The sequence below is a fragment of the Hemibagrus wyckioides genome, linkage group LG04, assembly GCF_019097595.1.
Source record: "Hemibagrus wyckioides isolate EC202008001 linkage group LG04, SWU_Hwy_1.0, whole genome shotgun sequence".
Lineage (NCBI taxonomy): Eukaryota > Metazoa > Chordata > Actinopteri > Siluriformes > Bagridae > Hemibagrus > Hemibagrus wyckioides.
Genome location: NC_080713.1, coordinates 26,061,199 through 26,113,860, shown reverse-complemented (window position 1 = coordinate 26,113,860; position 52,662 = coordinate 26,061,199). Strand labels below are relative to the sequence as shown.

Below are 52,662 nucleotides of genomic sequence, written 5' to 3'. Positions count from 1 at the left end.
ATAAATCAGAGCGACACATGATTGCGAGTCTACCGAGTAAGGATTGATGGGGGGGGGGGGATATAAGAGCGGCGGTTAGGGTTTTAGACTGCACTCTTGCCAGCATTGCCTCAATCACGATCTAAAGATTGTTCATTCTAGCTTTGAGCAAAACAATTATTGGAGTTCATCATCAGATTGATGTGCAGCGTGGAACAGATCACGAACTGCCGCTGGTGATCCCTCAGCGCCACACTTTTTTTTGGACGAGATTAACATAATGAATACAAATAAGTCACAGAGCAACACGGCTTGGAGAGGAAATGAACACCAGATGAATGGCATTGCAGTGATTTATTTTGTACAGTATGAAATGTGCACTACTTTGCCTCGACGGTAAAGGCAAAAGCAAAGCATATTTACACGCTGGAGCCAGGCTGGATACCTCACTACCTCCCCGTCTGTTACAGCCTACACTGAAACTAAAACAGATAGGATTCAGATTCCGTGCACCAGGTCCCTGCTAAAATAGTAATCCCTTAAAAATAATAAAAAAAAAAAAACCCCACCATAGTCCAGAAAAGGCAGAAAAGAATTTAAAAAAAAATAATCTAAAAATGAATCATTTCCTTAAGTGATTACTATTCAAGCCTAATTCCAGGAGAGAAACTATGGCCACATATTTTCATTGCTGCTTCTTCTCAGGCGCAACAAGGCATCAAGTGAAATCCATCAAATCCACATGCCTAAACCACTGTCCACATCAACAAACAAAAGAAAAATAATATTTTTTTAAATCCAGTATGGAATGATTTTACATTTGCACTCATCCCTTTCTTGTAATACCGAACCAAAGTCTCCTTATATAATGTCCATATAAAACAAAACCAAAAGAAATATCCATATATATATAAAAAAAGGTATTACAAAGAAACCAGTAACAGACTATGATGTGCAATAGATCAGTGGTCCATTTTTGCAGAATGATGCTTCACCTTGATGACTGCGTGGTGTACGATGCTTAAACCTCACTGCTAAAAGTTCAGTGCTGTCGTTTTGGGAGAAGTGAGGCTCCCCCTGGCTCAAGTCAGGTTTGAGTGGCTGCAGTTTTGCCCCGTTCTGCCACCAAGACTGCATGAAACCCACGAGTGCCATCAGGCCCCCTGGGCAGACGCACAACGCCAGGGGGAAGGCCGTCTGCGTTCTGGATCTTTCTGCCCAGCATGGGGCTCCCCACTGGGCTGCTCTCCTGACTGGCCACCTGCTTCCTGCGCTGCACCCATGGGCTTCCTGAAGGAGTCAAGCTGCTGTCCGAGGAATAATCAGCCCAGCGGCGGCCAGCCTCGGGACTCAACCTGCCCTCGCTGGCGAGGGGCGAACGGGCGTTCGGAGGCGCTTTGCGTTGAGCACATGGGCTGGCTCGTGGGCTGTTCCACGGGCTGGAGCGAGGAGACACTGCCGGGCTTAAGTGGAAGCCTCCAGGACTCAGCTTGTTGCATGAACGCGACTTGCGGCCGAGACGAGGCGAGGTCGGGTTGCTTTCCGTTTCGGAGGAGCTGCAGGCAGAGTCATCTCCATGATACTGAAGCTCACGTACGCGGCTGTTCAGCGAGCGGCTCTTGCGCAGTCCTCCACCTCCTCCTCCGTTTCCGTTCTCCTCCCGCTGCCTCTCCTTGGGTACCTTCTTTTTAGGTGGCTTGGTGCCAATCAGCACCACCTTGAGCCCCATTGAGCCCTTCCCATCTCCCTGCTGACCAGAGTAGGCCTCGTGAGCTTTCACAGCAGCCTCCACCTCCTCAAACTCGACGATGGCACACTCCTCAGTGCCCAGCTGAGAGTAGCGCCCACTCAGCTTCTTCAGATCAGGTGGCAGGTCTTTGCCAGGCTTCAGCACACGCACCGAGGCGATCGGGCCGTACGTACCAAAGGCCTTGAGCAGAAGCTCCATGAGCCGCTCCTGCTGGGCTGGGTTCGCCCCAGGGCTCCCGTCTCCAGGCCCGCCCCCACCTGCCAAAGCCACACCTAGCTCAGGCCAGCGCTGTAGCTCACTCAGAAGCAGCATGCGGCTCGGCAGAGACTCACTGGCGAACACTGGCACGCTCGTCCTGCGGCGAACTTTCCGTCCTTCTTCGTTCAGCTCCAGCAGGGTGGAATGGCGCAGCGCGTACGCCGTCGTCCTCCAGTCCCTCGTCAAGTGCTTCACCTGAGAGAACAGGATCGACAACACACATCATGAAAACTCTGGGAAAAGTTACCTGATAAACAAACTTCAAGAAACATGGAGGTTTAAACTATTCACCTAGTAGTAATCAGTTTTTTAGGAACTCCATTTTTGACCAAAAAAAAAAAAAAGTTACTTGGGACAAAATGTATAGATGGCAATGTATAGATAAATGTACAGCCTTAACACACAGGTACACTTCTGTTAAAACCACCACAATGAACCCGATTACCAGATACCTGGTACATGGAGGTGTCACATGGTGGCACAGGACAAATTAAAAAACAGCTAAACCTCTTCACTGAACATCCTACGCAGTATTACCAATTACCTACAAGGTTGCCCATTACCATGGCTGCTTCTCACTTGCCCCATAATAATAATAATAACGATTAAATTAGGCCTAAATGACACTATTCTAGTAAACCTGCTACACATGTGAAAGGCTGTAATAAAATCCAGCCTCTGCCAAGTTGTGTGACTTAACTTCCCGTTCTGTTAATCATCTGAGACTTGCATCAGGAGCAGGAAATAAAAGGGGAAGTCAGAATGCAGGCTGCAAAAGATAAGCAACCAGAACTGCTTCTGTAGCACTTCTAGAGCACCTGTATTGTTCAAGAGACTGTACATCTGCCTAAAAAAGGTGAATTATACACAGATCCAATACCATTCAGCTAGGACAAATACAGTTATTCTAAAATAATTGTTGTAGACGTTAAACAATGGCTTATGGTCCTGTATATTTAAGATGGAGGTCTATTTATATTCAAATAAAAAAAATGCCAATCAGTGCTATTAGAAAGCCTTGATGATGGATAGCAAGCATTTTGTTCCATCAAATGCTGCATTTCTGAAGCACAGCCTTTCTTGAACACATGATTCATACGCCCAATTGACAGCTTACACAACAGTTGCCAGTTCTCCCGGATGCAGTAATAGATTCTCAGAGCAGATCCGCGCTCACAACCGACCTTCTTGAAAGATGTAAGCAGCTTGACGCTGACGAAGCCGAGCTTATTGCGCCGGACGTGCTTGAGCAGGAAGGCATCATGCTCCAGGTTCTCGTCGGACAGGTAGTACTCGATCTGAGCTATGAGCTTCTGGGTCAGTTCAGGGTCCGGGGGCTGCCAGCTCTCCTCCTCCAGCTCGCCACCACTCGTGCCAGCGCCGCTGATGGAGAAAAGAAATAAGGGTTAGGTTTAAACACCATGTCTTCTGAAACACTCTTGAATCAGCTTACTACCCAGATTTTCTACACAGGCCTTAAAAAAAAAAAAAAAAAAGTCAAACCTTCTCCACTTGACATTATAGTCGCAGGTTCCGTGATGCGTCTCAACAGGGGAGTGTGCACTCAAAACTTTAATCAGCACTACAATCTTCCCTGCATCAGCATGCAATTAAAACAAAAACGCCTGCTCATGATTACACCAGTTGCCTACTTGATGGTTCAGAATAAGAACCAGGAATCAAATTAAAAAGGGATGACTCATTGGCTTTCTGTGGACTCCTACGCCCTTTAAACGCTGGATGAAGACGAGTGAAAACATTCACCACGTTCAACAAGTGAATGGCAGGAGGAAACACTTCGCAGTTTAAAACGAGCTTGAAAAATTAGGAAACAAATGATTTAACCAAAGGCTTTACTCACTGCCAGAAAGCACGCTAAGAAAAAATAACATTCTACTACAAATCAAATACAGCGTGTCCACTATGCAGCCTTGTATTTATCTCGATGTAGCCTTTCAAAAGCAAGCCAGAAAACTTGCGACAACTTGCCAAAATTACACGCTCTGGAATGAGGTAGTGCATTTTGTAGCAGTTCCCCTATCCTGCTCAATGACTTCACATTTTAGTGTTTGCTCGGTACCCACACCTATTTCTTTTGCCTCATTACACGCCTTTTTTCTATAAAAAAAAGGTGAGCTGGGTGTGTTTGGGTGGAGAAAATGCTATTTATAAAAACACAATCACTGGAACTGGGAAGCACTGGCTATAAAAATGTCAACATCCTACACAAGCCTCTGTGTGGTGTGTGTTTACAGCGGTCAGTAAGGCAGAGGACAGTAAATAATCCATGCCTGATGACGCAAAGGGTGGGGGGGGGGGTTTCGGAGCAACAGGTCTGGTACCATTCCCGCCGGTGACGTCACTAAGACGAGGTTTACAGGTGCTCACTTATTTGCTCTGCTGCAAGTTTTGGTCCAGAGCAATAATTACAGGCCAAGTTTAGACTGAGAGTGTTATGTAACAATTCACATAATGACATAAGATAAAAAATGATGAAAGAATGCCTCAGAAGATGGTCTGTACGCTACCACTATTACGCAATAACGTTAGCTTTGTTTTGTTAAAGGTTTTGGGCAGGTGCCGTAAACATTAACACACTCACAATACAGACTTCTACATTTCCTTTGTACTAAATAGAAATACTTTATACTAAAGAAACTACAGCAACTTGAAGTCTCACACACCTCGATTTCTCGTGCCTCAGAATCTCGTCTTCACTGTTGATCGTTTCCTCTTCGTCGGGCTCCTCGTCCTCCGCCGCCTGGATGGCCACGGTTATGGTGACCGGAGTGCCCATCTCGCGCAAGCGCTGGTCCGCGAAGCCCGCGGCGGCGCCCACGACCTCCACCGGGTTCGGCAGCTCCGTAGCCGCGCTCATGACCGTAGCGGACCGGCGCGCTCTACACGGTGCCTCTGTGTCCTCGATGACGCCGCCTCCTCCTCCCGGATGATCGCGCGGCGACTGAGAGCCTCGCGCTTCTCGGCACCGGCGCTCGGAAATGACGAGCGGAGCCGCCAAGACGAGCTCCGCGGCTTCACGGACTCCGCGCCACGGAAACCCCCGGCCGTCCGCAGGAGGAGGAGGTGGAGGAGGAGCGGGGACAGCAGCGGCGGAGGGCGCAGGAGCGGCGGCGGCGAGCGAGACGCGACCGAGAGGACGGGAGTCGCCTCGTGCTGTCACTTCCTCGTGCGCAATAAGAGGCTTTCTGCGCGCGAAAGGAGCGCCGCGATTGGGCCACGGCGAGCCTCCGCACTCATCTCCCCCAACCCACCACTGAAACGCGAGCTGAAGCCAAGAGGGAGGAAGCAGGAAGGAGAGAAAGCGCAAGAAGGCGTTCACTAAAACCTGCATCGCTGTTATTGTTGTTATTGTTATAATTATGAATAACAATATTACTCTAGGTTTTCGGTTTTCTTTGCTTGTTTTTTTTTTTGCATGTAAGATTAAAGGAGCCCGACATTTTTTTATTTCCAGTGCACGTGACTTATATAGCCTAGAAAGTCCTGCAAATTTCACCTGAGTGCAATTTAGCAATTAGGAGGCAAGCGGCTGCAGCAATTAAACGGTTCGACCCACTTTTCTTCTAATGCCAATTGGTTAAGAGGCTTTTCCGCTGGGACTGTGATAGGATTTGCTTTTGGGGGCAAGGAGAAAAATAAGCCTTTCTCTTTTAGTATTCACACTTAATTTTATGAAGCAGGATATTGGTGAATCGATACAAACACCAGGGCTCCAGGATACATGAGAAATCAGGCCACAGCATGCAAGAAAAAAGAAAAAAAAGAAGGTAATTTGCATACTGCAGCTCTGTGCAAGATCTAGCATTATGTTGCAAAGGCCAACCAATACTGCAGGAATGATTTGAAATAAACAATACATCTTGGCAAGGACCACCATTGATAGCATGACTCGAAGCACGAGCTGATGTGTGTCATTGACAAGTCCTTCTGCACACTTAAGAAGGCAGCCTGTGGTACGTCACTTCAGCTCTGTGACGAGAATGCTGATGATGTGCAAAAGCAAAGCTGCTGGAGACACGGCTGTCTGGATGGGGGTTCATTTGAAGGAGAATTTGCATGCAGTAAAATAAAAGGCAGTCCTGTCTTTTGTCTGTGTGCTGTTTAAATCATCATTGTATTGTTCTAGGTTAATGCCCTATATTCATTTCTACATTGTGTCCATGCTCGACGAGGCCTAGAGAGATGGATGGCTTGTGACCCAGCACCACTAATGACATCATTGTGTTTTCGTCCTGCTCTTGCACATGCTGTCCTTCTCCACAAGCCACACCCACCCACCCACTGCTTCAGCTGTGTGGTTTGTTCTTGGTGTGTTTTCTGACCTTCTTCATCCATGCCTTTGCTCCTTTGTGTTTAAATCCTCCATTTGATGGCGTGCTGCTTGGATACGTGTTGCAGCGCCGCACCTCCCTCCCCGTCTCTGACTCAGTCAGGATATTTATAGACAGACTCCTGCACCCTGGAGAGTTAAGACAGACCAAGTCCTTGTGTGTAATGCACAAAATAGAAGCAGTGGGCTAATCAATAAGCATGGCTTGCTTTATGGGTAATTATTCTACCCCTATTCTAGGAACAGTACGAACACAATTAGGTGCAATTTATTTGTTATTATATTGGCAAAAGGTAAGGAATAAAACACTTCAGGATGTGTTGTTATAACAGCGGGGTGGTAGGAACCTGAGTTACTCCCTCAAAAAGTTGATTATTTTCACATAACAGCACACCATGAGGTCTTTCATTCTTATTAAACCACAGCGATTTGCGAATGATTGCGGTTTATTAACGGACACGTAATACTGTTTACCTGTTTTACCTTTAATGTTGGGAAACATCTGTGAGATCGGTTAGTTCCTGTTCTTACTTATGATCTAAAAAAAAATAGAAAGCAAAAACAGAGAGAGCTGCAAAATAACAGCTAGAATAATGACAGTAAGATAGATATGAAAAAGATATGAATGTCTAAAATCTTCCTCTCTATCTGTCTCTCTTTTTCTCTCTGTCTGTCTCTCTCATTTTCTGTCTCTCTCACTCTGTCACTCTTTCATGCTCTCTGTCTGTCTGTGTCTGTCTCTGTGTGTGTCTCTCTCTCTGTCTGTGTCTGTCTCTCTTCCTCTCTCTCTCTCTGTCTGTCTCTCTCTGTGTCTGTCTCTTTGTGTGTGTGTGTCTCTCTCTCTCTCTCCTGTCTGTCTCTCTTCCTCCCTCTCTCTCTCTCTCTCTCTCTCACTCGATGTCTCTCTCTCTCTCTCTCTCTCTCTCTCTCTCTGTGCGTCTGTCTCTCTCACTTTCTGTCTCTCTCTCCCTCTGTCTGTCTGTGTCTCTCTCTCTCTCTCTCTCTCTCTCTCTCTCTCTCTCACTCTCTCTCTGTGTCTGTCTCTCTCACTTTCTGCCTGTCTCTCTCTCTCTCTCTCTCTCTCTCTCTCCCTCCCTCCCTTCTGCGCACATACACGTTCCTATAATACCGGAAATGACCTCAGTTATTGGCAGGATGACTTGCTATACCATCAAATGAACTGAACAATAGGACACGGTACGACTGGAAATACCGGTACATCATGTAAAGATGTTTAGAGTCATTTTTAGATATATAATCAGACTTATTTAAATACACTCACTACAAACAAAACAAAACAAAACAAAACAAATAAAAATAATAAACCTCACTGGCTTTGCAGTCGTAAATACGAAACAGAAATCCGCTTGGAACCATCTCTTGTGTCCGTTATTTCTATTCGGACCATTTTCCAGGTGACACAGGAAGCGACCGTAACTAATACATAAATAATGGTTACTAAGGAGGCGAAATGTAAATAAACAGAAGCGCTGCTGTGATTAAAACGCCGAGGCTTTTTTTTTTTTAGCCATAATTTTACCTGAAATGATGTATTTAGCTACACGATTACAATGAACACGACTCCAGAGCGAACAAATAATTAAATAAACTCACTCGGTGACATTATTTCCTTTATTTTTCAGTGGACATGAGGGCTCATAAACAGCAGGGACGCGACGCCCAAGGACAATTTCTTACACCCACGGTAAAGAAAGAAAGAAAGAAACAAACAAACAAAAGGGCAGGGAAGAAAACGGCAGCAGGTGTCAAAGTGCTGAACATGAGTCAAAAAATCTGAGTCAGAGGGACAGAAATGAACAATATGAGCAACAAGCCGGCATCATCTCACCACTCTACTGTTGGTGCCAATTATTCCCACATGCTCTTTTTCTTCTCCCGAAACAATGAGGCTTCAGTACATGCTCTCCACCCATAAAACCCTACTAATTTAGGCACCCGAGTGTTTAACAATAGTCATACTGTTTAGGGGTTTTATTGACTTTGACTTTGTGTTAGAGGATACTCTTTGAAATGTCCAAACTTATGTGTTTTTTGGAAAGCTGTAAAGACACACAAACCACTCCTCATGCCTGAGCCAACAGGTGTGAGTGTTAATAAGACATACACTATATTGCGAAAAGTTTTGGGACGCCCCTCCAATTCAGGTTCATTCGTTTCTTAGTTTAGGAGTGTGGAACCATTCGTGAGGTCAGGCACTGATGTCGGACGAGAAGGTCTGGCTCGCGGTCTCCACTCTAATTCATCCCAAAGGTGTTCTATCAGGTTGAGATGAAGTTCCTCCACACCAAACTCACTCATCCGTGTCTTTATGGAGCTTGATTAGTGCACTGGTGCAGTCATGTTGGAACAGGAAGGGGTCATCCCCAAACTGTTCCCGTAAATTTGGGTGCGTGAAATTCAAGGCGTCCAAAATGTCTTAATGCTGAAGCATTAAGAGTTCCTTTCACTGGAACTGAGGGGCTGAGGCCAACCCCTGAAAAACATCACCTGAATTCAATGATTTTGCAGGGGAGTTCCAAAACTTTTGGCGATATAGTGTGTCTAGTTAATGTATCAGAGTGAATTCACCAGGATGTTTCATTTTTGTACAAACATTATGATATTTTATCTTGTTTGTAATCTCAGGACAAAATGGAACACGTATAACCGATATAAATGGCTGGTATAGCACTAAAAACTACATTCGCAATGTTCCAGTAAAGGGATTCAGCCAAGCACGGAAAGTTTCATGTAGGAAAAAGTGCTTTTTTCTGCTTTAAGTAAAACTTTACACTGACCGAACAGAACACAAGGGTTAAATACAGGCTGTTGTTATGCTATTAACAATTTCTAGTAACAGAATACTTGTATGCAGGTGTATCTGACCATGCTTTTCTTTCTACAGGTAAACAGCTACAAGACGCATTTAGCAGCAGTGAAATCCTTACTGCCAGAGAGAGTCATACCCAGGCCTGTAAGTAGATGCGTGTGCTGTTCTCTATCACTGTTATCTAGGCTGTGAGCAAGGCTGTGGTTAATATTAATCACAGATAAATCTCGTCCTTGGTTTACACACCCCTTTATTTACTTCACAGCTTGATATACGGTTGCCAAAAGACCTCAGCAAACCCAACATGGACGTTCTGAGGGCTAATCCAGCGAGGCAAGGTATTAGCAAGCCGGCACTATAACCACTGGCTGCATTAACACACCCTTATTAAATTCTTCTCAAGCACTGCTGGTGTTGCATGTAAGAGGTGGTTTTCCACTTTACCCTTTCCTAACACACGTCCTTTGTGCAGATTGCAGGTTGGCTATGTATGGAAAAACCCTTCATACTCCAGTACTGGCGTTTGCGAAAGAGTTCACCGGGGCAGAGCGTGCTCTGATGTCCCATCCATCACCTCTGAAGAGGGGGAAAGCAAAGAGAGTCAAACCCAGTGCAGATCTCACCAACAAGCACAGCAAGACCCACGTCGTCTTAAACACAGTCGGTGAGAGTGTGTGAAAATAAATAAATAAATAAATAAAAATAAAACACTTTTTCTGGAAACTGACAGAGCTAGTCCTCCTGTGTAACATGCATTAGAACTGAATTGCTCAATATAGGAATAGTTCCTGATTTCAGAGAATCTCATGATAACCTACTTCACAAACACATCCTATATTATACACCGTTTATGTAGAAAAAATTCTGTAACTATATTATGGGTTTGCTTGGAGCAATTTTACTTTTATTATAGCAATTATACTTGGTATATGTCATAAGTAAGGAGTAAATCACTGTTAGATACTTATATAGGAAAAACAATCAGAAACAGTGTGGTGTGGTGCAACTACACAATCCAGCATCCTGACATGTTTTAGACCACAGCAAACTGACACTGATTACAATTTTTATATTAAATTACAACACATTGTACATTCCCTCATTTAATGTTATGTAACAGTGAGAAAAGAAGTTAGTCCTTTAGCAGGAAGACGCAATCATTTCCTCATTAAACTTTCTTTTTTCTCTCACTAGAAATGAATTAAAAAAATTAAGAAACTGTCTTGAGGACTTTCCTGTGGTGGAAAACCTAAAGTTTCAGCCTCATTTCAGAGTGTTGTAAAGAAAATATCCTTGAAACAATTTCTCCTCACAGAAAATGTCACCAATCAATTACATGTTTTATTTGATTTTGATCATTCAAGTCACCATGTAAGACGAAACAATCTTCTTCTTCTTCTTCTTCTTTCGGCTTTTCCCTTCAGGGGTCTCCACAGCGAATCATCTCTCTCCACCTATCCCTATCTTCTGCATCCTCAACACTTGCACCCACTAGCTTCATATCCTCATTTATTCCATCCTCTTTGGCCCTCCTCTTTGCCTCCTGCCTGGCAGCTCCATGTCCAACATTCTCCTACCAATATACTCACTCTCCCTCCTCTGAACATGTCCAAACCATCTTAATCTGGCCTCCCTAACTTTGGCCCCCAAACGTCCAACATGAGCCGTCCCTCTGATGTACTCGTTCCTAATCCTGTCCAACCGTGTCACTCCCAAAGAGAACCTCAACATCTTCAGCTCTGCTACCTCCACTACTAATCAGATTCACTGGTTCAGCAGTTTAACACACATTAACAGTGGGTATAAAACGAACAGATTAACCAGATCAGTGTTTTTCAGTGCTCTAGCCAGAGCACAAGCTTAAATCCATCTAAAAATCTGTGGGGTGACCTGAATCGAGCTGCAATGTGATACCTGCACAATTTTGAACATTTTTACAAGAAAGAGAGAGAAGAGGGAAATCAAGATGCTACACGCTGATAGACTCTTAACCAAAAACACTGAGTGGTGTAATCAGATCAAAAGGTGCTTCAACCAAGTGGTAGTGCTTACCACAAGTGGGTAAAGCTCTGCCCTGCAGTGGTGCTGAGCTGGGGCAGTGGTGGCTCAAGTGGTTAAGGCTCTGGGTTGTTGATCGGAGGATCAGGGTTCAACCACCACCAAGCTCCACTGTTGGGTAATTGAGCAAGGCCCTTAACCCTCTCTGCTCCCGTGTGTGTGTGTGTGTGTGTGTGTGTGGAAAGACATTGTGACGTCTCATCCTCCAGGTGATCCAGTGGCACCGAGTGACAGATCTGCTCCAGGTTTTCCCGTGGCCTTCTGCTGTAGGAATGATTATCATGTCGTACTGGACAGACTGGACCTCAACCAGTAGGTTGTGCATTTCACTTAGACGTGCGTTTCTCACAGACACTCAGCTCACACCCCATTTATCATTCAGCTCAGCTCACACGTGTAACACACAGACCGCCATACGGCTACCACGTACGTCTAGACGCAGTCACGATACTAAAGTGCAGAAGAGAGACACATGGTGAACTAACGGACACTTCTATACAAATATTAAGGACAAAAACATATTACAGACATCGCAAATGGAGGTATAATTATATAGAGTGACGGCAGAGGTGGTACTGCAGCTCACATAAAATAATAATAATAATAGACTTTTATTCGTAATGGTCTTTCAGTGACACGGTACAGATATAAACATGGCAGATAAAAAGCGTGTAATAAGATAAGTACAGCTCTGAGAAAGGTTTCTGTGAATCCATGAAGCTTTATATTAATGCACTCATCCCAAAACCTTATCGTTTCTATAGTAACAGCAACACGGGGACATGTTTGGCAGACGCTCAACCTTAATCTAACTGTGTTATTTAAGAAGAAGAAAAAACATATAATCATTGATAAGATGATGCTTTTCTTGAAGAGATGTTTAACATCTATGGATTTAGTCTCCAGTGTAAGAGTCTAAGGTAAAGCTGTACCTGTGTTTATTTGTCTTATTGATTTTTAGAGACAGAAAAACAATGATTCCGATGAAAACAGGAAATTGACCTTTTCGGCATTCCTTCACATTTAATGTAGCTTTTAATAGACAAAAATATATAGTGTTTTTTTAATAAATAAAAACTTATTGTCTGCAGGTTGGTGCAGTAAAAGAGGAATAAAACACTCCAAAAAAAGGCAGCCATAGGAAAATAAATGGCGTGCTATTTACATCAGTCCATGTCACACTACCTTGTTTTTCAATTATATTAATTGGCGATGTTTTATTCTTAACTTAAATCCTGTTTAATGACCATTGTAACAGATGAGAAAAATCTTCAGAAGCGAATTATGTGCATGATAAACGTCCTGTCTCTACTGTCATTATTATAGATTTGTGTATACATCCATCCATTGTCTATACCCGCTTTATTCCTAATTAGGGTCACAGGGATCTGCTGGAGCTTATCCCAGCACACATTGGGCGAAAGGCAGGGGTACACCCTGGACAGGTCACCAGTCCGTCACACTCACTCCTATGGGCGATTTAGAATTACCCCTCAACCTAATGTACATTTTGGACTGTGGGAGGAAACCAGAGGAGAACATGCAAACTCCACACAGAAAGGCCCCTGCCTGTTCGAACCCGGGATCCAAACCCAAGACCTTCTTGCTGTGCAGCGACAGTGCTAACCACTAAGCCACCATGCTGACATGAATTGCTTTTTTTTTTGGTTCATTCACACCATGCATATCAATTCCTCTGGTGTTCTAAGCTTTTTATGAGGTCAATCAAGTGCTTTATAGGTGATAAAGGAAATAATACATCTCCTGCAATTCTCTAGTGCCACAGAAGTAAACACTCAATCCAGACTTATTAGTTAATGATCCGTGAAACTCAATAATGAGCCAAAAGGGGGCAGCAAAGTTCCTGGAACGTTCAATGACCTTTAATTGAAACAAAGGGATTTCTTCTACTCAGTCCAAAGCCGAAAGTCAATAGATTCCAGTTCCTTTAACTCAGTGTTACTCAGACCTGTTTCAGTGGGTGGTTTTTAAGTATTCAGTGTTTTTTTTTTTTTTTTTGCAAGGAAATACTTAACTTGGCAATATTTTACCCTGAGTGAGACAATAGAATTAAACCATAGTGATTTACATTTACAGCATTTGGCAGACCCCCATTATCCAGAGCGACTTCTCATTCCTACAATTGAGCAATTGAGTAACTGGGGTCAGTGGTTGGGCAGCACAGATATACCATAACCATCATTAAGTGGAGTCCATCTTTATGAATGTAAACGTTCCATAACATATTAAATCAAAGGCCCATGTTATACAATATGCTGTTTTTAGTCACTACTACGTCACCTCAATGTATTGAGAATGTGTGTGTGTGTGTGTGTAGTCGTGGCCTGATGCAATGCCCCAATCTGGATGGGATGAATAAGCTACGCTTCCTCAACCTGCAGCACAACCACATCTCTCACCTCCCACACCTGGCTCACCTGCGACACCTCATCTTCCTTGACGTCTACAACAACCGCTTGATGGACATGTCGGCCGTATCACCACTCAGCTCCCTCCGGGTGCTCATGCTCGGGAAGAACAGGTGTGTATATGCAGGACACTTTTATTATGCTTCCTGTTCAGTATGTAAAGTTACTCACTGTTCAGTACATAGCTGTCTTTGCTTTGAATATTTAGATAACTCTATAAATCTCCCAATACATACTCTCCTTCTCCCTCCTTCCACACACACTTCAATATTAGATGTAGGTGTATAGACCTGAGGTATTAATAAGGATTACTGTGATGGTGCACCAGAGTTTAATCCCCAGCCAAGCTAACTAACAGAAGTTGTGTGTGAGTGTGGTGCATGTCCACCCTGTCTGGAGCCTCCTTTTTCTCTAATAACCACATAAAGACCGCTGGTATTGACTCTTTAAAGCAGGGGGTCAATCATTCGATTAATGCCCGATTCTTATTCGGTCCACCAAATGGATTTAGAATCCAATTAACATGATCTAGTGAGCTTTAGCTGAAGTGAGTTTCTCTGTTTTTCCACTAGGAGGCAAAATAGAGCAATTAAAATCAGGGCCATAAACTCAGCTACTGACTGATAATCAGCTAGTGACAGCTATTTTTCTTCACTTTTATATATTTATATTTTGCAAGCTTTCTCATATTTATGTATTATTTTTTTGTGCATCCGTTTTATTTTGTTTTTGTTTATGCATTCAGAATGTACCAGAATGATAAATGAACACATGACTGACTTTACTGGTCTACTCCATGCTGTTCCTTTTTGACATTGGACTAATGCTTGCTTTGACATAACTCGTAAGTGGGAAATTTCCCACCTCAAATAGTACTAAATGGACAAAAACCTGGACGCCTCCATGTCCAGCTTTTGTTATTGGCGGCTAACATTAGCGATAGGAGTGAGGTCCACCTCCTCGAAGCTGTAACCCGAGTCAGTGTTACAGATTTAACAAGCAAATATGTCTGTATGTTGATGGTTCTAAAGAAATAATTGTAAATACAGTATAAGTCATTAACAGCAGTAACCAGTGCTGCTTTGTTTGCCGTCGATGCCGTAAGCAGCCATGTTGATTTGACATCCTGTTAGTCCCAGCTTTCCGAGACTCACTTTAATTCTGAGCTGAGTTTCCTAGTCAGAGGTCAAAACCTCTTCCACATGATATGCTGCTGCTGAAGATGAGTTGACACCCCTGCTTTCGATCGTAGAAAAGCTTTCACATAAACAGCATCTCTCTCCTGTTGATTAGTGTGAGCGTTTTAGCTTGTTCATAACCGTACTCTTCCTCCTGTTCTTCACTAATCGAAGGGTGGAGTAATACAATTCTCATGTCCCACATCAAGCATTATGTTATAAATAATTTAGGTGTGATTTACAGTCCACTTAACCCCTGACTGAACCTCGCTTCAATCAAGAACCGACACTCTTCTTCGCCTCGCTTTGAAGGCTTTACCTAATTGCCGTTAAATGCCACGGAGATCTAATTGCACAGGTCTGCCCTTTGCCTCCGGGGCTACAAACTGAGACCTTGTTCTATCTGTGCCACTAAGCTGCCAGCTATGCCTTATAACGAAAGCATGCAGTAGTGTTAAGTTTCTGCCGGCATTTCCTCCCCATTGAAAGGCTTCTCCCATCTACACCCTTCATACAAAGGACAGTCCTGTCGAGGCACAGCAGCCTTCCGACCTCTGAATGCCAGTGTACTGACTCCATCTGTGCTTGTTTTTCTAACTCTGCATTCCAAAACCCTTTCCTTGGTCAAATTTTGACATTTTCTACTGAAACAGGGTTCTCTTTTGCATGAATCTCAAGCACATAGAAACGTCTACACTTCTAAAATTCTGATTAAGTTTAAAAAAAAGAAAATGTGTAGGTAATCTTCATACTACTTCATACTTTTCACTATAGTGCATTATATTATGACCATAACACCCATATATGCTCATTGAATGTACCGATTCCTGATTTATTCCTCCTTTGCTGTTATAATCAGCTCTTCTGGAAAGGATTTCCACTAGATGTTGAAGCGTGACTGGGGATTAGTGTTCATTCAGCTACAAAAGCATTAGTGAGATCAGACACCGGTGATGTAAGAGTCTGGGGTTGAGTCGGTGTTCCAGTTCATCCTAAAGGCGTTCAGTGGGGTTGAGATAGAGGCAGTGCTCTGTGCTGTGTAGGACACTCCAGTTCTTCCAGTCCAACCTTCACACACCTCGTCTTCACAGAGCTGTGTGTTTTGTGCACAGGAGCATCGTCATGCTGGAGCAGGTTTGAGTGAAGGGAAATTTTAACGCTCCAGCATACAGTTGCATGCTTGTAACTGTGTGACAAAAGTTTGGAGAAGAACCACATAGAAGCCTTTTTTTTTCGCCACACATACATTACAGCACAGTGGAATTCTTTTCTTCCCATATCCCAGCTGAGGAAGTTGGGGTCAGAGAGTACAGCGCCTCTGGAGCAGGGAGGGTCAAAGGCCTTGCTCAATTGCCCAACAGTGGCAGCTTGGCAATCAACAACCCAGTGGTGCCTCAAGTGGTTAAGGCTCACACATATAAGTGTGATGGTCAGGGGTTCACATACTTTTTGCCATATACTGTACATTTCCAGAAAAATGGATAGCTACAGTGATATACAGCAGATTTCCAGACAACTTGAAGAAAGACATGTGATGCATTTGAGCTTGTTTGCTTTTTGTTCTTTCAGAATGCAGAGGATATTCGGTCTGGACAACCTGACGAAACTCGATGTTCTGGACTTGCACGAAAACCAGGTATCAAATTATCAAGTCCTTTATCAAAGCCTCTAAGCTGGATTCATTTCACCACCAGAATGTTCCAGCCTGATGTTCCACCTGCTGCCAGTCTGAATGTGTGACATTTAGTGAGTTTAGTCTCGGTCTTCCCGGATGCTGCTCGAGCAGGGGAGTGCCGATCGGCTGCTCGGAAGTGATGTCGTGCCGTGAGGAAGTGTTTGCATGCTGAGCGTTCCAGCAGAGGCGACATAACCGGGCTGAACCCAGAACAGCCTCTCAGATTAAAAGCTCCAAGCAGCAGTGGGCTATTTCATTTCATCACTTCTGATTATGTATAATGGCTGGTTGGCTCAGCGTTGACAAGCTCCACGCAGGAGTTCCTTCCTTCGGAATCAGCCAAGAAGAGCAGTAATGGCTGGGCTTTAAAATAAATTAATCCAGTTTTTCTGATTAATGGCTCAGAAATTCTTAGACAATTATAGATAAACAAGGTGTACATTTAATGCTTTTTAATATTGTGCATACAGATTGGATTATCAATAGCAGGATTATTGTGCAGTCAGGTACTCCAGAATTATTGGCACCTTGGGTTATGGAAAAAATGGGATTAAATTATATTAAACTGACAGTATGAGAGAATTCTAAGAAATATAAGAAAATATATATTTTGAAAAGAGATATGGCAAAATACCACATTTCTTTTAGAGTACAGAGCAACACCTTCAGTATCAGTTGATATTGATGCCAAGCTGAAGCATAGTTTAGATATAATTAGATTTAGAATTAGAGAAGCAGTGTCTTTATATTTAAACATTTCCACTTCCAGAAATAAACTTCTTTTCCAAATCTTGCAGTGAAAAAGTACAAAATATTCTGAATCTCTTCAGTCCCGAATCTGTGTCTATCCATTCTCTCCTAGGATCACTTAGAGTTTTTAGTGTTTTTTTTGTTTTGTTTTTTTACCAAGGGTGCCAATAATTCTGGAGAATAATAATTAGGTAGTGACATGATCGTGTGGAGGAAGAAGAAGCCATCTCGAGGCAGTAGAAGAAGTGTGGAGGAAGTGGCAGTGGTGGCTTCAGTGGTTAAGGCTCTGGGTTGTTGACTGAAGGATCGGGGTTCAAGCCCCGGCACCACCAAGCTCCACTGTTGGGCAATCGAGCTCTCTGCTCCAGGGGCACTGTATCATAGCTGCCCCTGTGCTCTGACCCCTACTGGGATATGCGAAGAAAAGAATTCCATTGTGCTGTAATGTATGTATGGTGATAATAAAGGCTTCAGTTCTCTTCAAAAGGAGAATAGCTTTGACTGTCTACATACTGTCTTCCAGTTTCATGTGTTTTCTGTTCTTCTCTTCATATACTTTCTTTCTCTCTGTCTATTTTTTGCACATATCATCCCTTCATCTCTCTTTCTGTGCTTTAGTCCCAAGTTTCTCCTGTTATGTGGGAGCTGCTGTGATGTTCTTCTGTCCACTAGAGCTGGTCATTATCCTTCCATTACACTGCTGGGTTACAGTGCCCTCTCTCTCTCTCTCTCTCTCTCTCTCTAACGTCATCTAGTAATCCTGCACCCATCATCTCTCATTAGATTAGTGCTCCCCCCCCACCTTCCCTCTCCATCTGTCTGTCTCTCTGTTCCCCATAAAGTTGCCTCTAAAAGAAGTCTAGTTTATTTCTGTTCAATGCATAAAAATTCCCCCAGGCCTTTCTTCTATCAGTAGTAAACACCTCCTGGGTGAATCCTAACCCGCCTGACGCTGATGAATCAGCTTGTTGCATTGAATTCATAACGGATGAATCATTTAATTTTCTCCTCCGAAAAAAAGGAACGTTCCTTCACTGACAATAAGGATATTATTATTTGACTAAAAGTGATACTCTCCTAAGGAGGTCTCTTTAACATCTAAATAATCTCCAGTTACCGACCACAATCTGTACGTATTCTGCAATCCACAAGCGGCGGCTGATTCAAACATCAGACCAGCTTGTATTACAGATCGGTGTAACCAGGGTTGTTTTGGAGACCGTGGTTGTCAGGGTACAGAATGATTTAATGCACTACTTGGCGCATCTCATGTTTTCCTTGTGTCACATGTGGTAACATTTTATGCGGGTGTTTATGAAATGAACTATGTCTGAGACGCTCTTTGGAGCTCTAAATGCGGAGATGTTCATATTTGGAAATTATTAAAAGTGCTTGCATGTGGTTCACATCTCCACGGTTGAATGATTTTTCTTGGAGAAAAGTGTCCAAGACAAGGTTTTCCAGTAGCGTCTAGACCACTGCCTATAAAGACAAGCCCAAAACCTGAAATGGATTATGGGATAGAAAATGCTGACCACAGATCAGATTTTGTTCATCGCTGTCAAAGCGTTTAAAAACAGTGAAATAAGAATAATACAGATATTTGAATGAAAAAATAGCAATATGCAGATGTTATGTAAACATTTAGACGAGTCACGTGTTCTGTTCATGCTCCAACTTTTCTGCTCGTAGATCAGTAGGATCGAGAACGTGAGTCACCTAGCAGAACTCCGAGTGCTGAACTTGGCAGGGAACTGCATTTCCAGGGTGGAGAACCTGCAGGGCCTGGAATCTCTGATCGAGCTTGACCTCAGGAACAACCACATCTCCTCTGTAGTGAGTACCGAAAAAACAATAACACTCTCACATGCTGTGCCATATTTCTGCTTTATATCTACTGACATTCGGGGATGAGGGAGTTTCATTCGCTTGATATATTATTCATTTAGCAGACGATTTTATTCAACTGAAGCAAAATCCAATCCGAGCTCAGAGAGAGAGAGAGAGCTGACAGCGAGGAGTTCCTTAATAAATCAAACATATAAATGTATGAGAGATGCAGAAAAACACATTTCATATTTTTTGCACTGTCTGAGGTCTGATTCTTCTGAGAATAGCACCATGCATATACACTGATCAGGCATAACATTATGACCACCTGCCTAATATTGTGTTGGTCCTCCTTTTGCCGCCAAAACAGCCCTGACCCGTCCTGCACTGTGTATTCTGACACCTTTCTATCAGAACCAGCATTAACTTCTTCAGCAATCTGAGCAACAGTAGCTCGTCTGTTGGATCGGATCACACGGACCAGCTTTCTCTCCCCACGTGCATCAATGAGCCTTGGCCGCCCATGACCCTGTCGCCGGTTCACCACTGTTCCTTCCTTGGACCACTTTTGATAGATACTGACCACTGCAGACCGGGAACACCCCACAAGAGCTGCAGTTTTGGAGATGCTCTGATCCAGTGGTCTAGCCATCACAATTTGTCCCTTCGTCTCTGCCTGATGCCTGATTGGTTTATCTTACAATAGAAAATACTCGTGCAATTTGTGCAATTATATTCATTTTTGACTTTACTAGATGATTACTAGATGGGATTTTGCTAATACATAGCATATGACTATAATAACATATAATAAAAAATGAATTAAAGTAAAATGTTTTTGTTCATTTTAGCTCTTTCTTTATTTGAATGTCATGAAGCAGTTTAGCACCATCTCTCTGTCAGGAAATTCTTTAGGGTTCTACGTAGAACCCTACAACAGAGGGTTTCCCTTTCACAAAATTCCAGATAGAACCCTTTAATAAAGCTGTGCCTATAAACCATGTACAGATACCCTGATATTCAGATATTCTGATGTTTTCTCCCTAACTTTTTTGCATTAGCTGCTTTGAACCGCAGCTTCTGTAATCTCTCCCTGTCTTGAATAGAGAATACATTTCTCTGGCCATGTTGTGTACAGTGATGAAAAGAAACCCTGGGAAACTGCTTTCTTTCTGTCTGCTCAAGCAAAAGCACCATGGTTTTTTTTTATGATTACTGCTTTGTGTTTGCACACATTCATCTTTGAGTTTCCTTTGTTTCCAGTCTCTATCCTGTATTTCGGATACGTTGTGCTCCTTTTTGTTTATCTCTCTGTGTTAAATGCTGGCTTTGGCTGTGTGGAGAATAAGGCTTATGAATTTTAATCTCAGATGTTTTATTACTTGTTATGTGGTAGTAAATTATGCTTGAGTAGCTGTAAATCCTTAGATACAGTGCTTAGAGGATATGGGGACTTACAAACCTGGTCCTAAACCCTGTATCTCTAAACCTTTCAAAGAGACAGAGAGAGATTTTCTGGCCCTGCTTTATAATTAGCACAGTGATGAAGACAGTGTTATCGTACTGCAGTGTATTTATCATTCTACTAGATTATATGTTTTTTTTCTCACACACCGTCACACTGGTTTCTCACTGGAGTCCTGGTCAATACGTAAAGAATAAAACACTTCAGGAAGTGATGTTATAGGAAAACAACCAGCTCTGCTGCACAGGGGTCAGCATGGGCACCCTGACTGGTCTGCAGCTATGCAGCCAAATACACAACAAACTGTAATGCACTGTGTATTCTGACACCTTTCTATCAGAACCAGCGTTAACTTCTTCAGCAATTTGAGCAACAGTAGCTCGTCTGTTGGATCGAATAGATACTTTTGATAGATACTGACCACTGCAGACCGGGAACACCCCACAAGAGCTGCAGTTTTGGAGATGCTCTGATCCAGTGGTCTAGCCATCACAATTTGGCCCTTCGTCAAACTCGCTCAAATCCTTACGCTTGTCCATTTTTCCTGCTTCTAACACATCAACTCTGAGGACAAAATGTTGACTTGCTGCCTAATATATCCCACCCACTAACAGGTGCCATGATGAGGAGATCATCAATGTTATTCACTTCACCTCTCACTGGTCATAATGTTATGCCTGATGGGTGTATTCCTCTGTAAACAGAACTAATGTGGTCCAGAGAGATTGTTGTGTTCTCTCTGTCTTGCATCAGTTTAATTGTCTTAGCACTACACTTACAGTTTCCCTTTTCAGCAGTTTATCATCTAGTTTAAATAAGCCACGTTGATCAGTACAGAAAGCCGTGCCCTCACTGAAATGATGCCACAGTGGTTCAGTGGGAAAGATTCTGGCCTGCTAATCAGAACTTTGTCAGGCCCGAGCACTCTCACCCTCACAGGGGACATGTGAAGAAAATCATTTCACATGAACATGTCACAGCTGTCTTGCTTCTTCTCTTCCCTCTTAAAGAGGCAGCAGAGCATTTCTGATGTGCAGAATGATGGGATTCGACTGAGTAGTCATACAGAGAGAGAGAGAGAGAGAGAGAGAGAGTGCACTTGTACTGATGAGCTCTATTTGATGTAAGGACTATCATTCAGGATGATTTCACTCTCGACACAACGTCGTCTGTGTTTGTCTGTCCGGGTGTCTTTCTCAGGATTGGTGAGTAGTCGGCCAGCGCCACATCAGCTGAGTGATGATGTCATCGTGTGTTGCTAAATATAGACACAGCCATTCAGGAAATGAAAAAGAAAGACAGCTGGATAGATGCACTGGGCTCTTTCTTTCATCTCCGATGTCTGAGCTGAGATTTATACATCACTACGACATAACTAATTCCATAGAATATATTTTTTGAGAGCCTTCTAAAACATGCTGAGGGTGTGTGTGTGTGTGTGTGTGTGTGTGTGTGTGTGTGTGTGTGGTGCTCATACTGTGTTAGAGTCTACTGTAGTGTCACGTCCTTTAGACACGCGTGTCTTCTTGTGTAATCGATAAATCTATTTATGTAACAGAACACACACAGCTCTAGAGGACCTCATGCCCATTACACAGCCGCACTGCCCCGACTCGGACACCCGAGTATGGACCGTTGGTGCTGTAGGTTTTTAAGAAGTTTTCACCTTCATCCAGGAGCAGGCAGTAATAAAGATGTTATGAATGTTAATCACAGATGCAGTTTTCCCTTTCCTGGGTTGTTGATAGGATTTCCAGCAGGAGCTGAAATAAATATCCCATAAGCAGTCAGCTGAATGCGGTCTGGTGATGACATTTCTAGAACGAACGCGTCCGAGTCAAGCGTAAATAAAGTATCTAGTGCCTCAGACATTGAATATTTACTCAATGAGCACTTTAGTATGAATGACGTACTAATAATGCATAATAATAACAATAAAAGTAATGATAATCATAATGGGAAGAAGAAGAAAAATAACTCATGCTGTGAGAGATTGGTTTCAGGTCACCGGGGAAGCTCTTCAAGTGTTCATGCAATCAGTTTTTAGATGACTATTAAGTTATTATGCTGGAAGTAGCCATTATAATTCTATTAAATTGCAATAGAGGACACACGTGTCACTAAAGGACACGTGGCTATTAAATCGCGGTCAGCCACAACGCTCGGATTGTGGCATTCAAACAATGCTCAAAGTGTGCTAAGAGAACATTCCTCAAACCATTACCCCACAACCAGCAGACAAGACAAGCTGGATCCATGGATTCATTCTGTTGACCACTGTAGCCTCAGAATTTTGTTCTTCACTGCCAGGACTGGAAGTCAGTATGATCCTCTGTTGTAGCTCATCCTCCTCAATGTGTTCTGAGTTGCTTTTCTGCTCACCACGGTTGTAAAAAGTGATTATTTGAGCTCCTATATCCCGGGCTTCCTGTCAGCTTGTACCGGTCAGTTCATTCTCTCTCACTCTGACTCTCAGTTCTCTGAAACTCTTGACTTGTATCTGTATGATATTCTACAGTGTTTAAAATAGCCGATGTATTTGTAAGTCTCTCATAACAAAGACGATAGATAGATAGATAGATAGATAGATAGATAGATAGATAGATAGATAGATAGATAGATAGATAGATAGATAGATAGATAGATAGATAGATAGATAGATAGATAGATAGATAGAGTAGCCAATTCAGCAATATATGAGCTCACAGATGCTTACGATTGGCCAGAGTTGCTGTGATTGACATGAGAGAGAGAGAGAGAGTATGCCATCCTTCAGACCCAGCTAATTTTGCTGTCTTGTCTCCCGGCATGGATGGCTCTGGTATTGACGGGAATCGAACCCATGTCAGGGCGAACGCTTTTCCATTGCTCCACACCGAATCCCATTGATTGGGACGTTTTGCCGCAAAGAGAGAATCCCAGCGTGTCTGAAAATCGATGACTTTTACTCTTTTACTATCTGTATTGCGAGGGCTGAGCCATCTGTGCCTCGCTAAAGTAGATCTTGGACAGTGGCGCATCCCCAGAGGCTAAATAAAACATAATTATAATACAAGCAGGCAAGAGGGCACTCGTCTGAGTGTGTACACGCCTGCCTGTGAGCATTATAACCACCCGGGAAGAGTGCAGTACTGAATGTTGGCATTGTTAGAGGCGTTAAAGGCAACTTGCCAGATTTCACCACAAAGTGCTGACTCAAGAAATGATACTATAGAGATTGTGTGTGTTGAACATACACACAGGCACACACACGCACACTCACCACATACACACTCACGTGAGAAATCACAAATGTTGCCCTCTGTGACATTGCCGCCTGGCCCTGTCCTCATCTGCCAGTCACAGACTTTTCCCTTCATCCACTCTGCTTCCCTCCCTTTCCCCAATTTCCCCCTCCCTCCATTGTTCTGTCTCTCTCTCTCACACACACACACACACACATTGACTCTACATCCACACACACACAGGATAATCACAAAACACATCCCCCCTCATTAGCTCTTCCGTTGCAAACGTCACCAGCTGGACCATCTCTGCTAGCCGTGTGTGAGCATCTCCTCTGCATTATCCCCCTTTCTCTTCTTCTCTCTATCTCCCCTCTCCCTCCTCCTCCTCTCCTGCACTGTGTTCACACCCCTCCCCAAGCAGCCGCAGCAGTCTGTGTGTGTGTTTACGCATGTGCGCATGCGTGTGCGCTGGCCGGATGGAGCAGTTTGCCGGCGCTGCAAGGTGACTGGACGAATGGTAAAAGCTCACAGCTTCACAAGGGATTCTGCAGCATCCCTCTTTCTTTCTCATTCCTCCTCATCCCTCATTTTCTCTTTCTCTCTCTCTCTCTCTGAGTAGACGGAGGTGGACCAGCTGCCCTGTCTCCAGCGTCTCTTCCTCAGCGCTAACAGCATCAGCAGGTAAGAGAAAGTGCGGCTGCATTAACCCTCTCCTTTCCAGGACTCAACAAAAAGTGCTGAGGTAGACATCTTTTTTTTTGCCCTGCCCACGCATGAGGACTGATGCTACATTACCTGATAATTCTGCTATCAGTCTGTAGATAAATCAGTCTGTAGATGCTGCAGTTGCTAAGGAAGTTGTGCATATATTCATAAGTGTATATATAAATATGTAAGTATCTCTCTCTCTCTCTCTCTCTCTCTCTCTTTCTCTATGTATGTGTGCAGCTCTGCATGTCCTGTTTCTTTACTCTGAAATCCTTTGTCCTGGTTTTTGCCGTGTCATGCGTCCACCTCCAGCCGAGCAGAGAGAGGGAGAGAGAGGTAGAGAGGGGAGAGAGAGGCACAGTCAAAAAGTGAATCTGTCTGTTCATGACACTGGAAAAGTGTGATAGAGGAGGTGAAGGTGGAGGTGATTGGGTTAATGGAGGAGATGATGTAGTAATAGAAGTGATGGTGAAATAGAGAATGGAGGAGAAGATGGAGGGGTAATGGAGGAGGGGATGGAGGGGTGATGGAGGGGTGATGGGTTAATGGAGGAGGAGAAGGAGGGGGTGATGGGTTAATGGAGGAGGAGATGGAGGGGGTGATGAAGGAGTTGCTAGGGTGATAGAGGAGGTGATGGGGTAATGGAGGAGGAGATAGAGGGGTGATGGAGGGGGCGATGTGGTAATGGAGGATGGAGATGGAGGGGTGATGAAGGAGATGAAGGGGTAATGGAACGGGTGATGATGTAATGTAGGAGGAGATGGAGGGGGTGATGGAGGGGTGAAGGGGTAATGGAGGAGGAGATGGAGGGGTGATGGTGGGGTGAAGAGGTAATGGAGGAGGAGATGGAGGAGGTGATGAGGTAATGGAGGGACTAAAGGGGTAATAGAGGAAAAGTGGAAAAGTGTGGATGGGGTATTGGAGGATGTAGGAGGAGATGGAGGCGTGATGGAGGGGGTGAAGGGGTAATGGAGGAGGAGAAATGGATGGGGTGATGGAGGAGGTGAAGGGGTAATAGAGGAAAAGTGAAAAAAAGTGTGGATGGACTAATGGAGGATGGAGGAGGAGATGGAGTGGTTGAAGGAGTTGATGGAGGAGTTGATAGGGTAATAGAGGAGGGGATGGGGTAATGGAGGATAGGGGAGAAGGTGGAGGGGTGATGGAGGAGGTGATGCTTGGGTGATGGGGTGATAGAGAATGTGATAGTGTATGTGATGTGGTGATGGAGAAGGAGATGATAGGGTGATGGAGGATGTGATGCACAAGGTGATGAAGGGGGTGAGGGTCCGACATGAGCAGGCCTGCAGAGAGCACATATGATTCCAAATGGTTAAAAGGTTCAGGCTGATGATTTATTCATACTGCTGTGGCCTGTGAGAGAGAGAGAGAGAGAGAGAGATGAATATGAAAGTCTGCAGCTGTGTTTCAGGCTCTTCTCTTCTCTATTTAATGGGATTATTATGTGAATAATACGGGGATAGATCATGTTAAGGTTACATTATACATACTGTATAGTAAAGTATGTAAGAATGTCAGTGACTGTTGATACAACATGACATTTCTGATTGTGTGTGTGTGTGTGTGTGTGTGTGTGTGTGTAGTTTTGATGAGCTGGCCTGTCTGGGAGACTCGTGCTCTCTGAGTGAGCTCACCCTGGATGGAAACCCTGTAGCTCAGGAGTCATGCTACAAACAGAACGTGCTGCGCTGCGTGCTTCCACTCCGGCTGCTGGACATGAAGCGCATCACAGTAAGAGTGTGTGTGTGTGTGTGTGTGCGTGTCTACATGGCAGTCTCTTTGCTAGGCTGTACTGGTCTCAGCGCTGTTGAATTCTCAGATCTATTGAATGGTTGATTAGTTTTCTGTAACAACAATTCTGACAGTCATTCTGGGTGTTGCTATAGTAACAGTTCAGCCATATGATCTGATAATAAACAAATTAAGAAAGACATTATTTAAAACAGAAAAATGTTGATATAGTAAAGCTTTTTTTAGATGCCCATTAAACATTGATGGAAGGAGTCTCTAGTTTCAGAGCTTTCATTCTGAAGCTTCAGAGTTTAGGAGGCGTGGCCTAATGATTGAAGGCGGGGTTTTACAGTACTAGTGATTCAGATAATCATATTATTCTAGGGTTTTTTTTGTAACATTTGGATGTATTACTTTTTAATACTAATTTGTTATTTAGGTACAAATGATGTTATCAAGTGAAATAAAACCTTTTAGGATGAACGTGCAATAATTTGAACATAAAGCTTGCAAAGTGTTAAACTGTAGCTATTAGCTTCACTGTAAGCAGCATTAGTGCCAAGTAAGCACACTTTAGTCATGGCTGATTAGATAGGAATATTTGGGGTTGTCTCAGCAAGAGGCTGTGCTGTGAGTGTGTTAAATACAGTTTGTCTGTTTGATTTTTGTGTGTGTGTGTGTGTGTTGATGGTCTAGATTTGTGCATGTTGTATCCAGAGGCTTTGCAGCAATGAGTGTCCAAGTCTGAGCATGTACTTAATTTTACACACACACACACACACACACACACACACACACACACACTATGCCCATGGCACCCTGTATTCTACCATTCTACCACAGACACACTGCCCTTCCACAGTTTTCCAGAATAATCCTGGCACGGTCGCTTCACCATCATTTATCTTCTACACTCCTGAACCCATCCAGCCTCTGTCTCTATCTATCTAATTGCTCTTTCAGAGAGAAATCAGTGGAAGCATCAGACACTTGCGAAACTCATTAAGAAGTCATTCTTACCGTTCCACGTGTCTTTTCCATAAAGATCAGCCGATGCGGAGAGACGCTGCAGAGTGTGTAGTGACTATCCGATCTCAGAGCTGCCGCCTCGGGCCAGGCTTAATTAAACAGTACAGAGGAATTACACACACTGCTTTAGTCTAGTTAGCCTTAATTATGTGTCAGAAAAGTGACAATTAAACCAAAACGATTAAAATTAGCTTTCTGAAACTGAGAACAGGAAAGGGGCATGGTCTGGAGCAGCTCATCATGCTTTTACCAACAATGTGTATTGCTTTTAGACACAAAAACATCAAATCACCTCATATACTATTATTTACATCAAGTATAATTATATTATTGTTGTTGTGTTATTAGAAATGGTTAAATTTCAATAAAAAATTATTATTATTTGACGCAGAAAGGAGAAAATGAAAACATCTGTAGGGAATAGTATTTTACATTTTTAACGATTTAGCATTAAATTTTAATTGTAACTACTTTCTTATTAGTACCTTACCTCCTTATTAATTACTTATTCCTTACTTATTACTTACTTATTATTTATTACATACTTATTACTTACTTACTAACTTATGTACTACTAATACTTACTTATTGCTTACTTATTATTTACTTATTACTTATTAACTTATCTAGTACTAATACTTCCTTATTACTTATTACATACTTATTACTTACTAATTACATACTTATTACATACTTATTACTTACTAACATGTACTACTAATACTTATTACTTACTTACTTATTACATACTTATTACTTACTTATTAACTTATCTACTACTAATACTTCCTTATTACTTACTTATTACATACTTATTACTTACTTATTACTTATTTATTATTAATTACTTACTTATTACTTATTACTAATTACATACTTATTACTTATTAACTTATGTACTACTAATACTTATTACTTACTTACTTATTGCTTATTACATACTTATTACTTATGTATTACTAATTACATATTTATTACTTATTACTTACTTATTACATACTTATTACTTACGTATTACTAATTGCATACTTATTACTTATTACTTACTTACTTATTACTTATTACATACTTATTACTTTCTAACTTATATACTACTAATACTTATTACTTACTAACTTATTACATACTTATTACTTACAAACTTATGTACTACTAATACTTACTTATTACTTACTTACTTACTTATTACATACTTATTACATTCTTTTTACTTAGTTGCTTAGTACTTACTTATTACATACTGAAGAAGCTGCCTGGATGAGTAGTGAAATGTTTTGCTCTGACTAGAAAGGAGTACAGTTGACCTGACCCAACTTCCAGATATAACACACTTATAACCAATTACATACCTATTACTTATTACTAACTTATTATTACTTACTTATTACTTCTTACGCACTTAATACTTCTTACTCACTTCTTACTTATTGCTTATTTACTTATTTATTAGTACCTTATTTCCTTATTAGTTCTTATTTCTTACTTCTTACTTACTTGCTTATTACTAATTTCATGTATTACTTTCTTGGTACTTAGTACATACTTATTGCTTATTTACTTTTCACTTATTTACATATAAGGTACTTATTACATACTTATTACTTAGCTGAAGAAGGAGCTTGGATGAGTAGTGAAATATTTTGCTCTAACTAACAAGCTGACATGACCCAACTTTCAGATACGTATTAACTATTACATACTTATTACTCATTATTATTACTTACTATTATTTCTTATACACTTATTGCTTATTTATTACTTACTCCTTACTCACTGATTACTTACAGGACCTATATTATCTGTTAATAACGCAGCTCAGCATGCAGCATGCTCTGGCAGATCAGCAAACTGTGAAGAAGTGGAAATCTTGTTGGGATTCCCCGTTAATCAGGAGTGACTGGTGTAGTGTAGCCTGTGTTGTGAAAGGGAAATCTGGCTCAGCTTGATCATTTCCTCTACCTGAGCTGCTCTAGTGGTCCACCCACACTTCTCTGTGTCACACGGAGCAAGTTCCAGACTGTTCCTAAGGAGGAGTGTTTCAGATCATACTATATCCCTCTGCAGATGTTATTGCCTTGGCCTGCGGGGATCTCGTGCTGAGGGATGTGTTGAGGCTTGGAAGGTGTATGGGTGCGATAAGACATGCCCATCAGATACGCTTTTCACAAAGCAGGGTCAGTTGATTGACATCTGTAAATGAATCCAGGAAAATATTTGATTTCTACTTGCATCTCATTGCTTATAGCACTGAAGATAAACGGACGGGCTTTTTTCTTTCTTTCCAGATATCCATATGGGTTGTTTAGACTCAGGAATGTTTTTTTTTTTTTCTGTAGCTATGGCTGTAGGGTATGTTATGTTAGTTATTGTGTCAGGTTCAGTGTGTAACCAAACCACACAAAAGCCATCCGTCATCATTGAATACATTTACAGAGATCATATGTCATTAATAAACAGTTGGGGTGTGGAAAATAATAAACAATGGGATGATTATTCCACCATACATGCACTTTTAATGCACTTATACTACAACGTTAACCTTTAATGATTAATAAAGAACAAAACCTCACACGTTTTATCCATTTAGAGCTACACTGAATGTTCTGGAATGTCCTCAGAACTAGTTAGTGTCCAGTTATCACTGTGATAGCAGCTGTAGTCGCTTCCTCAGCAGGTTTTCTTTTTCCTGTCTCATAGTTGAAAAATACAGCTTGTCATGCTGCAGAACACACATACACTGGAGACTCCTTCTATAAATGTTAAATACATTTTTTAATAAATGTACAGAAAAGGAATAAAAACCACCACATCAATGATTCAAACCAACCATCCATTTTCTATATACCCTCTTTATTCCTAATTAGGGTCACGGGGATCTGCTGGAGTCTATCCCAGCACACATTGGGCAAAAGGCAGGGGACAAGTCACCAGTCCATCACAGGGCTACACATATAGACAGACAACCACACACACTCACACTCACTCCTATGGACAATTTAGAATCACCAATCAACCTAATGTACATGTTGTTGGGCTGTGGGAGGGAACCGGAGTACCCGGAGCAAACCCATGCAGGCACAAGGACGAGACACATTGATTTGCTATCAATCACAACATTTCTCAAAAGCCTCCAGTTGTGACCTCTCCTCTGACGCTCGTCTAAAAATCAATGAAAGGAGAAGGCCACAGATTTACACAAAGCTTACAGCACAGTTACAAGTGGTGATGGCGAACCCCAAACAAAGCTTTGTGATTTAAAAGAAAAGAGCGGTTTGTTGAAATGTGGCAGGAAAGGAAAAATCTGTCATCATGTCTCATCACAGTTCTGTCACGACAGGACAAAAAGGAACACCGCAAGGAAGGAAATTGGGGATGAATTACAGCTTCCAGATAGCTAATTAACATGTAAATGTGCTCTGTTCATCAAGTTTAATTACTATTAAGGCAGGATGAAAGGAAGTAGCTTATGCTTCCTGTGCGAGGAGCTACAAAAAAAGAAAGAAGGAAGGAAAAATGGAATGAAAGAAGGATGGAAAGAAAAAAAGGAAAGAATTGTGCATTAATACAAACTTAATTAAAATTAATACAAACTGATTTAAATAACAACCATCTGTTAAAGACAATTAACAAACATGAAGGAAGGAAGGAAGGAAGGAAGGAAGGAAGGAAGGAAGGAAGGAAAGGAAGGAAGGATTGAAGGAAAGGAAGGAAGGAAGGATTGAAGGAAAGGAAGGAAGGAAGGATTGAAAGGAAGGAAGGAAGGAAGGAAGGAACGAACGAACGAACGAACGAAGAAGAAAGAAAGAAAGAAAGAAAGAAAGAAAGAAAGAAAGAAAGAAAGAAAGAAAGAAAGAAAGAAAGAAAGAAGGAAGGAAGGAAGGAAGGAAAGAAAAAGAAAGAAAGGAAGAACGAAGGAAGGAAGGAACGAACGAACGAACGAATGAAGGAAGGAAGGAAGGAAGGAAGGAAGGAAGGAAGGAAGGAACGAATGAAGGAAGGAACGAAAGAAAAGGAAGGAACGAAGGAACAAACTTTTGTAGGATAATCTATGTAATGGCATAAATCTGAGAAATTTCTTGAAGGCAGAGAAGGTGTGAGTCTGTTCTGTTATCTGCCCTCAATCAAACCACAGCAGGACAACATCTGACACACACACACACACACACACATCCCATTCTTCTAACCTGTGTGTTCTGTCCATGTACAGTAGCTGATCTGTGAGGATATCATGTCTCTGGATTTGTCCTGCAGGAGGAGGACAGACGCACTGCAAATCTTTTAGCGCGAAAGGAGGATGAGAAGAAACGCGAGAGCCACAAACAAGCCGCTCACAAGGTAGATGCTAAATATCCCCTGACTTTTCTTTACCTTTCCTGCAGGTTGATTCATTACGGGTTACTCTTGTCCTGCTTTTCTGGGACTACTGTAATGTATGATCATGAGCAGAGATCCTGCTGCTGCTGCAGTGACAGGCTGCTCTTTACACTCTTTCAGGGAGGAAGAGGACGCTCATTAGATGAGTCACTGAACACACCAGATGTTTGTTTTTAACAACCCTGTACTTTTGTGAAACTTTCCCTTAAAGCGCATTGTTAGCTAAGGACAAAAAGAAAGGAGTGCGATGCTTTATCACCCCTAAAAAGCCATTATTTTCCACTAAGCGCTAGTGTTTTATTCCTCTTATACCACACCAATTTGCCAAGGATTACAATCTTTTATTAATAAACCCTTTATACCAGTACACTGGCTGTCCATTCTGCCTCATGGGACATTTCAGTATAAAGAGATGAATGATGAAAAGAAAAGAAAAAGTGTTAATAAATGCAGCTTGTTACTAAGAAGTCTTTCCATCCTGAGGACCTTCCTCCTGTCTGTTAGCTACTAAGCGCTGAGACACCAAAACACCACAGATTGAAAATAATGAGTAAAAAACTTGTCAAGACAGAACCTTGCTTTAAGATTTATTTTCCGCTGCTTAGTTTAGATTTGGAAAGCCTGTTTTTGTGTAAGGTGTGTGTGTGAGATTTATTTGTTTTTCTTCATGTCTGCAGCCATGGGGGCATTGGGTGCGAAGTGGGAGAGTAGTAGGAGTTGATGGTTTCTGTGTAATTGAAGCCAACTAATCCCTGATAAAATGTCAACTCCTTCATTCCTTACTACACACACACACACACACACACAGGGTGGGAGAGAGAAAGGGGGGGGAAGGGGGAGGGGGGCAGAGAGAAAGAGAGAGAGGGAGAGAAGGAAGGAGAGAGAGAGGGGGGGAGACAGAAAAGGAGAGTGAGAGAGAGAGAGAGAGAGAGAGAGAGAGGGAGTGGCACATTCCATACCTAGTCGAGGAGAAACTTAAAAAAGGACCAAAAGGAGCAAGATTCCTCTTGTAGTTAATCTGTGCTGAGAATTGCATCATGGGTAATGCGTAGTGAAAGATGGAAAGAGCTAATGAGAGATATCTGAGATTAGAACCAGAAGAATGTCATTGAGAGAGATGAGAGATGAGATGTACCATTAATCCCCTGTAGGAGAAATTCAGGAATCATGAACTGTACTGGTGTTTTTGACTCATTAAAGCGTCTCACTTCTACTGGCACATGAAGCCAGGCTTGTGATTTTCCAGTAATCTCACCTGGGCTCCATAGCTAGCATTTCGTACCACCATCATCCAGTGACAGCCAGCCATGAGGTCAGTGACTGCTGTCTGGTTCCTGTGGAGACAGAATAAAGCAGGCTGTAGGAGTGATATCAGTGTACATCAGTCTGTTAAAGCTCCATCAGGACATCGGTGAAGCTGAAAAAGAGAAATGAAAACTTTGCGTGTGTGTGTGTTGCTAAAATCTGCCAAAAAAATAGCTGCATCCACCAAAATGGGTCAGAAGGATACCAAAAATATCTGCCACAGCCACAGGCACCAGTGGCATCATCCTAAGCCTCATTTTCACCTGTGTGTTTTTTCGATCACAAAAAAATGCAACCCAATTTTTTTCTTTTTTTTTTATTCCACACAAAACACGTTTTCACAGCGGTCGAGTCACACTTTAAGCCACAGATCATTAAAATTATATAAAGTACCAATTATAGGGTTTAACACTTTAACATCATGCTTTTTTTTTTTATTGTAAACCACCAGGACCTTCTCCTTTTCAGAGGACATACAGGACTCAGTAGCAGTAATTAAAGCTATCATTTTTTTGGACTGTTAAAACCACTCTGGAGATTAAAAAAAAGGAAAGATGTATGAATTACTTCAGAAAAAAAGAGTCTAAAGGGGTTAATGAGCTGAGAAAACTAATAAAAATCTGAATAATTAAATTATACAAATAACAACAATTAAAAATGTTTAACATTATTATTATTATTATTATTATTATTATTATTATTATTATTATTATTATTATTATTATTATTATTATTATTATTATTATTATAACATATATGATGTAATTCTGGCTAGAGTTAGAGTTAGAGTTCTGGCTGGTTAATAATAAAAATAATGAATAATTTTAAATAATATAAATGTATAATATATAATAATATAAACCTAGAAACATTTTGATTTTTATATATATATATATATATATATATATATATATATACACTATATTGCCAAAAGTATTCGCTCACCTGCCTTGACTCGCATATGAACTTAAGTGACATCCCATTCCTAATCCATAGGGTTCAATATGACGTCAGTCCACCCTTTGCAGCTATAACAGCTTCAACTCTTCTGGGAAGGCTGTCCACAAGGTTTAGGAGTGTGTTTATGGGAATTTTTGACCATTCTTCCAGAAGCGCATTTGTGAGGTCACACACTGATGTTGGACGAGAAGGCCTGGCTCTCAGTCTCCGCTCTAATTCATCCCAAAGGTGTTCTATCGGGTTGAGGTCAGGACTCTGTGCAGGCCAGTCAAGTTCATCCACACCAGACTCTGTCATCCATGTCTTTATGGACCTTGCTTTGTGCACTGGTGCACAGTCATGTTGGAAGAGGAAGGGGCCAGCTCCAAACTGCTCCAAAACAGCTACAAAATGTCTTGGTATGCTGAAGCATTCAGAGTTCCTTTCACTGGAACTAAGGGGCCAAGCCCAGCTCCTGAAAAACAACCCCACACCATAATCCCCCCTCCACCAACTTTACACTTGGCACAATGCAGTCAGACAAGTACCGTTCTCCTGGCAACCGCCAAACCCAGACTCGTCCATCAGATTGCCAGATGGAGAATTCGTCACTCCAGAGAACGCGTCTCCACTGCTCTAGAGTCCAGTGGCGGCGTGTTTTACACCACTGCATCCGACGCTTTGCATTGCACTTGGTGATGTATGGCTTGGATGCAGCTGCTCGAACCCATTCCATGAAGCTCTCTGCGCACTGTTCTTGAGCTAATCTGAAGGCCACATGAAGTTTGGAGGTCTGTAGCGATTGACTCTGCAGAAAATTGGTGACCTCTTCGCACTATGCGCCTCAGCATCCGCTGACCCCGCTCCGTCAGTTTACGTGGCCTACCACTTCGTGGCTGAGTTGCTGTCGTTCCCAAACACTTCCACGTTCTTATAATACAGCTGACAGTTGACTGTGGAATATTTAGGAGCGAGGAAATTTCACGACTGGATTTGTTGCACAGGTGGCATCCTATCACAGTTCCACGCTGGAATTCACTGAGCTCCTGAGAGCGACCCATTCTTTCACAAATGTTTGTAAAAACAGTCTGCATGCCTAGGTGCTTGATTTTATACACCTGTGGCCATGGAAGTGATTGGAACACCTGATTCTGATCATTTGGATGGGTGAGCGAATACTTTTGGCAATATAGTGTATATATATATATATATATATATATATATATATATATATATATATATATATATATATATATATATATATATACATGATAAAATTTAGAGTTTGTTTTAAATAATTTTTAATTTTTTAATAATTTTTATTTATTTTTTAAATAATATATAAAAAAGGTTGAACTAGAAAAACTTTTTTTTATTTATTTTAGAAAAGTTTACAAAAGTCACACCTAAGATAGTGAGGAGAAGAAGAAAAAATATGTGAAAAGAAAATGAAGAGAAATAATAATAATAATAATAATAATAATAATAATAATATGTATTTAAATTATTTTAATTGTTCTGAAAAAAATTAATTGTGCATCTAAACCAATCAGGAACTAAACAGAATTGGACAAAAAAGCAGAAAGAAGTGTGGAGGAGAAAAAAAGGAAAGTAAAATGATACTAGGATGGAAATTCTTCACCTGCATGACAGGCTGAGTAACTAAACAGCAACATTTCATTCTTCTGGCACAAAACCCGGTATCTGCTATCACTCAGAAGAGTATGCTTCCTATCACGGTTTCTTCCTGTCATCTCAGGGGTGTTGTTTTGACCACTCCTGTTCCTGGCTTGCTCATTAGGGCTCTAAATCTACATCCTGATTTCTGTAAAGCTGCTTCGTGACAATAATATAGAGCTCTGCAAAGGTGACAGAGGTTCTGAGGAAGTGCTTCAGGTTCTATGAGCAGAAAGAGACGCTTTATCTCATTAATCGTCCGGTTCCATTCTCATTCAGTCAGTTCCAGTCATTACACCTGACCCAAGTAATGAAGTTCTCCATTTTCCGGGTCTTCTGGTGGCCTGGATGTGCTGTGTTATTATTTAAAAGCTTTTATTCAGAACCATGCTGTCATTAAACTGTGATGTTGATGTTTTCTTTTCTTTTCTGCGCCCAGGAGAAGCGCCGGCTGGCCATCCGTAATGCAGCGCAGCAGTGGGAGGAGTCCAGGAGCTTTCTGGAACTTCCAGCACAGAACGGAGCCAAGGAAGAGCTGAGCCCAGAGAACAGCCCCGCCCACAGCCCAGGACAGACCAATGGGATCTCTCAAGAGCCCTCACCTGATGAGCTCAGGTAGAGTGGACGAGTAACAGATTACTGATGATAGAGAAAATTAACCAACATTCTCCGACCAATCAGAATTGAGAATTCAACAGCATTATGGTACACTGTTCATCATTGTTGTTTATGACCATATTTGGTCAAATATAGCCACAAAGCTTTTAAAAATCATCACTGATTTTTGTTACGTTTACATTTAAGGCCAACTTTCTCTCTGTCTGTCTCTCTTATATGTGTTTCCTCTTCAGACGAGATAGAGGAAGTCCTGTCACTGTTCCTGAGCGTCCAGCAGGGGGCAGTGAAAATAAATTGCGTTCAGGCAGTCGCCCCAACAGCCCCCGAGACCCCAGGTGCACTCACACACACACACACACACACACACACACATCCTGTGTTCTTCTTCTGTACAGTCTGTTAAATGCAGTATAACTTTGATGCCTGGTAAGTAGATCACTTCTAGTTTCTGCATTTCCTCTACTTGCATTCCCATCACAGTGACATCACATTCCTGTTTAATCTGTTTTCACGCTTCCTTTCCTCTCTCTTTCTCTTTTTAACACACACACACACACACACACACACACACACACACGCACAGTGCACTTGCTTCAGTGTGTGTTTGTGTGTTGTGTGTTTATCCCATTATATAGATAATGTGATGTTCAGACTGTATTCTAAAGACACACACACACACGCACAGTGCACTTGCTTCGGTGTGTGTTTGTGTGTTGTGTGTTTATTCCATTATACAGATAATGTGATGTTCAGACTGTATTCTGAAGACACACACACACACACACGCACAGTGCACTTGCTTCGGTGTGTGTTTGTGTGTTGTGTGTTTATCCCATTATATAGATAATGTGATGTTCAGACTGTATTCTAAAGACACACACACACACACGCACAGTGCACTTGCTTCGGTGTGTGTTTGTGTGTTGTGTGTTTATCCCATTATATAGATAATGTGATGTTCAGACTGTATTCTGAAGACACACACACACACACACGCACAGTGCACTTGCTTCGGTGTGTGTTTGTGTGTTGTGTGTTTATCCCATTATATAGATAATGTGATGTTCAGACTGTATTCTAAAGACACACACACACACACGCACAGTGCACTTGCTTCGGTGTGTGTTTGTGTGTTGTGTGTTTATCCCATTATATAGATAATGTGATGTTCAGACTGTATTCTAAAGACACACACACACACACACACACACGCACAGTGCACTTGCTTCGGTGTGTGTTTGTGTGTTGTGTGTTTATCCCATTATATAGATAATGTGATGTTCAGACTGTATTCTGAAGACACACACACACACACACACAGTGCACTTGCTTCGGTGTGTGTTTGTGTGTTTTGTGTTTATCCCATTATATAGATAATGTGATGTTCAAACTGTATTCTGAAGACACACACACACACACACATATCCACATGGCATACTTTAAAGTACTGATCCTGTAGTGTTCTCAAAGTCATATCAAGGAACAAATGCAGCCTGTGTCTAATTAACTAATTAACTAATTAACATATTGCTTCATTTGACATAATATTATAACAAAAATTGACAAGTTTCTTTCTTAAAATTAACTAAAAGCATGTTCAAGGGAGTTTTATGCTGGCTAATATCATAGCTGTGTGTGTGTGTGTGTGTGTGTGGCTGGGAGTGTGTGTGTGTGTGTGTGTGGGTAGGTGGAGTTGCCCTGTAATACACAATTCAAATTAAAAACATGAATTACTGAATGAACCTTTCCTCCAACACATTAGTCTGACCTGAGACCAGTCAGACAGCCTGGCTTCATGCTGTGCAAATTGTTTGTGTAGTATGAACAACAACCTAGAAAGTTCTATCCGTTCTTCCTACAACAGGAAAGAGCTTCATAAAAATGATGCAAAAGTCCTGGCAGAGAGCCAGACGGAGAATACATGCAGAAGAAGGAGTGTGTTCTTATCCTATCTGTTACCTTGCCACACCTCAGGCCAGCCGGTGATAACACAATCATCCAGTCAGCGAGGAGAACCGTCCTGATACTCACAGTCTCCTGCTTTGACCTTTGATGAAACACGTCAGACACAGCTCTGTGTGCCAGCCTGCGCATCACCCCTGTACTTTAGCATCGTTAAAAATAGCTGTTATTGTTGGACGCGTTTCAGCAGGAGCTTATTCCGTATCTTACAGGCAACATCAATTCCTTCATCATGTTCTATTTGGGCATGTTTTTTTCTTCAGGGACCAGGTCTCCAGGACGCTACCTCGTTCATTATGTGTGTGATTGCAGGCAGCAGTGTGACACCCTGAAGCCTTGACTCTGTTTTATCTGTGTGCTCTGAGATCTGAGTGATGAAGGTGAAGCTGCAGGGCTTCCTGTCAGTTCCTGGCGCCTGCAGGTCCGCTCACGGGCTTAGATAAAGCGTTAATGTATCCGACAGAACAAAATTTATACCTCAGGTACCTGAGGTGTTTTTTTTTTTTTTTTTTACTGTATAACATAAAACAGACTTGGGAATGTCTTGTGGAATTCTCTGGAGGCTCTCGGTCTCGGTGATTGGAACCAAAACAAGCTCTTTAGTTTTTTGAGGGGGGTTTCTTTGAGCCGAATGACAGAGCTACATCACAGGAGACATGATTTATGGACACCTGATGCAATACAAAAATATTTGTGAGTGAGTTTTGTCAATCGCTACATTTTTTTTGGCTTCTTGAATTATCTGCACTATAAAATCAAACCAGACAGATAGACAAGCAGCGACTGAATCAAAAGTGCATTAGATTCAGACTTACACCAGATTAATATGTGTGCAGAATACACAGCGCTGCCTGGTGTCTTTAAATGTCAAACAATCTCCTCGCTTAAATACCGATCTGATCCATGCCACAGGATAATGGGGCGGATTATAAAGCTAATGCACTATCCCAAAAAAGGTTCTCCTCCCTCCCTCCCTCCCTCCCTCCCTCAACTGAGTATATCTCTGGCCTTTTTTCAGGGAACAGCCAGGTTTTATTTTGGATTTGTTTGGCTTGGATGGAGATAATAAAGATTAAATGAAGGGCATGATGAACACCGAAGTGGTTTTTGGGTTCAGCCGAGTTCAGCGCTTTGTAGGATCACGTCACGACTTCATCAAAATCTGTTTGTGGTTCTCGGGTTTCTTTCTTTTTCTTTTTTTTTAATCATGTCATGTAATTATATATAATTTTTAGATTTCTGTTCTTTAAAAACCACAACAATAATTATGTAAGGTGGTCAAGCTCGTGTCTAGCTTTAATCTCTGTATATAGTCGATTATAATTTCTCTCCTTCTCTAATCGTGTAGTCAGCTTGGGGGGGGGGGTTTCTTCTGCTTTCGGTATCACAATGGCCACCTTATACACCGCTCTTCCCACACCCGTCCTCGTTCGGCTTCTTTCTATAAAAAAAAACAAATCGGACAAATTCCTCCCTGTTCTCTTCGGGATTCCCTGTGTGGCTCTAGGGTTACGCCGTGTCTGAGTCTCCGGTTTGTGAAATCTGAATACGCTCGAGTCGGACTTATTCGGGTGTTTTAATGCTATAGCCCGGTGTTTGTGAAGCCGATCCTCTGGCATGTGGGTGTCACGAGGCCACGGCGGTGCCGGGTCACAGAGTTCCACCCGGATATCGAGCCTTCCTGAGACTCACCGTGATCCTCCACTCTCACGGTTTCGTTATTAACTATACCTTCTCCAGAGCAGGAGCCGAGCCAATTAGGCCAGACGGATGTCTGTTCTCTCCTACAGACCGATCGGGTCTCGGTTTTAACTAACACACTTAGTTCCTCTGTCCTATTGACATGCATGTAAACAAATGCAGTGCTTTGTAAAAGGCTCGCCGATTAGCATCAGTGCTAATGGATCAGGCAGATAGGGAATTGGCAGAGCACCATTAAGGCACTCAGCGCTGTAAGCAGTGTTACTCTGTCTACTGTGTTTACATTTGTACTCAGTGGCCTCCGCGTGAGGACGTCCTGGAGCTGGGCTGCTGTAGGAATCCCGGAATAATTTAACCAAAAACAGATGCTATAGTGTTCACTTCCCCCAGTCGCCTCATATGTAGCTGATGGACCAAGACATGCTTGTAGTATAACTAAAGGAAGCTTATAGCTGAAGTTTACCATTGTGCAAGCTACAAGTCGTGTAAATTCTCCATGAACGCATGCGTGTGATGAAGTTCTGCCCTGTGTGAAGACTTGCAGGCATGTTCTTATAGCAAAATAATCAACAATGGGGTCATGTAATGCCACCTGCAACGTTGATTATTTTACAACAACAGCTTATCCTGAAGAGTTTTATTCTGTAATGTGTCGAAATTACAATGATTTCTTTATTAAAGAATTATATATCATACCTTTTTCTTCATTTTTAGTGATGGAACATCTAGGAAAGTTGGTTCCTGTTTACGTTTCTGTTTTAGCAGCTGTCATTCCAGCGTTAGCTTCGTCTAGAAATCAGGGACCGATCCCTCGGATGTGTGTTGGATTTTGCGATGGAGACCTGGCCAGTATTAAAAGTGGAGCAGTTATTAAAAACCTATCAAGTCTCATTTTAGTGCAGATATAACTCGTCTTTGAAGCAGGCGCCATGCTTGAAGCTCACATGTGGTCCTGATACCGAGTTCACAGCGATTCAATTAAAGCTGACTTTACGAGTCATTGTTTTTGGGCAAGAATCCCAAAAGCACTTAAGCAGAGAGATCAGTAAAAGATGATACTGCATCACATTCTCTGAACTCTTAAGTCTTAAAAGCTACGTTAAATCCCTGACCCGCTAATGCTCTCTCTAATGCCTCTCTTATCGTTTCCAGAATCCAGGAGACAGGGGGCGCCAGTGTGCAGAGTCTGTCTCTGTCTGAGAGCCACGTGGCCGAGCTGGACGGCGACACGGTGCGTCTGTTCGGTCCGGGAGCTCTGGACACTCTGGAGAGAGGCTGGGGCGTGCAGACAGCCAGCTTGGTCACTACCATTGCCTTCCGCTATATCCAGTTCGACAGCATCGTGCCCACTCTGCCACGCATTCGCCTCAAATTCCCCAACCTCACGGTCAGTTCTCACACCATGACTCTAGAACAGGACATGATCCATCATCCCTAATGTTCACTGCAGCTCCGTGTCAGTGCATGTGTCCAGTACTGATTAATAATCTCTGTATCAAATAAGGACAGGTCTGAAAACCTTATTAATCTCTCAGTTCTTTCAGGAAGGTTTTCCAAGTGGCATTACTGTCAGAGTAACTCTTCTCTTCTCTTCTCTTCTCTTCTCTTCTCTTCTCTTCTCTTCTCTTCTCTTCTCTTCTCTTCTCTTCTCTTCTCTTCTCTTCTCTTCTCTTCTCTTCTCTTTTATTTTACTGTGTAACTCTATCTCTCCTACAATCTCTCTTCTCTTTACCTACTTCTTTTCCATTCCTTTTTTTCACCGTTCACTTTCCTCTCTTCTTTCTATATTTTTCTTTCTCCTTTTCTTTCTCTTTTCAATATGTCCTTTGCGTGTGTCCTGTCTCTTCTCTTCTCTTCTCTTCTCTTCTCTTCTCTTCTCTTCTCTTCTCTTCTCTTCTCTTCTCTTCTCTTCTCTTCTCTTCTCTTTTTTCCTGTTTCTTTTCTTTTACTGTGTAATTCTCTATCTCTCCTGCAATCCCACTTCTCTTTTCCTACTTCTTTTCTCTTCTCTTCTCTTCTCTTCTCTTCTCTTCTCTTCTCTTCTCTTCTCTTCTCTTCTCTTCTCTTCTCTTCTCTTCTCTTCTCTTCTCTCCTCTCCTCTCCTCTCCTCTCCTCTCCTCTCCTGTCTGTAGCACCTGATCTTTATGGAGACTAATATAACCCGGCTGTTGCAGTTAGCAGCTCTAGCGCAGATAAAGAGGCTGGAGCAGGTGACCATTGATCAGGAAGGAAACCCTGTAGTGAGCCTCACTCTGTGGCGATCCTTCCTCATCTACAGACTCAACCACCTCAACCTACAGAGAATCAATGGCACGGAGGTACACACACACACACACACCAGCATCTAAGTAAAGACTGCCCGAGATACAACTGATGGATGCATTATCGTCAGCAGTGTATCATTATAAACATTACAGACAGGCTTATTCATTAAACACACACACACACACACACACACTCATTCACAGCTAATGAAGTAGTCATTACAGGCTAATAATGTGAGAATGTATTTACTCTTTGCTACATATCGAATGGACATTTTATGACTCCAGTATACTTAATGACAGGACATTAAATATAGTCAATTTTTATTTATATCTCGTGTCTCTCTTATGTCTGTAGGTGACGATGAACGACGTCATGGCGGCCGAGCGCATTTTTGGGACCCTGGGTCACGTAGCTTCTACTGAAACACCGCACTGTCGACTGCTTCTCCTGCTGGAGGAGTCGAGGTGTGTGCTCGTTTATCTCTCACTGATATCTGAGGAACTATTTATTACCCAAAATGCATTGCAGTGATTGAGTGTTTGGATATGTGTCTGGCTGCCTGAGTGATTTGTTTGATTGTGCAGGAGAGTAAATACATTTATCATTTGTAACAATTTCAGTGTGTGTGTGTGTGTGTGTGTGTGTGTGTGTGTGCACATGCCTATATACTGACCTGTATTTACACAGGGGCAGGATGGTACCTGCTTGGCATCAGCAGGCGTTCCTCATCCTGGCCAAAACCGCTTCTGACTCCATCTGTCAGCTCAGTTCAATAAATCTGCTTATGTCTCCAGACAAGTCTGCAGCAGACAATTAGCCATTAGTTCCTGTGTAGCTTCACGGTGCTGTCACACTAAAACCAACACCTCGCTATTACAGCATCAGACCCAGTGTTCTGAACTCTATTCAACCCAGATGTCTGAAATTCTTAGCCACGGTGATGGTGATAGATCTTACAAAGAGTGATGAATTGATAAATGCATCCTTTATGGGTGTATCATGTGTTTTTTTTACCTGTTAAATAAAACACATGAGGGTGTAATGCTATAGGAAAATACTCAGTGATGCAGCCTGACACCAGTTCTAGCCTGAAGTTGATGATTTTCTTATAACATCATGCCCCTACGGTGTTTATTAAAGGTTTTAATTTTTTCTATCACAACAATTCACCAAACTTAAAAATATTTAACTATTGTACATATATTTTTTTTTATCAGTTTATAGTCCTGAAATGAGTTTCTTCACTAAAAAAGACGTTCTCTCACCACTATCAGCTTTTTTTCTAATAAGACAAAATGACGCATTCTAGTCTGATATTATTATACCACAAAAAATCAGTCCTTGAGACTTTCTTATAATAATCTAAATTCTTTATAAGGTTACTGTATTGGAAAAAGAAATATTAAGTAGTCTTTATTTGTCACATGTACATTACTGCTCAGTGAAAATCTCTCTTCACATATCCCATCCTTGGAGGTTGGGGTCAGAGCGCAGGGTCAGCCATGATGCAGCACCACTGGAGCAGGGAGGGTTGGGGGCATTGTTCAAGGGCCCAGTGGTGGCAGCTTTGTATTTCTGGGGCTTGAACCCCCGATCTTCCGGTCAACAACCCAGAGCCTTAACCACTTGAGCTATATTAATATTTGCATTGCCAAAGCTTGGATACAAACTTTGGATTTAGACTTTTCTGTAGAAAATAACTACAGAATGAAACAGATCCATACACGTAACAATACAGTCAAAATAAACACTAGTGGTCAAACTAATAGATCCCTGAGAACAAATAGAACAGGATACCTGATACATAATATCTGACTGTTACGAAGTGCTGAAACTGGAGACTCCTTCCTCAGCTCATTGAAATCTTCGCCATCTTCCGACCAATCAGGTTTTTTGTAGAAATAAAGGGAGGCCAAGTCCCAAGTGACATAAATGATAAAGTGCAAAGGAGATGGACAGATCACAAAGAGGAGGATAGAAATCAGGATAAAAATCCTAATAGAACACATATGTCAGAATCTTGAAATTCCACTGTCATATAAAAAAAGGGACCCCAGACTTTTTTTTTTTTTTTTTTTTTTTTAAAGAGACTTTGCTTCATTAAGCCGTATTTTCTTAAGATGTAACACGGAGAACATCTCAAATCAAATCAAACTCAAATTTTATTTGTCACATACATAATCATACACAGTAGGATATGCAGTAAAATGCTTACACGACTGTGTGTTTTGACCCTTGAAAAGGAAAAAGGAAAAAATGTAAAATATAAAATACAAAATATAAAATATAAAAACTACAATTCCCATAGTAGGTAAATAAAATAAAATATAAATAAAGTAAGGTAGGGTATATACGTATACAGAATATATGTATAGAAAATGTATATATAGAATATGTATAAAATATAGAATATAAATAAATATAAAATATAAAATGTATAAAATATAGAATATATATTTATAAAAAATGTAAAATGTAAACAACTGTATTATACAGAACTATATAAAGTGTATAGTGTGCGATAATGTTGAAGGTGCAGACAGCAGCAGTACGGGGTGGTCATGTAGTGAAATAAGGTGATGAGATGATGAGACGCAGTGGTAGTGTCCATCTTTAAAGTGCACAAGTCCTCTTTGTTTATAAACGGGAGCAGAATGTGCAACATATATGTTTATGTTTTATGTATTGTGTGCCACAGTCCTGTAATGTGCAAATGTACGGTGTTGGTGTTTTCCAACACGTGTAGGAAGCATAGCAAGTCCAATCAGTTGAGTCTCCACAGGCCATTTCTGAAAACATGGTGGAGCAGCAGATTTCCACTCCCTCAGTATAATTCTCCTGGCCACGATGGCAATAAGGCAAGGATGAAACTGTATCGGATCTGCTGCAAATCAATTTCAGGTAGAAAAACCTGCTGACCAATCAGATTCACTCAAAGCACTGTGGTGTAAGGGTGTATCAGAAGTCATGCGATTAACTTCTCGTAGATTTGCTTTACGGTTTTCCTTCCTGTGAGAAGAAGGTGGCAAAAGACCGTGTGTGTGTGTGTGTGAATATTTTATAGCTCTATATAAGAGAAAGTGTTGATGGCAGGCCAGCGCATGTTCAATGCAGCTGCCATTTTTAGCCCCTGCTAGAGAGAGAGTGAGAGAGAGAGAGAGAGAGAGAGGGAGAGAGAGAGGGAGAGAGAGAGACTTAGCTAAACATCTCAGGATCCAGGTAAGAATTTATAAAATACTCTCTCCCTGAGCTCCTTGCAGGTTTTCCAAGTTTCTCTTCTAGATCTCTGTTTCAGGTTCTAGCACCTCCTGTACAGGAAGCTAAGCGGACACACACGTCTTTCATCTCCTATCTCTGATTAAAACCCTGAGCCACTCACTCACTCACACACACACACACTCACACACTCACTCACACACACACACACACAGCCATAGCTCTTGTATATATATTTTTTCCATGCCGTAGCCTGCAGGTAGACAGCATGTTGGCAGAGGGAACAGGAGCTGACTGGTTCTGTGCTGCACTTCATTCCCCTTATGATAGAACATCCGTTACTCCTGTTCCTGCCCACTACTTACATGCATACATTATATTACAACTGTGTAATCGTGTTATCCCCCCCTCCCACACACACACACACACACACACACACACATGTACAGGGTTAGGTATATTAGGAAGAATAAGTGATATTGGAATATAATCAGTGACAGAATTCCTTTTCCTACAGCAGCTTTAGTCTTCTGCTCCTTTTACACAACAGCAACTTTCCAACATTTTTATTTTATAATTAATAAATGACACTTTTTATCTGTTTATAGTTACACATTGTACAGCAGCTATAAACCTCTCTCTCTCTCTCTCTCTCTCTCTCTCTCTCTCTAATAAGTTAATGAAACCAGAAACACACAGCGTGACACGTTACAGAGAAACTTTCTTCCCGTGTCTGAAAACACACGGGCAGTTCCAAAGCCCTGACATGGAAGATTCACTGTCTGTTTCTCTGCAGGAAGAGGCAGCTGCAGTTCTTACTGGAGGGCAGAGTTCGCAGGTTCGGATTGAGCCCCGAGGAGCTGAGGGAGAACGGGAAGCTGCTGGGGGAGAGCATGAGCCGGGCACTCTTTAATTACCCCAGCAAGGACTCCAGCTCTGACAGTCCAGAGGTGACACACACACACACACACACACACACACACAGTTTATTCAGCATCACATGACCTCAGGAATATTGTCAAATACAAACAAAATTATTCTGATTCACACTAACAAATAAATTGCCCTAGGTTTATTTCTTCTGGGTGTGTAGCTTTTAGGGACGTGTCAATTTTAGGGGTGTGTAGCTTTTAGGGGTTTGTAGATTTTAGGTGTGTGGCTTTTAGGGGTGTGTAACTTTTAGGGGTGTGTAGCTTTTAAGTCGTGTAACTTTTAGGGGTGTGTAGCTTTTAAGTCGTGTATCTTTTAGGGGTGTGTAGCTTTTAAGTCGTGTATCTTTTAGGGGTGTGTAGCTTTTAAGTCGTGTATCTTTTAGGGGTGTGTAGCTTTTAAGTCATGTATCTTTTAGGGGTGTGTAACTTTTAGGGGTGTGTAGCTTTTAAGTCGTGTATCTTTTAGGGGTGTGTAGCTTTTAGGGGTGTGTAGCTTTTAAGTCGTGTAACTTTTAGGGGTGTGTAGCTTTTAAGTCGTGTAACTTTTAGGGGTGTGTAGCTTTTAGGGGTGTGTAGCTTTTAGGGGTGTGTAGCTTTTAGGGGTGTGTAGCTTTTAAGTCGTGTAACTTTTAGGGGTGTGTAGCTTTTAAGTCATGTAACTTTTAGGGGTGTGTAGCTTTTAAGTCGTGTATCTTTTAGGGGTGTGTAGCTTTTAGGGGTGTGTAGCTTTTAGGGGTGTGTAGCTTTTAAGTCGTGTAACTTTTAGGGGTGTGTAGCTTTTAAGTCGTGTAACTTTTAGGGGTGTGTAGCTTTTAAGTCGTGTATCTTTTAGGGGTGTGTAGCTTTTAAGTCGTGTAACTTTTAGGGGTGTGTAGCTTTTAAGTCGTGTAACTTTTAGGGGTGTGTAGCTTTTAAGTCGTGTAACTTTTAGGGGTGTGTAGCTTTTAAGTCGTGTATCTTTTAGGGGTGTGTAGCTTTTAAGTCATGTATCTTTTAGGGGTGTGTAGCTTTTAAGTCATGTATCTTTTAGGGGTGTGTAGCTTTTAAGGCGTGTATCTTTTAGGGGTGTGTAGCTTCTAAGTCATGTATCTTTTAGGGGTGTGTAGCTTTTAGGGGTGTGTAGCTTTTAAGTCATGTATCTTTTAGGGGTGTGTAGCTTTTAGGGGTGTGTAGTTTTTAAGTCATGTAACTTTTAGGGGTGTGTAGCTTTTAAGTCGTGTAGCTTTTAGGGGTGTGTAGCTTTTAGGGGTGTGTAGCTTTTAAGTCGTGTAACTTTTAGGGGTGTGTAGCTTTTAGGGGTGTGTAGCTTTTAAGTCGTGTAACTTTTAGGGGTGTGTAGCTTTTAAGTCATGTATCTTTTAGGGGTGTGTAGCTTTTAAGTCATGTATCTTTTAGGGGGTGTAGCTTTTAAGTCATGTATCTTTTAGGGGTGTGTAGCTTTTAGGGGTGTGTAGCTTTTAAGTCATGTAACTTTTAGGGGTGTGTAGCTTTTAAGTCGTGTAGCTTTTAGGGGTGTGTAGCTTTTAGGGGTGTGTAGCTTTTAAGTCGTGTAACTTTTAGGGGTGTGTAGCTTTTAAGTCGTGTAGCTTTTAGGGGTGTGTAGCTTTTAAGTCGTGTAACTTTTAGGGGTGTGTAGCTTTTAAGTCATGTATCTTTTAGGGGTGTGTAGCTTCTAAGTCATGTATCTTTTAGGGGTGTGTAGCTTTTAGGGGTGTGTAGCTTTTAAGTCATGTATCTTTTAGGGGTGTGTAGCTTTTAGGGGTGTGTAGCTTTTAAGTCGTGTAGCTTTTAGGGGTGTGTAGCTTTTAAGTCGTGTAACTTTTAGGGGTGTGTAGCTTTTAAGTCATGTATCTTTTAGGGGTGTGTAGCTTCTAAGTCATGTATCTTTTAGGGGTGTGTAGCTTTTAGGGGTGTGTAGCTTTTAAGTCATGTATCTTTTAGGGGTGTGTAGCTTTTAGGGGGTGTAGCTTTTAAGTCATGTATCTTTTAGGGGTGTGTAGCTTTTAGGGGTGTGTAGCTTTTAAGTCGTGTATCTTTTAGGGGTGTGTAGCTTCTAAGTCATGTATCTTTTAGGGGTGTGTAGCTTTTAGGGGTGTGTAGCTTTTAAGTCATGTATCTTTTAGGGGTGTGTAGCTTTTAGGGGTGTGTAGTTTTTAAGTCATGTAACTTTTAGGGGTGTGTAGCTTTTAAGTCGTGTAGCTTTTAGGGGTGTGTAGCTTTTAGGGGTGTGTAGCTTTTAAGTCGTGTAACTTTTAGGGGTGTGTAGCTTTTAAGTCGTGTAGCTTTTAGGGGTGTGTAGCTTTTAAGTCGTGTAACTTTTAGGGGTGTGTAGCTTTTAAGTCATGTATCTTTTAGGGGTGTGTAGCTTCTAAGTCATGTATCTTTTAGGGGTGTGTAGCTTTTAGGGGTGTGTAGCTTTTAAGTCATGTATCTTTTAGGGGGTGTAGCTTTTAAGTCATGTATCTTTTAGGGGTGTGTATCTTTTAGGGGTGTGTAGCTTTTAGGGGTGTGTAGCTTTTAAGTCGTGTAACTTTTAGGGGTGTGTAGCTTTTAGGGGTGTGTAGCTTTTAAGTCATGTATCTTTTAGGGGTGTGTAGCTTTTAGGGGTGTGTAGCTTTTAAGTCATGTATCTTTTAGGGGTGTGTAGCTTTTAAGTCATGTATCTTTTAGGGGTGTGTAGCTTTTAGGGGTGTGTAGCTTTTAAGTCGTGTATCTTTTAGGGGTGTGTAGCTTTTAGGGGTGTGTAGCTTTTAAGTCGTGTACCTTTTAGGGGTGTGTAGCTTTTAGGGGTGTGTAGCTTTTAAGTCATGTATCTTTTAGGGGTGTGTAGTTTTTAGGGGTGTGTAGCTTTTAAGTCATGTATCTTTTAGGGTTATGTAGCTTTTAGGGGTGTGCAGCTTTTAAGTCATGTATCTTTTAGGGGTGTGTAGTTTTTAGGGGTGTGTAGCTTTTAAGTCATGTATCTTTTAGGGGTGTGTAGCTTTTAGGGGTGTGTAGCTTTTAAGTCATGTATCTTTTAGGGGTGTGTAGCTTTTAGGGGTGTGTAGCTTTTAAGTCGTGTAACTTTTAGGGGTGTGTAGCTTTTAAGTCATGTAACTTTTAGGGGTGTGTAGCTTTTAGGGGTGTGTAGCTTTTAAGTCATGTATCTTTTAGGGGTGTGTAGTTTTTAAGTCATGTATCTTTTAGGGGTGTGTAGCTTTTAAGTCGTGTAACTTTTAGGGGTGTGTAATTTTTAGGGGTGTGTAGCTTTTAAGTCATGTATCTTTTAGGGTTATGTAGCTTTTAGGGGTGTGCAGCTTTTAAGTCATGTATCTTTTAGGGGTGTGTAGTTTTTAGGGGTGTGTAGCTTTTAAGTCATGTATCTTTTAGGGGTGTGTAGCTTTTAGGGGTGTGTAGCCTTTAAGTCATGTAACTTTTAGGGGTGTGTAGCTTTTAGGGGTGTGTAGCTTTTAAGTCATGTATCTTTTAGGGATGTGTAGTTTTTAAGTCATGTATCTTTTAGGGGTGTGTAGCTTTTAAGTCGTGTATCTTTTAGGGGTGTGTAGCTTTTAAGTCATGTATCTTTTAGGGGTGTGTAGCTTTTAGGGGTGTGTAGCTTTTAAGTCATGTATCTTTTAGGGGTGTGTAGCTTTTAGGGGTGTGTAGCTTTTAAGTCGTGTAACTTTTAGGGGTGTGTAGCTTTTAAGTCATGTAACTTTTAGGGGTGTGTAGCTTTTAGGGGTGTGTAGCTTTTAAGTCATGTATCTTTTAGGGGTGTGTAGTTTTTAAGTCATGTATCTTTTAGGGGTGTGTAGCTTTTAAGTCGTGTAACTTTTAGGGGTGTGTAATTTTTAGGGGTGTGTAATTTTAGGGGTGTGTAACTTTTAGGTGTGTGTAATTTTTAGGGGTGTGTAGCTCTTAAGGGTGTGTAGCTTTTAGGGGCATGTGGCTTTTAGGGGCATGTGGCTTTTAGGGGTGTGGCCAATCCAGCTTTTTCACCATTTCATGCATAGCATCTATACGTGGACATTCAATTCAAGTCTCTTTTTTCATATTTTAGTAAAATATAAGACGCAAATCATTCATTGTAAATCTGATGTTGTGGATCTTATTTACAGTCTATCAACTGCACAGTCCTCTGTCCTGAAGATTTTCTCACACTGAAAGACTTAACACTATCATTCTAGCAGTTTTCTATAGCTTCTGTTTTTTGTCTTAATACTATTAAATGGGAACAACACACAGATATGCACCAAAGTTTTACAGATTTACAGATTTACAATAACATCCCAGACCATAAGATTGGGTCTGGAGCCTAATTTACATAGTATTTACATAAAACTATGAAGTTCTATTTACTCTACTTATCACGAGTCTTCAGAAATACTCGCAATGACTTTTATTAAGTTAAATATATCCAGTATATTACAGTGAAGCTGTCCTTTACTCCGATCTCTCACTGTACGTTTAATCATCATCATTCTGTGTCCAGCTTTAAATTCTGACCTCGTTACGTCCTCAGGAGAGCAGCAGTGAGGTGCTGGAGCGCAGCTCCGTGGTGGATCAGTACCTTCGTGGACTCGTGCACTCTGCCTCCAGCACCAGCATGAAGGGAGAAGCGTTGCACAAGCTCTGGCCCATGATGTTTGTAGAGATGGTGAGGGACTGCGTGCTCGAGACAAGGGACACCACGGCGTACACGCGCGCCTGCCTCGACACGCTCTCCGACTCCAAATGAAAGGGAGGAGAGCCATGAAATGGAAAGTGTGTGGAGAGAAATGAAAGGATGTTTACTCCACCCAGGAAAAAAAAACAAAACAACAACAACATTCCTGCCGTCTTTTTGTCCCGTTTCCAAAAACACAGTCTCCTATGGAGAAATTTGAAACTTGGGTATGACTCGGAGGGACAGACGTCCATGCACCTCAATAAAGCTCTGACTGAGAAAGAAGGAATGATCTTCGATGATGAAAAACATGATGCCTGTGATGTTTTTATGCTTGTTCACCCACACACAAGTGTCCCAAAAGAATAGTAAGAGTAATACACTAAAGCGTTTTTGCTAACGTCGGTCTTCCTAATGGTGCTGCTAACACAGACACACAGAGAAAAAAAAACAACAAAAAATCCAGTCTGGTTCTTATTTTCTGTCTGCCGTCTAAACTGCGAAACACTAGAAGAGATAAGACAATGTTATGTTTTAGCATCTCGCTCTCTTTTTATGCTGCTGGATAAGATCCAAATGACTTTCTTGCACAGAGGGGTTTTTTGCGCTTTTGTTCTGTATTTTACAGGATATTAAAAGAGAATGATGAACTTCTTTACTGCACGGCGTCTGAGTAATGAAAGAAAAGCACGCCGCCTTTCCAAAATCAACAGCCACCACCGGAGACGGCGCACCAGGAGTCTGTCAAGGTGGCACTCGGCCCACATGCGTTGCTTGGCAGGGCGTGAAAAATGTTTTTCTTTATCTGTAAAAGTTCACAGGAAAGTCTTAGGGGTGTAATTACCCGAGAGAGGAATGTGCAGTAGTTAGCTTCTCCTCTGTTTTTGTTTCAGAATAGACTCTCAACATATCCTTTAATTACACACACACACACACACACACACAGAGGTACAGATGTTTTATTGCTGTTTGTATGCAGGTACGTTGATCTCTAGATAGATCACTTTTAGACTCATAATTACTGTGTAAATGGTGGTAAAGAAAAAGAAGAAGGAAGGAAGGAAGGTCTTGTAGATTTATACATGACTCCAGACATGATACGATCCCGTTTGTCCTGAAGGTGCTGAAGAGGAATGTGTGTGGTGGTCTGGGAAAACCCTTCGTAACACTTTATACTATATACTGGATATATACAGTGGATAGACAAAGTCTGATGTAAAAACGTGAAAGCAAGATAAATCTTGTCAGAACTTTTTTTTCCACATCCTCGGTGTGGAATTACAGCTTTATAAAAAAGTTTATATACCCGCTTTATTCCTAATTAGGGTCACGGGGGTCTGCTGGAGCCTATCCCAGCACACACTGGGAAAAAGGCAGGGGTACACCCTGGACAGGTCACCAGTCCATCACAGGGCCACACATATAGACAGACAACCACACACACTCACACTCACTCCTATGGGCAATTTAGAATCACCAATCAACCTAATGAACATTTTTTGGACTGTGGGAGGAAACCGGAGTACCCGGAGTAAACCCACACAGGTACGGGGAGAACATGCAAACTCCACACAGAAAGGCCCCTGCCTGTTTGAACCCGGGATTCGAATCAAGGACCTTCTTGCTGTGAGGCGACAGTGCTGACCATTAAGCCTAGGTGAAATAATTCTGATTAACCCCAAACCAAGAGCAGCTGTTTCTATAAGAAATCTTCAAATCTTCTTGGTTTCATTCGACTGCTGAAGCCGTGATCTTACGA

The 52,662-nt window shown here is 41.8% G+C and overlaps 2 protein-coding genes across 4 annotated transcripts; one reads left to right on the top strand and one right to left on the bottom strand.

Moving 5' to 3' along the window:
• Nucleotides 1-268: 268 nt before the first annotated feature.
• Nucleotides 269-6,855, bottom strand: larp6a (La ribonucleoprotein 6, translational regulator a). Of its 2 annotated transcripts, none has more exons than XM_058387504.1 (5): nt 6,813-6,855; nt 6,331-6,467; nt 4,672-5,273; nt 3,172-3,370; nt 269-2,182 (listed from the first exon to the last, which is right to left on the bottom strand). In XM_058387504.1, exons 1-5 carry the CDS (start codon nt 6,838-6,840, stop codon nt 1,067-1,069), a joined length of 2,082 nt encoding a protein of 693 aa, XP_058243487.1. In that variant the 5' UTR covers nt 6,841-6,855; the 3' UTR covers nt 269-1,066. The 2 variants fall into 2 exon arrangements, with proteins under 2 accessions (XP_058243487.1, XP_058243488.1); XM_058387505.1 differs by having other exon boundaries at nt 270-2,182; nt 6,822-6,855.
• Nucleotides 6,856-7,640: 785 nt separating this feature from the next.
• LOC131351851 (leucine-rich repeat-containing protein 49) lies at nt 7,641-51,558 on the top strand. 2 transcript variants are annotated; one of them, XM_058387503.1, is made up of 18 exons: nt 7,641-8,043; nt 9,244-9,312; nt 9,434-9,506; nt 9,641-9,832; nt 11,436-11,538; nt 13,565-13,768; nt 16,403-16,469; nt 18,951-19,094; nt 24,400-24,461; nt 26,090-26,237; nt 31,518-31,601; nt 36,001-36,176; nt 36,413-36,514; nt 40,995-41,229; nt 41,975-42,160; nt 42,465-42,574; nt 46,123-46,276; nt 50,760-51,558. In XM_058387503.1, the coding sequence occupies exons 1-18, from the start codon at nt 7,987-7,989 to the stop codon at nt 50,973-50,975; spliced, it is 2,382 nt and encodes a 793-aa protein (XP_058243486.1). In that variant the 5' UTR covers nt 7,641-7,986; the 3' UTR covers nt 50,976-51,558. The 2 variants fall into 2 exon arrangements, with proteins under 2 accessions (XP_058243486.1, XP_058243485.1); XM_058387502.1 differs by having other exon boundaries at nt 11,412-11,538.
• Nucleotides 51,559-52,662: the final 1,104 nt, after the last annotated feature.

Excerpts from the sequence above, each read along its gene's own strand:
- larp6a (XM_058387504.1), bottom strand. The coding sequence starts at position 6,840 with ATGTTTCCCAACATTAAAGGTAAAACAG. Across the intron at positions 6,468-6,812 it reads CAACATTAAAGGTAAAACAG|GGTGCAGGAGTCTGTCTATA; the intron begins GTAAACAGTATT and ends TTAACTCTCCAG. Across the intron at positions 2,183-3,171 it reads TGCTTACATCTTTCAAGAAG|GTGAAGCACTTGACGAGGGA; the intron begins GTCGGTTGTGAG and ends CTGTTCTCTCAG.
- LOC131351851 (XM_058387502.1), top strand. The coding sequence starts at position 7,987 with ATGAGGGCTCATAAACAGCAGGGACGCGACGCCCAAGGACAATTTCTT. Across the intron at positions 9,313-9,433 it reads AGAGAGTCATACCCAGGCCT|CTTGATATACGGTTGCCAAA; the intron begins GTAAGTAGATGC and ends TTTACTTCACAG. Across the intron at positions 26,238-31,517 it reads TGGACATGAAGCGCATCACA|GAGGAGGACAGACGCACTGC; the intron begins GTAAGAGTGTGT and ends TTTGTCCTGCAG.